This window comes from Sus scrofa, chromosome 4, assembly GCF_054392235.1.
Source record: "Sus scrofa isolate SSC_HxYL_T2T_F1_AM1 chromosome 4, Sscrofa_HxYL_maternal_Yorkshire_Landrace_v2.0, whole genome shotgun sequence".
Lineage (NCBI taxonomy): Eukaryota > Metazoa > Chordata > Mammalia > Artiodactyla > Suidae > Sus > Sus scrofa.
Window position 1 is genome coordinate 55025825 of NC_139386.1, and position 72089 is coordinate 55097913.

Here is a 72089-nt window from a genome sequence, read left to right on the forward strand (position 1 = left end):
ATATTTCTCAAATATCTACACCTTATCGGTGAGATCTGACATTAATGGTATTTTTCAAAAGTTTTAAAAAGTTACTACTAATGAAACTACTCAAGCCCCATCATCACCAAGTCCTTCTTCACTCTACAAAGGTTTACTTACCTTTCTGAATGTCTTATTACATTTCTGCCATGATGGGGGGCATGGTTTGCTGAATTCCTCCACTGTCCAGCAAATTAGCCTTGGTCCTGGTTATCTCTTTTGCTCTCAGCATTCCTAAAGCATTGCAACAAATAAAAGAGCTGCATTTCTTCTTAGATGTTTTCCAAATATCCAGAGAACTGCAACTGCTACTTTTGAATATCCTAGAGTATCACAAATTCTTCTGACTACAAAAGCTTATTGGAGATCTAATAGTTTCCTGCCAATAGATTGATAAAGGACTTTTTTCTTTTTTTGCCTGGTCCAGGGCGTGTGGAATTTCCCTGGCCAGGGATCACATCTGCTCCTCAGCAGTGACCCGAGCTGCTCTACTGACAATGTTGGATTCTTAACCCGCGCACAACAAGGGAAATTCCAAGCACTTTTGAACCTTTGAGAAGAATGCTAAAGGGAGTAGGAATGAAGGTGTGGAGTGGTCAGAAATCTGCACCAGCGCCCAGGCAGGACCGGCTGCAGATTCTGAGTGATTCTGGGTACAGAACTCATTGAAATACAATATTCCCAGGCTAACTGCTGCAGACGATAGAGGTGGAAATCTGAGGGACTGATGAAATACTGCTGGAAGGAGGGTGGGAAAGGGATGGTAGGGAGCCTCAGCTCCAATCGCTTAGAAGAGAAATACATTTTTGCCTCATAATTTTCTATTTTGTGCTATATGCCTGATATGTTGGCCTCATTTACTAGAGTAATGAAATGTTTTTTTTGTTTTTTTTTTTTTTTAATTTTTTTTTGTCTTTTGTCTTTTTGTTGTTGTTGTTGTTGTTGCTATTTCTTGGGCCGCTCCTGCGGCATATGGAGGTTCCCAGGCTAGGGGTTGAATCGGAGCTGTAGCCACTGACCTACGCCAGAGCCACAGCAACGCGGGATCCGAGCCGCGTCTGCAACCTACACCACAGCTCACGGCAACGCCCGATCGTTAACCCACTGAACAAGGGCAGGGACCGAACCCGAAACCTCATGGTTCCTAGTCGGATTCGTTAACCACTGCGCCACGATGGGAACTCCTGAAATGTTTTTCAAAGGTCCATATTCTCCAGTGTGCACCAGTTTCCTGATGTATGATGGAGAAGTCAGATCCCAGCAACACTTTAAAGCTGTAAGTTTAAGGCAAGTTCTACAAATTGCAGAGTATGTATCCCCCTCTCTAACAGGGGCACAGTCTATTTGCCTCTTGAGGTGGTAGGCAACTTCTTTCTCTTGACACAGTGGTTTAGACTCCATGGTGAGGTAAGGCATTTGGGGAACTGGAGTCTTCATTCCTTACTTAGAGGGGAAGGAGAGAAGTAACCTCAGCTTGTGGCCCTGTGGCACATGGAGGACCCCCACCCATGTCATGCAGAGGCAGGTGGGAAGTAGTCTGAGAATAATCAGCTTTCTCTAAGCAGCCTTTTTCCTATCAGCATCTTTGCTCTCAACCTTTAAAGGAGCCCAGAATCTCACTGTACCTCCCTCAACTGTAGACACCAGAGGTGAAAATGTAACATCTACATGGCATCCAGGAAGGCCTCAGAGTGGAGGACAGCAGCCATATGCAGGGGCAGGAGCACATGAGGGAGGGTGCTTTTCAGACCAGAGGCCACACATGGAAAGCAGGCTTTTTGGGTCCAGCTGATGGGTCTATACTGGGGCCCTGTACACGGCTCTGGCCTTGATGTCAGAACTGGGATGTGGCCTAGGCCTCCTGCACAGGTGAGAGGCTGGGCAGCTGATTTTCCTCTGGCTCTATTAGCAGTTGTGTTCCTTTACGCTTAAAAAAATCCTTATCTCTAAAATTGTGAAAATATTCTACAAAAATGTCGAATTTTTGCAGAAAAATTGATTTCCTTCTTTGTCTTTGTGCCTACTTCTATATTCAAGTATACATGTATTTTCTGTAAATATTCTCACTTGAAGAACTTTCAAATGTGTGTGTATGTTTAATTTTTAAAATATAGCAAATACAGCTTTTCTACTTAGGAATTTTTTTATATTTACAGAAAGCTTATGAGTGATATTTGTGGCTTTCCCTTTTTCTGGGTAGCTCTATACACCGGTTCCACTGAAGTTTTATAGAGAATTCACATCCTGCAAACTGAGCCTATGACTTTCACTTTTTAATGAATAAAACATAACTAATGCGGTTATTTGCTTTTCAGGCAAAGAATGAAGAAACTGTAAGAAAGAGAGGTATATCTTTTATTTAAAGACAATTTTGAGAAAATAAGTTATAAGTGTTTATAAGCCTTGATCACAAATTTAACACTACTTTCATCCAGTGAATATGATTTGGAATTATCTAGCTTTCCCAAATCTATAAGATCAAAATGTGTTAGAAAAATATATGGTATTTTCCACCATATGAAGTCCATGTTGACTATGCATAGCTCTGGATTTTTGTGGACCTAGGGAGTTAAAAAATAAAACAGACACTCAGAGTTTGTGCCTATGAGGAAGCATGGGAAAGCAAGAGTGAAACATTTGTAATAGATTTGATTTTTGAAATAACAAAACAAAAATAGGAAAAGTACCATAGGGTTAATTAAAATTAATGTCTGAGGCCCAGTGAAGAATGATACATAACTGTGGAAACAGGATTTAAGGCTTCTGGAGGAAAAAGAAATGCTTTGTTTTAGGGTTGGTTTGCTGTGTTTCCAGTGGGACTGCAATTCATGAAGTGCAGTGTCGCTTATTTTGTGTGCTCTAGATAATATAACACAATTCCTTTTATTTCCCTCAGTAACTTCCTCTTAACATTTATGATTTTCTGCACTTGGGGCCCCCCACTGGGTCATAAGATTGGAATGTAACTGTTAATTTTAGTTCGGTGTCTTTGTGAAATGCATTCAGCTATCCACACGACATTTCTTATTTCTTGTTCCTTCAGCTTTGTGTAAGCATAAAACACACCATAGTGGAATTGCCTGTTGAATGCCAGCACATTCATCTGTACCTGAGGAAGGGAAAAAAAACACAGACTGTCAACTTCTCTGGAACAATACCACATTAATGAAGTAACAGTAAGCTATAGACCAGCTTGTGCTTCTACAGTGCAAGGAGTGTCCAAATCTGGTGAAATAAAGAAAAACAGGAGGAAGTCAGCAAGTCTAAAAGAAGATGGAGTTCCCATTGTGGCTCAGCAAGTTAGGGACCCGACAGACATATTGTCCGTGAGGATGCAGGTTCGATCCCTGGAATTGCTTAGTGGGTTAAGGATTTGGCATTGCCAGCTGCAGCATAGATCAGATTCAGCTTGGAACCAGTGTTGCTCTGGCTGTGGTGTAGGCTGGCAGTTGTAGCTCCAATTTGACCTCTAGCCCAGGAATTTCCATATGCCACAAGTGTGGCCATAAAAAGGAAAAAAAAAAAATTAAAGCGAGAGCATCACTCTGCAGATAAAGGCAGGCAACAGTAGTCTAAAAAGTAAGTTTGTAAAGTCACACGATAAGCTCCAAATCTTAGCAGCACTGCTAGCACAAGATTCCTAGGAGGACTCTGGGGTGTGTGTGTGTGTGTGTGTGTGTGTGTGTGTGTGTGTGTGTAACTTTGTAGTGGTATTTATTTGGCTTCTAGCTTGTTGGCTTGTCTCCTTTAAAGTATTTTTCCTTGACCACAGCTTTAAAAATGTTAAAGTAGTTTTTAGGCTATTTACCTTCCTTCCAGGGAAATATCACAGGCCTTTGGAATTTGGACCAGGTGATATTATGAGTTCCCTTATAATGCCCCACAGAAACTTGATATACAGTTGAATTATGTATTTATTTATTTCTGCAGAAGGCAAATAAAAGAAAACTTACAAAAAATTTTTTTAACTGAGATATGGTCTGAAATGGAACAAGTCCTTTATTTTCCACTTTGAAAAAAGGAGAGGCGTTCCCTTTGTGGCTCAGCAGTAACGAACCCAACTAGTACCCATGAGGAGGTGGGTTCGCTATCTGGCTTCGCTCAGTGGGTTAAGGATCCGGCATTGCTGTGAGCTGTGGTGTAGGTCACAGACATGGCTTGGCTCCCACGTTGCTGTGACTGCGGTGTAAGTGGGTAGCTGCAGCTCTGATTAGACCCCTAGCCTGGTAACTTCCATATACTGCCAGCACAGCCCTAAAAAGAACCACCCCCCACAAAAAATAAAGAAAAAAAAAAAAAGAAAGAAAAATGTGAAGGGGCACTGAGTCCCTCACTCATTTCTGAAAACTTCAAGCAAAGGTGAGGCCCCTGCTTTCAAGAATAGACATGCACTGTTCCTCCAAGGGTAGCTCCTTTAACAGCTATCCTTTCAGCATAAGGGCAATAGTATGGAATTTTGAAACATCCCTAATATGTGGGATAACTTGCATTGTTTTCACTCCTTTCTAGAGAGTTGTTGGAAAATGTCTAGAGTAGGACCTACAGGAAGACCTCCATACTGCGTTCTGGAGCCAGTCTAACCGGAAAGTTTGAGTAAATTTCAGGGTTCTCTGTTAGCTCCAATTGGACTGAGATGGAAGGACCAGTGGTTTCAGGGAAATGAATACAATACAGTATTAAAAAATTCTCCAGATTTGGAGAACCTTACCTGGTATCCTTGTACTCCCTCCCCCCTAAGTCCTCTTGCAGAACAGTTTAGTAGCCCAGGAATTGGATTAAGTACACACCTGCTATGTTAGGGAAAGAGAATAATCTAGATGGGATGGATTTCCGTACAAATAATTCCTAAGTGTTATAATTTTGTCCCTGTTATTTTTAAATTTTTTTATTTTTTATTTTTTTAGGGCCACACCTGCGGCATATAAAAGTTCCCAGGCCAGGGGCTGAATCAGAGCTGCAGCTGCTGGCTTAGGCCGCAGCCATAGCAACATGAGATCCAAGCTTCATCTGCCATCTACACCACAGCTCACAGCAATGCCAGATCCTTAACCTACTGAGCGAGGCCGGGGATCGAACCCGAATCCTTCTGGATACTAGTTGGGTTCATTACCACTGAGCTACAATGGGAACTCCCATGTTATCTATTGTAAGCAAATATAAGTCCTTCTTGAAGATGGGATGGACTGAAGAGTGGAATCCACTTAACAGAGTGTGCACCATGAGGACAGTCATTATGTGAGAATGCCCTACCTTTGTTTTGCTAACTAATTCTAACTAATTCTGGAAAAGCAGCTTTATTTACAGAACTTCACTACGTACACAGCTCTCTGGATATGACAATCCCACAAGAAGCCATCATATGTGACCCAAAGGAACTTGACTCTCCCAAAGCAGAGATACTTATACCCATTCAAAGTATTAGTGTGCCTAATCAATTGACCTGATCAACTGTCAAAAGGAAACCTAAAGAAAAAAAAATAAAACCCAGAGTATGAGAAAGAGTATAATCTAGGATAATTTTCATTTATATCATACCTCACGCTCATAAAACACATCTTCCAATGTCTTTCCCCCACTGCCATCACCTACAGCCTCAAACAAAGGCTTGTATACCTGAAAAACAATGACAAAAAATTCTTTTTTAAAACAAATTTTCATTTTTGATAAATATAACTATATTCTTCCAGCAATATAAAAATTGTGCATCTCATTTAGAAAATCTATCCGGAAGGTCTGAATGTTTTCTGTAGGATTTTTGGCCTCTTGAGGAAATAACCAAAAAATCCAAAGAGTGTGGATAGAATTCCATCCCATTGGGTTATTCAGGCCTAGAAGGCAAGAGGCAAGAGTGAGTCTACTCTCTGTATTCTGTTTGAGCCAATTTCCACTTTAGATTCTTAGGGCTAGTTAGACACATTACACAGGCTCAATGAGTGCTTGTGGTTTAATCAGTACAGCTTCATGGGTTCTCTGAGATGACAACTGATAAAATCCATATGGAATTTCAAGTGAGAAAGGGGTGGACACTAGGGAAAAGTTCAATTTTTAATGTTATGCTAAAGAGCCTCTTTCCATGACACATGAGATGTTACAAATGTTCATGCATTGTTTGTTGACTTATCTTTCCTGGAGGGCTTTGGGAATCCACAGACAAAAATAAGAGGAGTGTCATTCTAGTTCTAGAAAAGCTAACTGGCAGGTCTATATGTTACTGTCTGCAAATGAGAAGGAGTGATTCCAGAGGAAGAAGTGTATCATCTTGAGCTGAGGAGCTTCAGTCTCCCCAAGTGCAACTGGGTGCTTGAGTAGAAGAGGACACAGCAGCCCTCTTTCCTTTCCTGAATTCAGGCCACTGAGCAAAGGGAGAGATATGAACCAACATATCTATATGCTCCCTTGTCTTTCAAACATTCTGTGCCTAACCCTGTTTGCCCAATGGGCACATGAACGGACTGCTGGGTAAAGCCCTTTCACATGACTTGGACAGGAGCTCACATTTCCAGAACACTGCACTTGATTGGGGCACTTGATTCAGAAAAAGTACTCAAATTACTATTCCTTGGAGATTCAAACAAGCAGGAACCTTAAAAAACACTCCCAGCTTGAGTTAGAAACTCGAAGTATTTCTTTGGGAGAGACATTACAGCAAGTGACACTGGTTTCTACCCTACAAACATAACTGCTTTAGATAAGAAGTGTCAATGTGGTATGTGGACTTCTAAAGTGCACATGCTGAAATCATGCAAGACATTTAGGGAGCCTGGGATAAGCACATACCCCATAATGATCTGCTACCCTCTTCATCTGCTCAAAGTCTTCTGCTTGAGCCAGTAGACGCAGCCCCTCGGGGTAGAGCTTGCCACAGGTTGGGTAGAGGGTCTTCCGGTCTTCTTTGCTCAACTCAGTGCCGAAGGAATTAAGAGTGATGATAAAAGCACGCCTGTCAGCCTCAAACTGAGTTTGCAAGACATAAAATCAGTGAAATCGAACAATCTACTAAATGCTCTAGACACATTCATTTTCAAAGTGATTTGCTTTCCTTTCAGGATCTATGACTGATTATAATACAGACATGTGTTATTAATGGTCCCTTAGTCTCTTCTTTTAATGGAGTAACTCCGCCTTCCAGAGAAGGATCACACAGCAGGGACAACAACTCATGACTCTTGACATCCCACTAAACTTTAGTTTCCAGGCCCTCTGCTACTTGTTACTCCTGTGTCTCTCTCACATAGGCCATTAGAGTCTCAAACATCTCATCTATAAAAATTGGAATAATACCTCCTTGCTGTGTTTGTTTCAGAGATAGAATGAGGTAATGTAACAGATGTTTCTGGCAGAGTGTTTAAAAGAAAATGTACATCACATGTTAACATCTCTTTCTCATTGATTGCTGACATGAGTATGATTTTTTTACATACTGAAGCTGTGGTCCTTAACATTTGTCTGTACTTTCCTGGTTTTGGTTTCCTTCTTTAAAATCCTAGGTTAGATATTGATAAAACTAAGTCTGTAACTAAGGATTATGGTGCTTGGGGCAAGCGATCTTGTCAGGGGCTGTTTCCTTATTTGTAAATGCTGGGGTTTGGCCACACCGCCTCTCAGATGGGTCACATATACTCAGGACGTGTCTTCTCTGTGATGAGCACCACCAGGCACCCAAGCTTCCAGCCCCACGTCAAGTCTCTCTATTTCATCTAACCACAAAGTCCTTCTTAAAATTGCTTTCTTTAGGCATGGACCCCTTTGGACTCCATGCTTCCTCCGCCTCTTGGTTCTCCTCCTGACTACTCTGACCATTTCCTCTCAGTCTGTCCTTTATGGTGCCTCCTCTGCCCACCATGGAGTTTGCTGTGATGTCCATTTAAGGGAGGAGATAAATGGGCTCCAGGTTAGATATTTACTACTAACCTCCTGTTTGTACTTCAAGACAGAAATAAGAAGAGGAACAGGATGAATACCTGGACTTTGCCTCCTGCGGGCAGTTTACAGTAATGGTAATGGCAGGAGCAGAGAGGGGCTAAGCCCTGCTTGAGTAAAAGAGGAGGTCACATAGTTTTCATTCTTGAGGTCAGGGGAGACTTCCCTGTTTGCACATGCACAGAAAAACTCCTCAGGGGTCAAAAAGAGAGGGGATGCTAGCCTATAATATGAGCTGTCAATCCTCCAGAGACCTTTAAGCTGGAATCCATCCTGGCTAAAATATGCACATGCATATTAGGAGGACCTTGAGTCAGACCAGATATGGGAAATGAAGCAAGATAACTGGCCAGAGGAAAACAAAGACCCAGGAGATGGACCCTGCATATATAAGTGATTGAAACTATCCCTTTAGTGCTACTTGTTAAGGAGGATGCCCCCACCCTTCTTCTCTGGGTATGTAATTCTGCTTTGCATCTGTCTTAAATAAACTGCTTCTCCGAGTGCTCTCATGCATATACTGTGCTTCTAGTAAATTCTGTGCCTGTTTTATAGCCTCTGCCCCTTTGCAAAAGTTCTTTTTACACAGCAGACAAGATCCAGGGGCTCTGCTTTCAGCCACTAGTCTTTGGTGGTCCCGTGATTAGGGTATGGTACTCTAACCACTGTGGTCCAGGTTCAATTCCTGGCAGGGAAGGGAACTTCAAACCACTGCACATCATTGTCACATGAGATCACTTGACATAAGAAAGCTTTCTCCATCCACCCAAAACAATCTGCACTTACCACGTTATTTTTAAATCTGTGCATTTGTTTTTCTCGCTACCACACTCTAAAAATGTTGAGGGAGCCCATCTCTTTTGTTCATTGTTCACTTTTGAATAGCCAGTCACTGACACAGAAAGATCTTAACTGAATGTTCCACAAATCTACTACTTTAAAAATTCTCTAATATTCTCTACAATTTTGCTACCCAAGGTGTGTTTCATGGACTAGTAGCTTTGACAACACTTGGAAGAATGTTAGAAGTGCAGAATCTTAGATGGTAGTCCAGGCCTACTGAACCAGAATATGCATTTTAACAAGATTCCAAGGTTATTCATATGCACACAAAAGCTGAAATAAATTGCTCTGCAATATTATTTTTGACTCATTAACCAACAACAAACCCTGACTTGCAACGGATTTTACCGGAACTCTTTTTGTTAAAACAGGTGTTTCCTATCAGTAGAGTGTGAGTTGGTTCTTTCTGATGCTTTTGATTGCTGTCATGGAAATTATGGGTGTGCTGGAAGCAGGGAGTGGCCTTATTTGAAAGCAAAGGCAGCTGCCTCTGACCACTGAATATAATCAGTCCTGTCAGTTATTTATTTATTTATTTATTTATTTATTTATTTATTTATTTATTTATTTATTTAGGGCCGCACCCGCGGCATATGGAGTTTCCCAGGTGAGGGGTTGAATCGGAGCTACCGCTGCCAGCCTACGCCACAGTCACAGCCACGCCAGTTCTGAGCTGTGTTTTCAACCTACACCACAGCTCACGGCAACGCTGGATCTTTAGCCCACTGAGCGAGGCCAGGAATCAAACCCGCAACCTCATGATTCCTAGTGGGATTTGTTTCTGCCGTGCCACAATGGGAACTCCCCTTCAGTAATTTTGACCTTCCAGAGTTAAGAGAAGAAATGCAAGAAGGAAATTTTATGGCAATAAGAAATTTCAAAATAACAAATACGGCAGGAGGAGCAGCAATGGAGTTAATTGTCCCCGATGTTCATCAATGTACTTTCTAGTTGTAAAATGTTAGAATAATAAGTAGCAAAATAGGGTGGGGTAGGCAGTGCTGCAAAGACACAGGTGACAGAGGCCATCCTGGAAGAAGAAGCTGCAGGAAGTAAAATATGGCATTTTGGAGGAATGGCCATAACTCAAACATGAATAAAGCAGCTGAAGAGGCAGGATGAGCATGTAGCTGGAGAGAGAACAGGAGAGGCTTCACAAGCCATGGCAAGAAGAGAGGACTGTGATTGATGAGCCTGGTTATCTGAATATTCCATATGCCTTCCAATTTCTTATCTTGTTAATATTTCTTCACTTTGCCTACAGTGCATGTACGCCATAACTCTCTAGGTTGAAATCCTACATGCATCTGAAGGTCCCATCAAGAGCCATCTTTTTCATTTTTTTCATAAGGAGTCCTTCTATTTCCTCCCTAATTGAACATGATTTCTTTTGACTCCTTACCATATTTTAATTTCCCTCTTATTCTAACTTTCCTATCTACTTTACCACTTTCTTCTAGCCTAGAGGCTGTGTGTGTGTGTGTGTGTGTGTGTGTGTATTCTCTTAGTGAAAAGAAGTTTTAATTATAAAAGGGCTATTCTGTCTTTGACCATCCCTAGGCACATGGTTTCATACAAGATCTGATTAGGGAGGAGAGTCATTGGGGTGGAACTAGTTTCCCATAAGCCTTGTATCACTTACAGAGGGCAGTCAGACTGTGTGGTACAGTGTACATCAGATGCCCTATGTCTTTCCTTTTACCTTTCCTTCGAACACTCATGCATCTTAAAACCATAACTTATTTTTGTTGTTGTTGCTGCAAAGATAACCATGCACTGTTGACAAATTCAGAACAATTATTCGTTGCTCATAATGGAATTGGGTTGATCAGGTCACAAATTACTGCCAGTTCCTTACAGGAGAAAGTGTCTACCTGGTGGGAGCAGTGGGTAGAGGGATTGATGGCAGTGAAAGAGAGTCAAATGAACTGGGACCAAACCCAGTCTTTATTAGCATGTGTACTGACCAGGGGGGATTAAACAACCATATTCTGTGTTTATTTTCACTGTTTCATTAACCTTGCAGACTAGCAGAAGTGCAGGAAAAAAAGGCAAACAGGGCACTGCAGCACATTTGCCTGGAACATAAGCCAATTTCTTTTTCTTTAAATATGAATCTACAATCTTCCAATTAGGTCCAATTTTCACCCCCAAGCCTAGGTTAATGCCATCTTCCACCATATTCAGTCTTTTGAAATTTCCTGTCATGAATTCAAGTAAGAATATATACCAGAAAAACATTAGAAACAGTAAGTGGTCTATAGTTGCACAAATAAAAGGGGAAGTAACTACACAATCTGATATATTTATATAAAACTGACAAACCTCTTCTGATCACATGATTAGAAATATTATAATTGGAGTTCCCGTCATGGCGCAGTGGTTAACAAATCCAACCAGGAACCATGAGGTTGTGGGTTCGATCCCTGGCCTTGCTCAGTGGGTTAAGGATCCGGTGCCGTGAGCTGTGGTGTAGGTTGCAGACGCGGCTCGGATCCCACGTTACTGTGGCTCTGGGATAGGCTGGTGGCTCCAGCTCTGATTCGACCCCTAGTCTGGGAACCTCCATATGCTGCTGGAGCGGCCCTAGAAAAGGCAAAAAGACAAAAAGACAAAAAAAAAAAAAAAGAAATGTTATAATTGCATGCCATGTGTAACTGATATTTCTGTGTAAATGTATGTAGTTACATGGATTTTTATTTTTTACACAGCTTGAAAAAAATCTAATCTAGTAAGGTAGTACCATGGGTATAGGAGAGGGACAAAGCAAACATAGGGCATACGGTGTTTTGATCAAAACCTCCTGCTGAAAAGTAGTCTTCTAATACCATTCTGTCCTTTTACATTACCAAGGATTACAAAGACATAATTCTTATTTACTTCTGATTTTTATAGCATGTGCACTATGATCTTGCTTAAGAATTAGCTCTTACCATTATATCATACTTGTGGGTTGGAAGAATCAATATTATCAAAATAACTATACTGCCTAAGGCAATCTACAGATTCAGATACAGATTCAATCTCTATCAAAATACCAATTGCATTTTACATAGAAGTATTGACAAAAAAATTTAAATTTGTATGGAAACACAAAAGACTCTGAATAGCTAAAGCAATCTTGAAAAAGAAAAATAGGGAGTTCCCATTGTGGCTCAGTGGGTTAAGAACCTGACATAGTATGCATAAGGATATGGGTTTGATCTCTGGCCTCACTCAGTGGGTAAGGATCTGGCATTGCCACAAGGTGTGGCGTAGGTTGTAGATGTAGCTTGAATCCTGCATTGCTGTGGCTGTGGCATAGGCTGGCAGCTGCAGCTCCGATTCAACCCCTAGCCCAGGAACTTCCATATGCTGCAAGTGTAGCACAAAAAACAAACAAAAAAAAAACAAAAAGACAACACATAGAATGGGAGAAAATATTTGCAAATGATGTGACTGACAAGGGCTTAATTTCCAAAATACACAAACAGATCATACAATTCAAAAACCCAACAACCCAATCCAAAAAATGGTCAGAAGACCTAAATAGATATTTCTCCAAGGAAGAAATACAGACGGCTAATAGGCATATGAAAAGGTGCTCATAATCATTAATTACTAGAGAAATGCAAATCAAAACTACAATGAGGTATCACCTCACACTGATCAGAATGGCCATAACTACAAAAGTCTACAAATAATAAATGCTGGCAAGGCTGTGGAGAAGAAAGAACCCTCTGGCACTGTTGGTGGGAATGTAAGTTGGTACAACCACTATGGAAAAATGTATGGTTCCTAAAAAACTGAAAATAAAACTTGCATATGATCTAGGAATCCCACACTCCTGGGCATATGCCCAGACAAAACTATAATTCAAAAAGATACATGCACCCCTATGTTCATAGCAGCACTTCTTCAATAATCAAGACATAGAAACAACCTAAATGTCTGTTAACAGATGAATTAATAAAGATGTGGTGTGTATGTATATATCACAAGATCATACTAAGATGATCATGCTAAGAAAAGTTAAGCCATACAAAGATAAATAACATGATATCACATATATTTGGAATCTAAAATACAACACAACTCAACATGTCTATGAAACAAAACCAGACTCACAGATATAAAGAATAGGCTTGTGGGAAAAGAATCCACTGGGAACTATATCTAGTCACTTATGATGGAGCATGACGGAGGATAATGTGAGAAAAAGAATGTATATATGTATGTATGACTGGGTCTCTTTGTTGTACTGTAGAAAAATGACAGAACACTGTAAACCAGCTATAACGGAAAAAATAAAAATCATTTTCAAAAAAATATGAACAAGAATACATATGTACAGCCGAGTCACTTTGCTGTACAACAGAAATTAACACTGTAAATTGACTATACTTTAATAAAATTTTTTAAAAATTAAAAAAATTTAAATAATTAGATGTTTTGAGGGGAACTAATTTTATCAAATGCGGGTCAAAATATATGCAGATAGTTTTTTTTCTCTTCTTGGTGCAAGGGTAGTTCTTATCAGGGTTTTATTGAATTAAGAAGTCAGTGAAGTATTTAAATATCTACCTACTAATAAAGCTACTATAACAGATAATCTAATGATTACAGATACTCTTTTTTTTTAGAAGGAAATTGCCATCTTTATTTATTTTTTATTTTTTTATTATTTTTTTGGTCTTTTCTAGGGCTGCACCTGGCTAGGGGTGCACCTGGCTAGGGAGGTTCCCAGGCTCGGGGTCTAATCAGAGCTGTAGCTGCTGGCTCACCACTCAGCCAGAGCAAGGTGGGATCCGAGCCCCATCTGCAACCTATACCACAGCTCACAGCAATGCCGGATCTTTAACCCACTGAGTGAGCTAGGCCAGGGATCGAACCCGTAACCTCATCATTTCTAGTTGGATTCGTTAACCACTGAGCCACGATGGGAACTCCCTGATTACAGATATTCTTTAGACAAAACTTTGTTTCATAGGTCAAAGCAAGAGCTTTCTAAGCCTAGAATGGTTTTTTGGTTTTTTTTTTTTTGTTTGTTTTTTTAAGATCCAAGTGACTAGGAAGCTAGCAAGAGAGATCTATATAAAATGCTCATTGAAAAGTAAGCCCAGAATTCCCCTCAGACCCTTCTCATCTCTGGCCCGAGTCTCCCATGCATATGCAGGTCAACATTTGCAAGAGGGCCTGTGCACACAGACAAAAGCAATGAATGTAAAGAAGAATTAAAAGGGGTATAACATCAATTAGAGAGGTCAGAACCAATGAAGGCATCTGACACATTTGAAGATCAAGTAGGTATGCCAACTGGGAATCACCAGCCATAGGGTCTTCTAATGAGAACAAGGGTGCTGCACGGTTGCTGGGGGCAGCCTATATTCCAGGATTTAAATAAGGAATGATGCCCACAGCAGACTTCATTGCCAAGTTGTGAGGACTCCCAGCTGCCCAATATTCCCTTATTGGAGGTAAGTTGGTGATTATTATAAGAGTATCTGTAGTGTAACAACAGCCATAGTATACTAAATTTTTAACTAATTATAATCTACTTTCTTCATACAACATAAAAGTAAATAAATCACAATCAAACTTCTATCCACATTATTCTCTTCTAATTGTAGAATAACTCTTCCATGTAGAAAATTAGGAAAATACCACTTTTAATTGAAGACATCAAATGATATACATAATAAAAGATATTATTTTATTTTTAGATGAAGAAATTTCTAAGATTAAAAAAATGGTAGGATTATATAAATAAAAGGTGTGTATGTACATGATTTGGCATAAAAAAATTCAAGAGCTTTTTCTTACCTCAAGAATGGGACACATAATTTCTGCTGTGACATCACCGTGATTCTTACAGAATTTATAGAATGTCTCGATGTAAGACTTAAAAAGAAGAAAGGTCATAAAATAATAAAATGAATATATTTTTCTTTTGGAAATTTCCAGATTAGCTTTTCATGGCTTATTAAACGCTTTAATGGAAATTGAATTACTTCTCCCATAGGAAGATATTTTATAATAAATTTGGTGCAGACTTTCACATTGAAGCATATCGCACAGATCTAAAAAAAGAAACCCCATAAAAGAACAAAGGATCACTTATCATAGCTTATAATTACTTAACAAACAGTTTTGTGCATGTCTCTTGGTTAATTCTTGCTATTCTTACAAGAGTGCCAAACTCTTTTATGAGCTCAGCAAATAAGTCTAGAATTGGTCCTTCTCTGACATTGAACTCTCCTAGTGCTCAGGAGATACATGTGAGATGGTCTAGAGCATGGAAGATAGACTGGAAAGGCGGAGTCTGGGCTGGAGAGTCAAACAGCCCATGTTTGAATAGCAACTCTATTATTTACTAGTTAACTGACTTCTGCCATGTAAATCTTACCTCTCCATGTCTCAGGTTTCTCACCTGAGAAATGGGGATAGCATATAGTGTTACTGGGTGGATTAAATTCCTATAAATTCTTAAAGCAGTGCCCTCTGTTAGCTATATCCCAACTCTAAGCCTATAATACTCCTTTAAGCCTATAAGACTCTTAGTAAAAAGGAAAGTTGCCTATAATACAGTGCTTTTGATAGGCCCAAATGTTTCAGCATAAGAAATTAGGTGTATGGCATGGCAGTACTCAGTTACTCTGTGAGAGTGTCCTAAGATGCCATGGTTGTATGAGTGAAAATGAACAGATTTTGCTCAGCCCTTTTTACATAGAGCCACTCAAATGGTGGCAGCATAATCTAGACACCTGGGCAAACTATACAAAGGGGTGCCTATGATGTAGTGTCCACAAACTGGTCACTTTGGTATGCTGCACGACGTCGGGAAATTAAAATTGTGGGGACAGATTAACTGCAAGATTCAAGAAATTTATAAAAGGATATATACTACATAACACATGAGTCACTATGTATACTGGTTGTTTTGAAATGGATTGGTATCAGCCACCCTACTCGACTATCCACCCACCCACCATCCATCCATCCATCTAGTTAACATCTTTTATGTTCCAGGCACCATGTAAAGAGGTAAGGATACAGAGAAGAATGGGATCTTCCCAAGAATCTTGGATGGGGGAAGTTGACATACATGTATTTAACCAGAAGATAGGCCAGGACTCAAAAAGCTTTGTTCCAAAGATGCAGGGCTTCATAATTCAGAAGTTGGCTAACAGGCAAGTAACATTTAATAAAGAACTCTGGATATGATGGATTATGCAAAAAGAACATAATATTCAGAGAAAGAGTTACCTTGTATAGTTTATTGCGCAGTATTTCAATATTCAGTTCGTCTAGAGTATTTTCAGACATACAGTCTTGAAAGAATGGAGCTGAAAGCAGAAATTACCATACAAAATAATCAAAACATGATTATAAACTGTAGAAAGTGTCTCCTCCATGTTCCCATTGTGGCTCAGTGGTAATGAACCCGAGTAATATCCATGAGGACTCGGGTTCCATCCCTGGTCTCATTCAGTGGGTCAGGGATATGGCATTGCTGTGAGCTGTGATGTAAGTCAAAGACATGGCTCGGATCCTGAGATGTTGTGGCTGTGGCCAGCAACTGTAGGTCTGATTTGACCCCTAGCCCGGGAACTTCCACATGACACAGATGTGGCCCTAAAAAGACAAAAAAAAAAAAAAAAAAAAAGGAAAGAAAGAAAGAAAAGAAAAGAAAATGTCTCCTGAATGCACCACCCTCTGCTCACCCCTAAGTAGGACACCGTGGAGAGACAATCCACAGGCTTGACGAGGCTAACAGTGATGGTGAAAATAGCAGTGATTACTTAGGAAGCATTTGCTATGTGAAAGCCCTCCCTAAACACTGGACATACTTTAACTTACTTAATCCTCACAACCTTGAACTATTCACTTTATGGTTTACTTTTTGAAGCCTCTCCCTGATATCTAACAGTGATATTTACCATTTGCAACCTTACCATGTGCCAAGCATTGAGTTGTATTAAAACTGACTTATTTAGTTTTCAAAACCCTGTTACAGTAAGATACTATACTTAAGATTATTTAAGATTATGATGATTTATTCTCCCTAACATTATTTATTTTTTGACTGCGCACAAGGCATGTGGAAGGCACACAAGGCATGAGTTGAACCCAAGCCACAGCAATGACCTGAGCAATAGTAATGACAACACTGGATCCTTAACCACTAGGCCACCAGGGAATTACACTATTGTCTTTTTTTTTTTTTTTTTTGTCTTTTTGCCTCTTCTAGGGCCGCTTCCCGAGGCATATTGAGGTTCCCAGGCTAGGGGTTGAATCGGAGCTGTAGCTACCCGCCTACGCCGCAGCAACGCAGGATCCGAGCCGCGTCTATGACCTACACCACAGCTCATGGCAACGCTGGATCCTTACTCCACTGAGCGAGGCCAGGGATCGAACCCGCAACCTCATGGTTCCCAGTGGGATTCGTTAACCATTGCGCCACGACGGGAACTCCACTATTGTTTTTAAAAATGAGGACTCTGAGGTGAAATGAACTGCTCCAATTCATGTGGTTGGGGCAGGCAGAGCCGGGCTTCATGCTCACAGATGTCTGCTTCCAGCCTCTCCCTTTTTCCCTTAGCATCAGACACTTTATAATGATGTAATTTTTTCTTTTCAAAATTCACGTTCAATAGCAATTATTTTGACGAATGATCAATGGTGACTTGCTATTTTCCAAGTTTCCTGGTAATAACTGTATAAAATTATCCCATTAGTATTTTAAATGCTACAACAATTGTCAGTGCCAAATTCCAATGAAATTAACATTTATTTTATCATTGCTTCAAGTCATTTTACAAACACTCCTGAGCATCTCAGAGAAATGGCATTCCTAAATTTCCAAAACAAAATGTTTCCTAAACACAGCCTTATTAAAGGACAGAAATGTAAAATGAAATGATGAGAAACTAATCATATAAAACTCAGCTAGAAAATTAATTTTTTGAAAAATAACAGGTTCTGGAATTTACTTGCTATGGTTAAGTACAAAATACAAGGGTTTTAGAGTTCCCAGGTGGCTCACTGGGCTACATTCCAGCATTAGTCACTGCTGTGGCACAGGTTTGATTCCTGGCCTAGGAGCTTCCCTGTGCTTCGAATATGGAAAAAAAAAAAAAAATCAATAAACCAAAAACCAAAACAAAACAAAGTATAAGAGTTTGGAGGTTAGGAGATGAGCCCTAGTTCTTTCCCAGCTACAAATTTTCTCTGACCTGGGGCAGTTATAGTTCATTTGTCTTGATCTGAAAAATGAGGGCTCTGGATCAGATGATTTTTTTTTTAATGGGCGCACCTGCAGCATGTGGAAGTTCAAGTTTCCAGGCTAGGGGTCAAATCGGAACTGCAGCTGCCATCCTCCCCACAGCCACGGCAAAGCTGGATCAGAGCTGCATCTGTGACCTATGCTGCAATTTGCAGCAATGCTGGATCCTTAACCCACTGAGCGAAACTAGGGATCGAACATGCAACTTCATGGATACTAGTTGGGTTCTTAACCCACTGAGCCACAAAGGGAACTCCCAGATAATTCTTTAATGTCTCTTCCACTTCGAGGAATCTGTATAGTATGACACTGTATTCATGGAGAAAACTGTGATTTGAAAGTGCATTTTCTAATACTGTGATACATACACAAGCAGCTATACAATTAATTTATGCATTCATACCTAATGGTGTTTCAACCAGAATGGCATTAAAGAGATCAGATGGTGTCTCTGCAATGTTGACGGCTTCCATTTCTGTGAAACGGCCCAATGGGTGGCACTTCACCAGAATTTCCTTCACAGATTTTTTTTGCAATGCACCGTTCATCAGTAGAATCACATTGTCTATCATGTAACTGCACCTGGTTTAGAAGAAGTCTTGATTATTAGGAAAACAATCACAGAAGAATAAGAAACATCCCATGGGTAAAAAAAAAAAAAAACCAAAACAAATCAAAACAAACAAACGTACAGTTCAGGCACATACTTTTTCATTAAGAAAATATGTCTCCTTTTATTTTAAACTCTGAGGTTTGAGAGATGTGGGAGGGGTAAAATACCTGGTTCTCAGAGGTACTGTAATTTGAAAAACTATGTTCAATATTAGAATAATTGACTGGTAGGACTATGAAGAAGATGACCCCTACACAGTAATTGTCAAGTGATGGGGGAGAGGACAGCAGTGAGAGTATCAAATTGTTTGGTTTCTCATATGGTCTATGGGCTTAAAAAAAAATGGGAAACACAGGAGTTCCTGTCATGGCTCAGCGGTTAACGAATCCGACTAGTATCCATGAAGATGTGGGTTCGATCCCTTCCCTCACTTAATGGGTTGGGGATCTGGCGTTGCTGTGAGCTGTGGTGTAGGTCACAGATGCGGCTTGGATCCAGCATTGCTGTGGCTGTGGTGTAGGCCAGCAGTTGTAGCTCTGATTTGACACCTAGCCTGGAAACTTCCATATGCTGTGGGTGTGGCCCTAAAAAAAAGAAAAAATTGTTGGGAAACAGAACTAGAACATTTCATTCTACTTTAAAAACTGACTATTTAAATCTGTGATGAAACCCTATCATTGAGGATACAAATTTTTAAATACTTAAAAATAAATAAAAATAAAATTTAAAGTGTTTGTTAATTTTAATATTAAAATGTTTTATTTATTCAAAATTAAAATAGTCTGTATTCTTTTCCTTCCATGATAGTAGATAATGAACTTTCTAGACTTTTCCCCTCCCAGAACCCCAAGAGTCCATAGATTCATACTTTATGTGATTTCATTCTCCAGTATAAACTCTACTCAAGATATTTCAAGCAATGAGGTCAAGAAGTAGGAGAGACAGAGTCACTTCCTTCAGAGAGAATAGAGCTTAAGGGAGGTACTGGACAAAGAACCCATTACAAACAATCAGAGTGAAGCATACAGACTGTGTAAAGAAAATTACAGGGTGGCGTGGGGATTCAGAGCAGGGCACTAAACCAGTCTGGAATCAGACAACCTAGGGAGTGACATTCAGGCTGCAACTTGCAGAATGAGTAGTTGTTGTCCAGGTGAAGGCGGCTGGGAACGGGGAGAAAGTGCTTCTAGGCAGAAGGAAGAGCATGTGAAAAGCCCCACAGATGTGAGGGCAAGGAACAAAGACTTTCTTTTGCCTTTGGCTGAGCACTGCAGGTGGGGCCAGGCCAAACATGCAGGGTCCTGAAAGACAGGATGAGAAATTTGGATGTTGAGGGCGATGGGAAATACTGAATGATGTTAAGCTGGGGCCGTTAAGATCTATGTAGACAGAATATGCATAAAACAGAAAAGGTAAACCAACACTTTATTTATTTATTTTATTAAAGTATCTTTCATTAACAATTTCAGCTGTGCAGCATAGTGACCTAGTCATGCATACACACAAATTCCCTTTTTTTTAGGGCTGTGCCCCAGCACATGGGAATTCCTAGGCTAGAGGTCAAATCAGAGCTGCAGCTGCCAGCCCACACTACAGCCACAGCAACACCAGATCTGAGCTGTGTCTACAATCTAAACCACACCTCACAGCAAAGCTGGATGCCAGACCAACTGGGCAAGGCCAGGGATAGAACCTGCATCCTCATGCATACTAGTCAGATTTGTTTCCACTGCACCACAATGGAAACTCCCCACACTCCCTTTCTTACACTATCTTCCATCATGTTCTATCCCAAGAGACTGGATATAGTTCCCTGTGCTATACAGTAGGACTTCATTGCTTATACATTCTAAATGTCATAGTTTGCATCTCTTAACCCCAAACTCCTGTCCCTCCCACTCCCTCCCTCCTCCCCATTGGCAACGACAAGTCTGTTTTCTATGTCTGTGAGTCTTAAACTAACACGTATAGTGAGGTGCTTTACAACAATTATTTTTTTTTACTCATGATAGTAACACTGTGATGTTGCACTATTATTACCCCCATTTTACAGATATGGAACAGAAAGCCCAGAAATGTAAAAATTTCACCCATTATGACACAGTCAACAAATGAGAGAGCTGAGAGAGACTGTTCAGGCAGTCTGCTTCTTGAACCTTCCTCTTAACCCTCAGATTATTCTGTTTAGTTGTCAAGTTTGACACATAGGTTTCTAGGATAATAGTTGGACATTGAAGCCATTTATTGAGCTGAGAGCCATTGGAGGGAGAACATGTTGTAGTGGGAGCAGATATTTTTGGACAGAGTGAGTTCAGATACCCATGAGGAGATACCAAGTGGGCTTCAGATGTCTGAGTCCAGAAGACAGCTGTGGGCCAGAGACACTTAGGGGTTCTGTGGAAGGCAGTTTATAGGTGGAGGCAGGAGTCTTGGGATGCTTGGGCCCACATCCTAGAGTATATGTCCTGAGAGCTCTTGGGGAACCCCCAACATTTAAGGAGCTTGGTGAACCTGAGAAGGAATGACCAGAGAGTAGGAGGAAACCCAGGGGAGAGAATTCTAGGAAGTTTTAGAAAGAAGTGGTCAAAGGCCACAGTAAAGTCAAGGTCGAATTGATGTGTTTATGGGATGGAGCAACTAAGAAGTCATCTGAGAACCCAGTAAAAATACATTCAGTGGAGTTCACTTGTGGAGGGGAAAGTGGAGAAGGCAGAAACCTGACCACTGTGTGTTTAAAATGAGTGAAAATAAAGAGGGTTCTTTTGTTTGTTGGTTTGTTTTGTTTTGTCTGTTTACTTTTTGTTTTTTAAGAGTTCAAACCACAAAGCCAAGGAAATTATATGGAGACCCTGGGGTCAAAGGAGCTTTGGGCTTTCAGTTCTTGTTTGTGTTCTTTTTAAGATGGGAAAGAAGAGAACATGGCTAAATGCTGAGGGGTGAGAGACAGCAGAGAGGCTGATCAGAAGGGGGGAAGGACAGCCAAGCGATGAGACAAGGTCCTCCAAGTTTGACAGTGATAAGACTCAACCACTGCTCAATTCAGGCTTGAAAAAAACACCTTCACTGGATGAAAACGAACCTGGTCACTTAGAAGCACTGTCACTGGAGTGCTACTGGCTTCCTGTGCAAGAAAAAGTCTCCTTCATTGTGGAGCTTCTACGATTTACTCCAATAAAAATTTTATATAAAGAAGTTTGGAAGCAGGCAATTATTCCTCTATAAAAAAAGCATGTGACTATAAAGTTTCTTCACCCCCACCCCCTGTGAAAGAGCAGTACCAAATTTAGGCATTGCGGAATTTTAGAATCATTTTTATCTCTTAAAATGATATTAAAATGAAAGTGCTTATTTAACTGTCCTTTATTGCTCAAAAGCTATTACCTGAGAGGGGAATTGCCAGCACTTAATAATCCTTAACAGACTCCAGATATTTAATTTTTCCCCACAGCACCCCTGTAATGTAAAAGCATATGAGCTGCCAACATTCCCAATTTGCAGAGGACTATTAGATTGATGTTGATGGGCCACCAAGGTCAATACTGTGAGAATTTAGCCCACACGTAACACTCTAGCCTACATCTGATAGTGTGAAGGGGGAGATGTGCACACGTGTATGTGTGCACACGTGTATGTGTGCACATGTGTGTGCTGATTTTTTTTTAAAAAAAGCTAATAGAAGGGTCTGGCCCTATATTGCAAAAAGCAAGGGCTATAAAAAATGAATTCGGTTTTATTTCAACTCTTTACTTAGGTGGCCTAACTTCTCTAAGTTGGGATAATAATAGCAGTTCTCATAGGGTTTGCTTTTTTTTTTTTTTTTTTTGTTTCAGAAAATGAAGTGAGAACTCAGTATTTGGGCCATAGGAGGGGAGAGAGGTTTCTTTCCTGCCCCTCTCTAGTGTGTCCCCATCACATAAGAACCAGTTATATAGCTATCGCTGGCTCCTTGGGGTGGCAGGGGGATAATGCACCCAGAAGACAGTTTAGTTTCTCTAGGCTACAATCTTTTTTTTTTTTTTTTAAATTAAAGCATAGTTGATTTACAGTGCCATGCCAATTTCTGCTGTACAGCATAGTCGGCATAGACCCAGTCATACATGTATATACACATTCTTTTTCTCATACTATCTTCCATCATGTTCTATACCAAGAGATTGGGTATAGTTCCCTGTGCTATATAGTAGTAGAACCTCATTGTCCATCCATTCAAAATGTAATAGTTTGCATCTACTAACTTCCAGTCCATCCCACTCCCTCCCTTTCCCTCTGGGCAACCACAAGTCTATTCTCTTTATCTATGAGTCCCTTTCTGTTTTGTAGATAGGTTCACTTGTGCCATTATTTTAGAGTTCACAAATAAGTGATATCATATGGTATCTGTCTTTCTCTTTCTGACTTAGTTCACTTAGTATGAGAATCACCAGTTACATCCATATTGCTGCAAATGGCATTATTTTGTTCTTTTTACGGCTGAGTAATATTCCATTGTAAATATGTACCACATCTTCTTTGTCCATTCATCTGTTGATGGACATTTATGTTGTTTTCCTGATTTGACTATTGTAAACAGTGCTGGAATGAACATATGGGTGTATCATCTTTTTGAATGAAAGTTTTGTCCAGATATATGCCCAGGAGTGGGATTACTGGATAATGGAGTTTCTTCTGAACACTAAATACAGACTGACCATATGATCCAGGTTGTAATCTTGATAGACTCCAGGGCCATGCCTTCAATGGTTAGGAAAGAAATCGCTCCTGATGTTGCTTGAATAATGTTTGAGCTTTGAGACATCTGGGTGTTCATTCACCTAGTTCAAACTCCTCCTGTTTTAAATAATTGTGCTCACTTGGGTTAATTTTTCTCCTACTCATGGTCTAGACAGACATTCTCACTCATAGCTCTTTCTAAATATTTTCTTCTGTAACTCTGATATTGGCATCTGTGAAAATCATGAAGTCACCTAAAATTATGAGAATAAATGACTAGATTTCAAAAATTTTTGTGTTGTAGAAATAATTTTTTAAATGCCAATCTTTGGGTTTTTTGTTTTGGCCATACCCATGGCAAGTGGAAGTTCCCCGGGTCAGGGATTTAACACTCACCATAGGCAGTGACAATGCAGGATCCTTAACTGCTAGTTACCAACCCTTCCTGAGTTTGTCACTATGTGCCAGGCATAACATTACGTGCATGAAATACATTATATGCATCTTCCTACTGAAGACTCCCCTTAATTAAGTGCTGTAAGGACCTCTTTACACATAAGAAACTAAGGCTTTGAGGGGTTCCATGCCACATTCTAGGTCACACTGCTAGAGAAGGGCAGAGTTGGGACCCCACAGCCAAAGCTCCAGCTCCATGCTGGATTCAGAGAAAGTGGCTTCAGTCACAAGATATTATAACATTTCCTTTTGGACTTAGCACTGTTCTTTTTCCTTCTGTTCCAAACTTATTTAAGGATCTTGGAGCTAACTAAACTACATATTCTGTATGATAGCTATTGCATTCTGGGTTAATATAATAGGTGTTAAAATGATCAGATAAATAATGCAGAGCCATAATTTGGTGAGTTAGAGGAACTGTTCTATGGATAAAAATTTTAAGTACTTAAGTGCCATTAGCAACAGCTGAGAAACAACCATCATTCCATCAACATTCTGTCATGACACAGACAGAGAGAGGTCTTCTAAGAACATTGTTAGGAGAAATTAAGTTCAGAAGAAAGGTGTCAGGTCCTTTCTGAAGACACAGCTACTGAGATGGTGGACTCAGGTAAAAGCCAGAGGATTTCTGTGCATCCTTTTAGGCTTTTCTAGTCAGATTTTGGACTAAGCATATATACGCACTACCTGGCCTTCCCCAAACCATATTAATATTCAAGGCTTATGAAAAGGAAAACATTCATCAATAGAGTGACATGAAGGAAACAGATTTCAATAAATTTCTAGATGATTTAAAACAAACAGAATCTTATGGAGTAGAGCAAAAAAAAAAAAGTTACTGATCAGAATGTACATGTGATAAAGCAGCTGCTGAGTTGGGAAATTTCCAAGAAAAATGCAAGCTTGGACTGGTTCAGGAACAGAGACAAGGACTGGGCTATAAGACAATTAACTACACTTACTTTCAAGGGAAATGACCACCGAGGTAGAGTAAGCCAGCAAGTTTGAAGAGTGTTGTCCTGGAACAACCTAAATCAGTTGTTGAAAATGATGCACTAGCTCACTTGTTATAATTTGTTTTTGTCTTTTTAGAGCCACACCTGTGGCACATGTAAGTTCCCAGGCTAGGAGTCGAATCTGGGCCGTAGCTATCGGCCTAAGTCATAGCCACAGCAAGGCCAGATCTGAGCCGTGACTGTGACCAACACTGCAGCTCATGGCAACGTGGGATCCTTAACCCACTGAGCAAGGCCAGGGATCAAACACCCATCGTCATGGATATTAGTTGGGTTCATTAACAATGAGCCACAACAGGAATTCCCCCCTTATTTTAAGTTTATATGTAAAAACTCTTATTATAAGTTCTAATACTGCAAAGATATGTCTGGTACATTTTTTTTTAAGGGCTTCACCTAATCTTTAATACTTCATGTTAACATTAACCAAGAGTTGTAGGCTAAGGACTACAAAGTGAAGAAATCTTTTTTTCTTTTTCTAGGCTGCACCTGTGGCATATGGAAGTTCCTGGGTTTGGGGTCAAATCAGAGTTGCAGCTGTAGGCCTCCACAGCCACAGCAAACCCGGATCCACCCCGCACAGCTGTACCACAGCTCGAGGCAATGCAGTGTACTTAACCCACTGAGTGAGGCCAGGAATTGAACCTGCATCCTCATGGACACTTAACCCACTGAGGTATCACAGAAACTCCTTTTTTTTTTTTTCCCTTTTTCTTTCTTTTTTTTTGTTTGCCCCATGGTATATGGAGTTCCTGAGCTAGGGATCAGTTCTGAGCCACAGATGAGCCTAATCCAATGTCTGGTATATTGTGAATGTCATTATTTAAAATGAAACTGTTAAATCACTCAATTTAAATTATCCAGTGAAGTATCTGGGCAGCCTCTTGCTATAGACTGAATTTTGTCCCCCTAGAATTCCTGTTGAAGCCCTAACCCCCAATGTGATTGTATATGGAGATGGGGCCTGTAGGTCTATTAATTAGGTTCAAGTGAGGTCAAGAGGGTGGGGCCCTCAAAATGGGATTAATGTCCTTATAGGTGTACCAACCAGAGGGCTTGCTCTCTCTCCCTCTGCTAGGTAAGGATGCAATGAGAAGGCAGGGTTCTGCAAGTGAGGAAGAGAGCCTTTACTAGGGAACCAAATTGGGTGTCACCTTGATTTTGGGCTTCTGTGCTGCCTAAACTCTTAGAAATAAATTCCTGTTGTTCAAGCCCCCCAGTCTGCAGCACTGGATTTCATTGGGTTTTTCCTATTTGGGATTCACTTAGCTTCTTGAATTGATAGGCTTTTGTCTTTTGCCAAATTTGGACAGTTATTATTTATTTGAATATTTTTAAAATCTTTCCCTTTTTCTCCTTTCCTTCAGGGACCCATCACTGCTGTGCATGATAGTCCCAGGTGTGAGGGAGAGAATGGAGCTGGGGGAAGTCTTAAAGGGATGCAGAGAGAACTGGAAACTTGGAAATCCAGAAACCTGGAGGAAGGCTCTGCCCCCACTCATGACCCTAGTGGTCCCTGCAAACTAGTCCTGTACCTCCATGAGCTAAGCATAAGGAGGGAGAATTGTTTTCATTAACTCATAGCAAAGGTGCATACCATTAGCATAAATGAGGACTGTTTGTGTTGCCCTTGACCACTTGTCCAAGGTAGTTTGCCAGATTTCTCCACTGTAAAGGTAATAACCCTCCTTCCATATTGTGCTTTTGGAAGGAAGTCCCTATGTGCAGTCTCCACTTAAAAAGTGGGGAATAGGGGTTCCCCATGTGGCTCAGCAGAAACAACTCTGACTAGTATCCATGAGGACAAAGGTTTGATTCCTGGCCTCTCTTGGTGGGTTAAGGATCCAGTGTTGCCATGAGATGCAGTGTAAGTTGCAGACATGGCTCTGATCCTGAGTTGTTATGGCTGTGGTGTAGGCTGGAGCTGTCCGATTCGACTCCTAGCCTGAGAACCTCCATATGCCATGAGTTCAGCTCTAAAAAAGGAAAAAAAAAAAAAAAAAAAAAGTGGGGAATGTAGTTCCCCTCCTTGAGGATGGAGCATCTACATAAATTATTCTGCAAGGGAAACTTGTCTCTTCTCCCCATTTATTAAGTTATTCAATCATTTATTTAGAGCAGAATGGTCTCATAAATATTTTATATTTGGGATGATAATTCAGTACAACTTAATTTTGTTGCTCAAATTGTTTCAGTTTTGGCCACCGGGAGCTCTTGCAGTTGGCTCCTGCGTGTTGCTTTAACATATTCCCACCCTTGCTTTTTGTTTTGTTTTGTTTTGTTTTGTTTTGCATGTCCTCATATTCTGATATTCTAAGACAGTTTAAGCTCATCTTGTATATTTCTTCCCCCATTGCTAAAATCAGCTGTTTCTCCAAGGAAGATTGGTTTGTCCATGGGAGAATGGTATTAGAAACCAAGATCTGAGCAATAGATAGGACAGTTAACAGTGTGTTTTTTTCTTTTAGGTATGGCTGCACTTTCTCCTACCATGTACTTGCAAATCTTCAGCTCCAGGCAAAACTTCCCTCCTCAGCCTCAGATCCATATTCTTTCCCTTCCTTTCTACGCATATGATTACTTGATATTCTCATATGCACCTCAATCATATTATCTCAAAACCTGATTGCCTCTAATCTTTCTCCTTTTTCTGGGATCTCTACCTTTATCAGTAACCTCACTACTCTCATTCCTAAAAATCCATCAATGGCTTCCTTCTGTCATTGGAACGAAACGCATATTTCTCATGATTGTACACACGACCCTTTAGTACAGGTTTCTCATTACTTCTCCAGTTATTGTGAATAGTACCATTAAGAATAAAGTACACATTTTAAAAGAAAGACTAGAACAGACCCCCCCCAAAACTTTTGATGGGCAGGAAAAAGGCTTTGCAAGGAAGAATGAAGAAGGGCCAGAATCGTCAAAGGAGCACAAAGAGAAAGTGTCATCGCAGAATGGAGGGGACAAGGACGTCAACTGTGAATACTGTGGTGAGTCACGAAAAAGCTGAAAACATATCCATTGGACTTAGAAACTAAAATGGTTGGGGGGGCACGATAGGGTAGAAAATAAGACTGAAGTGAGTTGAGTAAATAATTGTATGAGAATATGAGAGTAGAGACTTTCCTTTTCAAGAAGCTTGGCATCAAGAGCTGGGAAATGAGAGAATGCTACTCTGTTCACATGGTCGCTGTGCAAATTAAATTGAATCACACATATGAAAACAGTTCAGAAATTATAAACTGTCACAGTAAAAAGAGCCTAAGCTTTGAAACAGATAAGTCTAATTCTAAGCTCAGCTTTGTTACTTAAAAATCAGTTGAACAAGTGCTCCACTTCCTGAGTCTCAAAATATTTATTCAACTGGAATGGTTGGCACCAGGATTAGTAATACATATGAAAGCACCAGTGCAGTGCCTCTGGTAAAGAAGGAGGGTCACACACCCTTAGAGGAAGATAATTCCCTATAAACCAGACCTCGGAGGAAGGGGAGGAGAAAATGATAAGCCACATACATAATCTTTAGGGAAAAAAAAATAACAATGGTTATACTCTTTCCTCAATCTTGAGATTTCTACACTGCTGTACTTTTACACTTAGTTCTAGTAAAAAAAAAAAAAAAAAACCTTCTCTGAATTTACCTATTGCATTTAGAAGATAAGGCATTAATCTCTGGTATAGGGTGGGGACAAGAAGCTGAGTAGAAGAGTTATGTGGAAGACACAACATCCAAAGACCATAAATCATAATACCTGTTGGAATATTGGCCCTCCAGTCTGATTTATATCTTCTATAAAACCTGTTACCATCCTGTTCTGCATCTTGTAACCTAGAATTATCCTTGGTTGGTCATCATGTCATACGATGTTTCCTTTAAGATATCTGAACTTCAAAAAGTTTAAGGTTATCTCTGGGAATATAAACATCAATCTCGGAACAATGCCAATTAACTTGTCATGAAGAACGCTGCTTTTATGTATAAAAAGTCTGAACCCCTTTGTTAAGATGGAAGCTCTTCAAGATTCAGTCTGAACTTCTCCTTTCAATCACGATTGGATAGGAAATAACTTGGTGAACTTGGAAATAACAACAGATACATCATCTCAAGGCCTTGTGACCAAGGCTTGACTTCATGACAGGTGCCACATTGTGATGTCAGGACTGGTTCCTTCTATCTAAGAGGTTGGGTCACTATACATAGTATAGTGTTTTCAGTGACCACAAGTCTGTTTTAGGCAGGCAGAGCTGTGATATGTTTCCTAGGTCACACTTGTACCCATAGAAAATATAGAACAGGGACATAAGATGCACAATCAGTAGTAACTGTTCATAGAAAAGATAGGGGTGTGTGAAATACATTAGGTGCTCTAAATTATTTCTTTATTCAGTGACATTCCTCATGAAAGGTGCTGATCCACCCTTAACCAGTGTGTTAATTTTCCAATGTGTTAATTTTCCAATGTAAGTTTTCCTTGATTACCTTGGTAAATTTCTGTTATACCCCACATTTATCCGATCCAATGCTAATTCTGTATACTCTGGTGGGGCAGCACGGCCATTCAGTTGGATTTGCTCAACACACTGCAGAGGTTTTGAATAGCTCCCTCAACATTCAACTCTCTTGAAATTTGACATTTTGGATAACATTTCTTACTTCCCTTAAGTTTTCAATTTTTTAAATAGAGGAAGTGAAAAATAAAGTAATTTTAAAGCAATTAATTTTGCTGTCACATTCATTTGTTTCCTTCTAGGAAAATTAAATACTGAAAAATTACTCAGAAGTCAGCACTGCTGATAAAAGCACGTTTTAGAAGAAGAATGCTGATCACTCTGAATTTCTCAAACCTGTGATAGCTCTGGAATCTTTTCTCTAGTGCTTAAGATTCTCTACAATCTTGGTCTAGCCCATTTGTTTGGATTAAAAACTCTTCAAACTTATTTGTCCTTTTCTACATCAGTGTTCCTCATCTTCTCTAGATGGAAAAAACATGCCTTCCCCACCAATTGCTAAAACCTTCCCATCCTTTAAGGCCATATTCAAATACCAAATTTTCCACTAATTTTTTTTTTTTTCCATGCCACAGCAATGACAATGCTGGATCCTTAACCCTCTGCTCCACCAGGGAACTCCAATGTTTTCCGTTAAGCTTATTTTTTTCCTCTGTGGTATATGGAAGTTCCCATGCCAGACATTAAATCTGAGCCTCAGCTGGGGCAATGCTGGATCCTTAACCTACTGCATCACAGCAGGAACTCCCTCCATTAAGCCTTTAAAATGTTTCCATCTAGAAGTGATATCTTTTTCTCTCTCTCTAAATTTCTGTTTTTTTACTCTAAATTTATATTTATCTTGGTGTAAAATTAATTTCCAACATACATTCACAGTAACAATGGTGAACATAAAGAAGAGTTAGCTCATTCATTCACAAATATTTATTATGTATCTAAGGAGCTAAGACCTGGATTCCAGCACTAATTCTGACACCATTCAATTGTGTGCTCTTGGGTAAATCATTTTACATGTTCATTTCAAATGTAAATATTTACAGATGATTCCTACCCATCTTTATTAGTTATAATATCCTTAGTGTTAGGGACCTCATTCAGAACATATATTTGGCCTCCAAGAAGCCTGAATCATATCTACACAGAAGAGACATGATGATGATTGTCTTTCTTTCTTTCTCTTTCTTTCTTCCTTCCTTCCTTCCTTTTTTTTTTTTTTTCTTTCTTTCCAGCCTCACCTGTGGCATATAGAAGTTCCCAGGCTAGGGGCTGAATTAGAGCTACAGCTGCCAGCCACAACCACAGCCACAGCACCACTGGATCTGAGCTGCATCTATGACCTATGCCAAAGCTTGTGGCAATGCCAGATCCTTAACCCATTGAGCAAGGCCAGGAATCAAACCTGCATCCTCACAGAGACTGCATCGGATTCTTAACCTGCTGAGCCACAATAGAACTCCAATGATGATTGTTTTTCAATCCATGAATAAAAATTTCTCTATGCTTACAGAAGTCTTAACTCTGATATACACTGGGTAAATAGAACTGAAGGAGATAACTGGCACTTTTTCTAGAGGTCATAGCTGCCTATTCCTTACTTTTTCTATACTTTTCTATTGAGGACAATAACATTAGAGTAATTGCTCTAATATTGCCCCTTCTCTAGCCATGTCTGTTAGTATTACAGAACTTCATAGGAAGGTACCAATGGAGTGGTCCTTCTTGCCAGTTAGACAGTTAAATTTGTGTTCTGTCATACCCTGTTCTCCACCTGGTCAAGAACAGGAACCAGTGGATCTCATCTTTAGCATACTGAAAACACCAGTCACAAAAGACTTGGGAGAATCTTATTTCTTCCAATGAGGAAAGAAAAAAAAAAAAAAAACCACACAGCTAAGAGGATAGGAAGAGGAATGAAACTTTCACACACTGATGGTGTATGAAAGAGCAATCTGCTAGTATCTATCTAAATCTAAAACTGCATAGCTGTTGACAAAGCAATTTCACTTCTGGGAATCCATCACAAAGAAATTCTGGCATGAGAAAGCAAATATATATGTACAATGATGTCTGTTGCATCATTACTTGAAATAGCAAAGAAATGAAACAAACTAGATGGACAAAAAAGGGATGATTAAATAAATTACAATATACCCAGCACAATGGGATACAATGTATGCTTTAAGAGATCTATATGCACTTATGTAGAAAATTCTTAATAGATGATATAAAAAAGACTGTAAACAATATGTAATGTAATCTTATAATCTGTTCTAAAAAATAAAATAAACTATGTGTATTTATATTTGGTGGTTTAGATATAAACATATGCATGTATATAAAACTTCTTTCACATACAAAAACTTTGGAAGGGCATGCATCAAACTTATGAGTGTGTACCTCTGGGCTTTGAGAAATGGGAACTGAAGTGTTTATTTACAAAATCTCTATTCTATTTCTAAAAAGCCACCTCATAGGGTTGTTGTAAGAATTAAAGAAATTTAATACATGTAAAGTAATTATAGTGAGCACTGAATAAATTTTTTAATAAAAATTCTTTAAAAAAAATACACACATGTGAGAGTTCCCTTCTGGCTTAGTGGGTTAAGGATCCCAAGTTGTTACTGCTGCAGCTCATGTTGCTGCTGTGGCATGTGTTCAGTCCTTGGCCCAGGAAATTCCATGTGCCATGGGTGAGGACAGAAATAAAAATAAAATAAAATAGAATAAAAAAAGTAAAATAAAAAACATAGATGCTTCATTTTCAATTTAAAAAATAAGCATGATAAATAAAATACAACTAGGGCAGTGGTTATCTGGATCAAGGTCAGGGTGGATTTCAATCTCTGCAGGTTATGGGACAGCCTCAAGTCTGTCCCATAAACAATTGCTGGGGAAGGAGCAGTACTTTAGAAAACAGGTTACTGGGATCAATCATGCCCCCTGGTGGTTGGTTGCTGCCTAGCCAGAATGTTGACAAAGCAAGGCAAAGAACACAGCCATCTTGGCCCAGATGTGTTTCCCACTCAGGGGAGAACTGCTGTAGCATCGTAAGCTCTTTTACATCCATTACTTAACATCCTTAACCCTCAGATACTACTTATGCTGATGTCAAGTGGCATCAGCAACCCAGTAGCAGTACAGGTTAGCGTGTGTTTCTGCTCACTCTTCTGGATTTGCCTCCTGCTCATGTACAAACAGGGTCCCAGCCTTTAAGCTTCAGTTTGAGAATCACCTCCTTTATGTAACCTTTTCTCACTTTCACAGGTGATTAGACCCTAATGCATAAAGTGAGCTACTTTTTTTTGAGTATTTGTATGTGGATTTATTATTATATTACATATGTACACAATTTTTTTCAATCAACCAGCTTCATGGATGTGCAATGTGCTCCACATTTAGATGGGTCCCATGCTTGGTTTAATTCTATGCTTTTGTTCTCCTTTTTTTAAAAAAATATTTTTTTGGCTTTGCCCATGCCATGGGGAAGGTCCTGGTCCAGGGATCAAACTTGAGCCACAGCAGTGACGATGTGGAATCCTTAAGGGATTCCCTTAGGGGAACTCCCACTAAAGATTTTTTTACCAGGGGCCTAGTGTTTTCATGTCAGTGGGCCTCACAAGATACACAGCTGGTACTGTTTTCAATTAAACTCACAATTCTACATTGTATGTAATTATTATTATTCCAGATGAGGAAAACAAGGCTTTGAATGACTAAGGAACTTTTTTCAGAGTCCCACAACTGGTATGTTGTAGACCTTGAACTCATTTATTGGCTGTAAGAATTTCCCATTGCATCAGGGTCACTGGAGGGCTTCCTAAAAAGTGTGATTCCTGAGAGCTACTAAAACTTAATTTTTAGAGGCGTGGTCTTGGAGTCTGCACCTTAGGTAACACTTTCACTGGCTTAGAGAACAAAGTCTATATTCAATTCATCTCTAATATTAGAATCTAGCTCAGACAGTCATTCATAGCAGTTACCTAATAAACGTTATGCTGATTAAGTGAACATTACTCAGTTATAGATAGATCAAATATCACTTTTGGCTGAAGAACACCAGTGTTCTTTAATTAAAGTGGTTAGACATTTTACATGAGGAAAGCCTTATCAGTAGGTAGAATTGAGATATTTTTGCCCTTTACATTGGTGCAATCTTTAAGACTTCAGGAGAACTACTCTGGACAATAAATCAGAATCATAAATATGCAGTGGTGTTAAATCATCAATCTCATAGTATTACTGAGAATTTGGTTCTTTTTTTTTTTTTTTTTTTAATTTTACCACAGCACCTGCAGCATATGGAAGCTTCCAGGCTAGGGTTCCTATTGGAGCTGTAGCTGCAGATCTATGCCACAGCCATGGCAACACCAGATCTGAGCCACATCTGTGACCTAAACCTACTGAGCAAGGAAGGCCAGGGATTGAACCCACACCCTCACAGAGACAACGTTGGGTCCTTAATTTTTTGAGCCACAGTGGAAACTCTGGGAATTTGATTCCTGAAAGTAGAGGTTTTTTTGGCTTTATTATTTTGGGAGGTGGGGGTGCACCCACGGCATATGGAGGTTCCCAGGCTAGGGGTCCAATTGGAGCTGTAGCCTACACCTCAGCCATAGCAACGCAGGATCCAAGCTGCGTCTGCAACCTACACCACAGCTCACAGCAATGTGGTATCCTTAACCCACTGATTGAGTCCAGGGATCAAACCCACGTCCTCATGGATGCTAGTTGGCTTCATTAACTGCTAAACCACGACGGGAACTCCTTGAAATCAGAATTTAACAAATCAAATACTATGAGACTTGGAGATATTCTTTATCAGAATATAAACATACCTAAAATATTCAGACAGAAAACATACCTAAAATATTCATGACCAGATGTAAGACTGCATAGTCACTAAAAAATATTAGAAAAAGCTTTGACATGAAAAAAATGCTGATAATATATTAAAAATTAGTTCAATTATTTTATGGAGTGATTTTAATTCTTTTAAAACATATAGAAAGCGTATAAATACATCAAATCATGGAGAGATTAGGATTTTTTTTTGTCTTTTGTCTATTTAGGGCTGCACCTGCGACATCTGGAAGTTCTCAGGTTAGGGGTTGAATCACAGCTACAGCGGCTGGCCTACACACCACAGCCACAGCAACACCAGATCCGAGCCATGTCTGCGACCTACACCGAGCTCACAGCAAAGCCAGATCCTTAACGCACTGAGAAAGGCTAGGGATCGTACCCACGTTCTCATGGATACCAATCGGGTTCATTAACCACTGAGCCATCATGGGAACTCTGGATGACTGATTTTTTATATTACTTTATCTAATTTAAATGAGCTTCTTATTCTTTTTGATTAGAAATAAAAACGAAATCCTTTAACTTGCAAATTCTTTCTTCCCTTAGCTTAGAGTTCTCAGGAAACATTGACTATTTTCTCTCACTGGTCATAAATAAAGATATTGGGAGTTCCCATTGTGGCTCAAAGGGTTAAAAACCCAATATAGTCTCTGTGATAATGCAGGTTTAATCCCTGACCTTACTCAGTGGCTTAAGGATCTGGCATTGCTCCAAGCTGAGGCATAGACCACACATGCAGCTTAGATCTGGTGTTGCCCTGGTTGTGGAGCAGGCCAGCAGCTGCAGCTCCTATTTGACCCCTAGTCCAGGAACTTCCATATGCCACAGGTGTGACTATAAAATAATAAATAAATAAACAAACAAACAAACAAACAAACAAGCCAAATTCTGTTAAGTCTGCCTCTCAAATGCATCTAACCACTGTCCCCTCCTACCGATCGCTAATGTCAACATTTCCAGTCTAAACTTTTAAAGTAGCTTCATCTGTGGTTTCTCTGCTCCACGCCCCATTTCTTCAAGGCATCTTTCACAATACCAGCAGAATCATCTTCTGGAAACATAAATCAGTTCATTCCCCCTCACTTTTCAAGGCAGTAAGAGCAGAAAACTAAACACAAACAAATGAAAAAGAAAAAATGGCACCTCTGAAGTGATATTTGGAGTGCCCTGATGTCACAACTTAGTGTATCTAGTTACTAGCTACAAAGACTTGGCTGCTTGAACCCTGCAAATGCTAGCACCCTTTCTGAAAAGCCTTCCTTGATAGACTGTTATTCATAGAGACTGAGATCAGAGTCCTAAGTTGAGCCAGGCTTTTGTCTCTCATACCTCAGTCCATGCTCCTGCTCTTGGCCAGGCTCCAGCCACATATGAGATGACTTATCTCCAGATACAAAGTCTTTTTGTGTCTCATAATGCGCATATTCCTTCAATCTGAGGCCCCCTTGAAATACTGACTCAAATTCTACTTTCTGTGTAAAATCTTTAAAAATAAGGAGTTATTTCATCCTCCAGACTCCTTCAACTGAATGTTTAAGCCTCTAAGATAGCTGTTGTTTAATTCTGTCTTATTTTTTTTATCCTTTGGGGATACATGTCTGTTCTATTAGAATGTACATGCTTAGTGACACAGAATTATGTTATTCAGGTTTTGACTAACAAGTGATGAATTAACCAACTCATCCAGTTTACTGAGGACTTTCCTGGTTTTAGCACTGAAAAGACCAGATCCTGGGAAACTCTTTAGGGTAAACCAAGGTGTACAGCCCCCTAATGTACAGCACTGTGCAAAGAATGTAGAAGAGTTATAAAACATCACTGGGAGAGGCAAGACTTTGATTAGCTGTTATACATGAATCTTCAAAGATTTCTTGGAGTTCCCATTATGGTGCAGTGGGTTAAGAATCCTACTGGTATCTATGAGGATGCAGGTTTGATCCCTGGCCTTGCTCGTGGGTTAAGGATCTGGCATTGCTATGAGCTATGGTATAGGTTGCAGACACAGCTTGGATCCTGAGTTGCTCTGGCTGTGGCTGTAGCTGACAGCTGCAGCTCTGATTTGACTCCTAGCCTGGGAACTTCCATATCATGCAGGTGTTGTCCTAAAAAAAAAAAAAAAAAAAAGATTTCTTCACTGTGTGTTCCTTAACCTACAATTCTTGGTTGATATTAATGTGGAATATTGAAGATTATATTTCCTTACTCATCTATATTGGGAAGATTTGATTATTTTAAAAGGTTAAAATAACCTTAAAATAAATTAGTATTTTGAATATTAAAAGATTATTTAAATCAGATGGCTAATCTCAAAAGACAGAAGTTGAAATGCTGCTGGAAACTGTTGAGTAGGAGGGAAGAAAAATAAAACAATCTAAGCCTATATTACATAGTCTCAATTAAAATGCTATTGGATTCATTCCTTTGTTTCATGCCACTGTGTATAATTATAGTACACAAAACTTCCAGATCTGCCTGCTATTAAGCATTTAAAAATATCCATTCCAGATTTCCAAAACAAGTTTCACATTTACAATAATTATATCACACACATGTGCAATGCTTAGATTATATTTATCATGTCACCTTAAATTTAGACTATATATATTAGGTTTGACTTAATCATTTTCATATGATGCCTTGGACATTTCCTAATAGAGCAGGAAGTAATCCTACTTGATAGAAATTCACAGGTGCTAGATAGACACTTGATTTTGCAATATGTTCTCAAAGAGAGATAAGAAAAATAGTTTCAGAACTATTGGACACCTGTCCTGCACAGGTACACCTTTTGTTATGGTAACACATCTCCAGGCTCTGCAGAGCACACCTGGATGCTGCCAGGGCAGGCAAATCGCATGACATGTTGGGACAAACCATGGATTGAGATTCAGAATACCTAGGTTTTGGTGCAGTTGAACTCTCTGGCCTCTAACAAGGAGATAATGCTATCTGTGTAATTAGCTGTAGCAAAAAACTTCATAGAATAATTGTGAAAGTGACTTTCAGGTCATAAAATGCATCCTATTGAGGCATTTTTTATCAGGGCTGCAGATCAGAATAAACTGGGTACCTTCCAAAATACAGGTGGGTCCCACTCCTGGGATAGGTATCAGAAATACTTTTTTTTTTTTTTTTTTTGGCCATGTCTACAGTGTACAGAAGTTCCTGGGCAAGGACTCGAACCTGAGCCACAGAAGTAACCAGAGCCACAGCAGTAACAACATCAGATCTTTAACTCACTGAGCCACCAGGGAACTCCCAGGAATATATTTATTTTTTAAGGCCTTTTTGTAAACTACTGGGCCAGTGCAAGATTACATTAGCTTTCTAGAATGATGGATCTGAAATCAAATTCTTTCCAAATCTCTTAATAATGTCATGACTTTGAAATTCACATTAATTCATTGAGCCTCAGTTTCTCTAACTTGAAAATGGGAGATATAAACATTTCTTTGCAGGGTTTTTGTGTAGAGATGTAGGTAAAACCTCTAGTCAGAGTAAATATCTTTGGGGGTCTGATAAGTAACTAAATACCTGAAGATTATAAGATAAAAGGGAGTGTTGAAGACCGTGTCTAAATGGACGATGCAAGCCTTAACTAGACATTTTTTTTTTTTTTTTTTTGTCTTTTTGCTATTTCTTGGGCCGCTCCCGCGGCATATGGAGGTTCCCAGGCTAGGGGTCGAATCGAAGCTGTAGCCACTGGCTTACACCAGAGCCACAGCAACGCCAGATCCGAGCCGCGTCTGTGCTACACCACTGCTCGCAGCAACACTGGATCCTTCACCCACCAAACGAGGCCAGGGATTGAACCTGCAACCTCATGGTTCCTAGTCAGATTCGTTTCCACTGCACCATGACAGGAACTCCACAACCGGTATTCTTAATACAGTTCTTAAATTTTTCTAATGATTAGAAATATTTGGAATTTTATGTAATATTTTTTGGAACAGAGTTTATATTTTGTTAAAAATTACTGGAGTAGAGTTGACTTACAATGTTGTGTTAGTTTCAGTGTACAGCAAAGTGAACCATTATACATATACATATATCCATTCTTTTTCAGATTCTTTTCCCATATAGAATATTGAGTAGATTTCCCTGTGCCATACAGTAGGTCCTTGTGACCTATCTATTTTATAAATAGTAGTGTGTATATGTTAATCCCAATCTCCTAGTTTATCCCTCTCCCCAAGGTTTTCCCTATTTTTTTTTTTTTTTTTTTTTTTTTGTCTTTTTGCCATTTCTTGGGCCGCTCCCGCGACATATGGAGGTTCCCAGGCCAGGGGTCCAATCAGCTGTAGCCGCCAGTCTACGCCAGAGCCACAGCAACGCGGGATTCGAGCTGCATCTGCAACCTACACCACAGCTCACGGCAACGCCAGATCGTTAACCCACTGAGCAAGGGCAGGGACCGAACCCTCAACCTCATGGTTCCTAGTCGGATTCGTTAACCACTGCGCCATGACGGGAACTCCACTTTATGGTTTACTTTTTGAAGCCTCTCCCTGATATCTAACAGTAATATTTACCATTTGCAACCTTACCATGTGCCAAGCATTGAGTTGTATTAAAACTGACTTATTTAGTTTTCAAAACCCTGTTACAGTAAGATACTATACTTAAGATTATTTAAGATTATGGTGATTTATTCTCCCTAACATTATTTATTTTTTGACTGCGCACAAGGCATGTGGAAGTTTGGCCGCACACAAGGCATGAGTCGGACCCAAGCCACAGCAATGACCTGAGCAATAGTAATGACAACACTGGATCCTTAACCACTAGGCCACCAGGGAATTACACTATTGTCTTTTTTTTGTGTGTGTGTGTGTGTCTTTTTGCCTCTTCTAGGGCCGTTTCCCAAGGCATATTGAGGTTCCCAGGCTAGGGGTTGAATCGGAGCTGTAGCTACCCGCCTACGCCGCAGCAACGCAGGATCCCAGCCGCGTCTATGACCTACACCACAGCTCACGGCAACGCCGGATCCTTACTCCACTGAGCGAGGCCAGGGATCCAACCCTCAACCTCATGGTTCCCAGTGGGATTCGTTAACCATTGCGCCACGACGGGAACTCCACTATTGTTTTTAAAAATGAGGACTCTGAGGTGAAATGAACTGCTCCAATTCATGTGGTTGGGGCAGGCAGAGCCGGGCTTCATGCTCACAGATGTCTGCTTCCAGCCTCTCCCTTTTTCCCTTAGCATCAGACACTTCATAATGATGTAAATTTTTCTTTTCAAAATTCACGTTCAATAGCAATTATTTTGACGAATGATCAATGGTGACTTGCTATTATCCAAGCACCACTGCTTGCAAAGCCTCTCTCACAGACAGCCTTCGAGATTAGATATGAACTGTCTGACTTGGTCCAAAGCTCAGTCATGTTCTACTTCACCTCAGCTGCTATGAGAGCAAACCTGGCCTTTTCTTTCGTTTCTTTTACACTTGGGGTTTCTATTTGAGATTTTTTTAAGGAAGGGTCTTGCAGATACTAACAACACATATACACACATACACACACACGAAAAATACTCTGATGTGATAAAGACCAACTTCCTGAGCCTGCCACTGAAGACTCCATAATCTGACTGGAATTTCCTTCTCTAGCATCCCTTCCTCATTTTTCTCCCCCACCCTTTGTTTTGCACAGCCTGCTCCAACCAAAACTGACCAGTTATTAGTCCTGCAGGCAGCATCCTTCCCATCTTCATGCTTCAACACCAGATACTCAGCTTTCTCCTGAATCTCTGAATTCCACTCCATTCCAAAATTCCATTTCAGGCTTGGCTATCATGTCAGCCCTTCTAGGAAGGCTTTCCAGAATCCTTCTCAAGGAAAGTGTTTGAGCTTTGGACTACATCAAACCCAAGTTCACATCTGATCTTCAGCCTCAACTAGTTTTATATTGGTGGATTCTTTAAAAATGTCAGCATCTGTGCCTATAAATAAACCTTAGACTACAGTGCCGACAGGAAGATTGATTGCACAAGCAAGAAACATAGGCACTAACAACATGCTTCAAGTACATCAATGATGTCTTCCTGCCTTAAACTAGAATAATTTCTTCTACCTGCTTATTTATGGAAATGGTACAGAAACAACTGGATAGCAATGGGGAAACACAATTTGAGCTGGATGCCTAGTCTCATTCCTTACACCAAATAAATTTTAGATGAACCCAGGTTTTAAATATAAAAAATGATATGTCAACAAGAACAAAAGAATGGAAGAAAACACAGGTGAATTTATTTATGAATTGGAGTAGAAAATGCCTTTCTAAGTAGGACACAATAATCAGAAGATTATATAGTGAAAAGATTGACGATGATAGCTAATTAAAATTTTTCAATGTTCCTATAGTAAAAACCCCCAAACTATAAAAATTAAATTATCAACTATAATTTAAATTATATCAAACTGAGAAAATAATTTTAACTTTCTTAATTTACAAAGAGCCCTTATATATCAACAAAAAATATTAAATACTCCAATAAAAACAAAGACAGTAGTTCCCATCATAGTGCAGCGGGAACGAATCCAAATGGAACCATGAGGTTGAGGGTTCTATTCCTGACCTCGCTCAGTGCAATAAGGAGCCAGTGTTGCCATGAGCTGTGGTGTAGTTCTCAGATGAGGCTTGGATCTGATGTTGCTGTGGTTGTGGGGTAGGCTGGCAGCTGTAGCTCTAATTGGATCCCTAGCCTGTGAACCTCCATATGCTGTGGGTGTGGTCCTAAAAAGCAAAAAAAAAAAAAAAAAAATTAGGAGTTCCCACTGGGCACAACAGGATTATTGTCTCTGCAGCGCTGGGAAACACGTTTGATTCCTGGCCAAGCATAGTGGGTTAAGGATATGGCATTGCTGTGGCTGTGGCATAGGCCAGCAGCTGCAGGTCAGAGTTGACCCCTAGTCTGGGAACTTCCATGTACTGCAGGTGTGGCCCTAAAAACAAAAAAATAAATAAAAAGTTTATTCCTTTGACTCACCACTCCCATTGCTAGAAATTTAGCTTGGAAATAAATTCAAGATCTACGCAGGAATAAGCTAGTTACAAAACTTTTTCTAATGGAAAAAAAAGTTAATTATTTGTTAATAGATGCCTGATAAATTGAGCCATGATACATACCAAACACAGACTTCTGTGCAGTTGTTTATAAAGTATGACATTGATGAGGATATTTCTAAGGTATATTAAGTGGGGAAAAAACTGATCCATTTGTACATATTTGAAATGGGGGGTGGGGAGGTTGAGTGTGTATCAATATACATACACAATGTATATGTAGATTTTTCTAGAAAAATACCTAAAAAACTGAAGTTACTTTCAAGGAGAGGAACTGAGTGGGGAAGGAGGGGACATGTAGAATAGAGGGACATTTTTATGTCATGCCTTTCCCAACCAGCCTAGGGCCTGGGTCTTTTGTATATTACATTTACATTGTAAATACCTGGTAAATATTTAATGTACTATGGCCATTTAGTCTTAGCTTGTCAGCTAGGACAACTAGAGATGCCCGAAGTTTTGAGCACCGAATATAATGTATTAACTGGGTTAATAAATACAATTTACTCTTGTGTCGAAGTTCAAATTTTTTTTTTTTTTTTTTTAGGGCCCTACCTGTGGCATACAGAAGTTCCCAGGCTAGGGGCTGAATCAGAGCTACAGCTGCAGGCCTATGACACAGCCACAGCAATGCAGGATCCAAGCTATGTCTGCAACCTACACCACAGCTCACGGCAACGCAAGATCCTTAACCCACTGAGCGAGGCCAGGGATGGAATCTGCATCCTCAGGGGTACTCGTTGGATTCATTTCCGCTGCGCCACAATGGGAACTCCCAAGTTCAAACATTTTTTTTAGAGAGAAGGGCTTGAAAGATTGGAACCACTGGTGATAGAAAGGGATAAAAACAAAACGTGTATAGCAATGATGGGCTTTCCTTATGCTGTTGCAAGGGAAACCCAGAAAGGGGAGATGAGACCTTAAGAACAATTTGTGTTATTGCAACCCCACCCTAACAAGTGATTTGAAAATGTCACATAGTATCTATCTTCAATACCAGCAGCTGGGAACTTTTTAAGCATCAGCAGTTCTTATTATTTTTTAGAATGAAAACTGAAAGCACTGCTTTATATAGAGGCCATCGCCATCTGCATAATCATGTTCATAAATAAATGAAATCTAACATTTTCTATTTTCTAACAGTGAAAATGTGGCTCTGTGAGCTTATCACTTGCTCAGGTTTGAAGGTAATCAAACTCAGAAACAATAGAAAAGGTCTTAAGGAGTTCCCACTGTGGCAACATGGGTTAAGAGTCCAACTGCAGCAGCTCAGGTGTCTGTAGAGGTACAGGTTTGATACCCAGCCCAGTGCAGTGGGTCAAAGGATCCAGCATTGCTGCAGCTATGGCTCATATTCAGTCCCTGACCTGGGAACTTCCATATGCTGTGGGTGCACCCATAAAAAAAAAAAGAAAAGGTCTCAAGCCCAGTGCCAGCCTAATACCCCCACATTACATTAGGGGTTGTTGGCACAATTCCACTGGGGAGGGGCAAGGCCTCCCCACTTACATCACTTACGTCATGTACGTAAGGAAGGTGCTCAGAGGCTCCAGGGAATGATTCCGGAAATACTCAAATTCTCTGCATAGCTTTTTCCTCATCTCTGTGTCAATAATGGAAACAGTAAGAGGATTTGGTTGATTAGCCAAGAAGTTGCCGTAATCAGTGGTCTGGAGATGAATTTTCAGATCTGAAATTAAATGAAACACCAAATCAGGTGAAATTTTGAACATTCATGAATTTATGCTAACTTATGATAATTGCATCTCATTATTATTATCTTATTAGACCTTAACATAAGGGCTACATATGATTTAGACTTGAGTGTTAATCTTTAAAAAATTCAGTTTTCATATAGATATTCTAGTAAAACATAAAAATGTTCAATACCTAAAAACCCTGCTATTATTTAGCATAGCTGAAAAGAACGTTACCAACCAACTAGTCCAGAGATTGAGAATTGGTTTTACCTGAGCCAGCTTCAGTCGTTTGGAAAACTAACTGGTTTGCTAAGTAAACTGTTAAAGAAGGATACTAAGGCTCAATCCCAGCTTGATGGGAAAAAAAATTATTACTGATATTTGCTATGGGCATGGGAGGTGAAATAGGCAGCCATCAAAATCCTTTGATTAAAGATGAAGAAACTGAGTTTCAATAGGGCTAAATGGGAGTTACATAGTAGTAGAGATGACGCTATGAAAGGTCTCCTTACTCTTAAATTCCAACATCATTTCCATGGGACCATGCTAGGCATCTTTTTTTTTAATATATTTTATTTTAAAAAATATAGTTGATTTACAACATTGTGTTAATTTTTGGTGTACAGTAGTTTAGCTTTATATATATGCGTGTGTGTACATATGTATGTGTGTGTTCTAAGAATATATATATATATATATATATTCATTTTCAGGTTGTTTTCCATTATAGTTTATTACAAGATATTGAATACAGTTCCCTGTGCTATACAGCAGAATCTTGTTGTTGCCAGCCCATCCTTTGAATGGCATTATTTTGGGTTACCAGATAATTTAATTCATTTCCAATTTCACTTATTGTCATTTCATCTTGAACAAACCATTTGTTTTCTTCGCACCCAGTTTTGTGAATACTGATTCCATCCCACTCTCTAGAAATGTCCCCTTTTCAGATCACTCATTATAATGTATCCTTCAACTTTATTTATTTTTATTTTTTTGTCTTTTGTCCTTTTTAGTACCACACCCACGGCATATGGAGGTTTCCAGGCTAGGAGTCTAACCGGAGCTGTAGCCAATGGCCTACACCACAGCCACAACTATGCCAGATCTGAGCTGAGTCTGCAACCTACACCATAGCTCACAGCAACGCCAGATCCTTAACTCACTGAGCAAGGCCAGGAACTGAACCCGCAACCTCATGGTTCCTGGTCAGATTCATTTCCACTGCACCATGATGGAAACTCCCTCCTTCAACTTTAAAATAACAGTTACTAGTGATTAAGTGCTTATTGTGTATCAGGTCGTATATCAGGAGTATATTATCTCATTTAACACTCATGGCAGCCATAAGAGTTAAGAATGATTTTTACCCTCTTTTATAGATAAGAACCCTGAAACTCAAAGAGGTTAATGACTTGCTCAAATTCCCATTGATAAATGGAGTGAAAGCCAACCAGTATTAGAAACCTGCATTTTATTTCCAATGAATTAAATTACATTATCAATTGTCTTGTAAAGCCTTAATTCTGTTTGGCAGAATTTTCCAATCTCATTCAGCTGGATTTAAAAGTACTTGGTTAGCAGAAGTTCCCTGGTGGCTCAGTGGGTTAAGAATCTGGTATTGTCGCTCCTGGGTTGCTGTTGTGGCATGAGTTCATTCTCTGGCCCTGAAACTTCTGCACGCCATGGGTGCAGCCAAAAAAAACCTCACAAACAAACAAGAAAATACTTGGGTAATACTTGTAGCACAGCATTAGTCTTAATATGTTAACTCCAAAAAGGCAGTTCTGCTTTCTTAGTTATAGCTCTTATCTTTTGGTTCCTTGTATAGTACCTAACACATAAATGTTCTTAAATATCTGAATATCGAAAATGTCTTTGGCACCATCTACACACAACTGCTGCCAATATGGTATCCTAGAGCTTATTACATTTTTCTTTCAAACATTTATTAGCATCTATTATGTGCTCTTAACCACAGGAGACCCAAAGATGGATGAGATATATTCCTCTTCCTTAAAGAAACACAATTTGGTGGGGGTGGAGCCACAATAAACATGTTTCAAACAAGTAAGTTCAGTGATAAAGATAACCTTGATTAATGGAAACGTAGAAAATGAGAGGAAGATTCACAGGGATGAGAGCAAAAAAGTCTAGGAAAGTTTCCAGAAGAAGGTTCAGCCAGAGGTGGGCAGTAAAGTGCTGCAGAAGGGTACAAGAAAGGCACTCTATGAATTAGCACAGGTATGGTAGGCGCAAGAACAGTTCAGAGTTGTTCAAGCATTGAGTGGGAGAGAGGAGAAATGAAGCCAAGAGAGGGAAGCAGGGGTTGTCCCTAGGAAGGCATGGTGTGACCACCTTCATCCTAAGGATAACAGGGAGCCCATATGGGCTCTGAACTAGTTGCTCTGGTAGCTAGGGGGGAGGGAGGACTTGCAGTTAGGCACTCAAGTGGTTCTTGAGTCTTTGAGCTTCAGGAGACGGGCATCCTTTCTCAGTGTCTGGAGTAGATCATGCATCAGAGATGCTCTTCACCTGACTGCAGAATTTATTTGCCCAATTACCTATTTAATTAATTTAATTAAAAAAAAAACCCTGTAACTCTTATGCCATGTCATTTGGCTTTTATTTTGATAGTTCAGGTTTTTATGCAATTTGACAGTTTGCATTCTCAGCACTGAGGAATATTTGCCAACAGAAGTGACACAAAATGGTATTGCTTCCAAAAACCATGATATTTTGCTCATATGACATATGTTTCCTTTAAGCAAAATAACTTCCAAACCTTTCAGTTCCAGTGAGATTCTGAAATTAAATGTCTCAAGTAAGGAAACCTGTAATACTGTGGTTGGTGGAGAGACAGTTGGGATAGAAGGAGCTCTGTGTCCCCAGCCCCAAGATGATCCAAGTAACATGTACATTCTGTTTCTAACAAAATCTTAGGACCTGAAATATTTGCTCTGAGATAATATCATTATCACTCAGTAATGACAAGAATGCTTATAGCTTTCTAGCTTTAAAAATGGAATCAAAAATTTTTTTTCCTTGCATTTCCCCAAGTGCTTATCTAAATAAGTAGGCAATGAATTGATGGTTGTGGTCAAATACATTTGGAATAAACAGGCTTCTTAACGGTAGGAACTGAAAGCCTTGAATACATTAATTGGAATGATTTCTTTGCAAAGAGTTTGGTACAGAACCTCCCAAGCTACTAGAAAACAATGGAGCCACCCACAGAGAACACTTTGGAAAATTGCACTCTTTTTTTATCCAGAGTGGTGTGGCAAGTGGCATTTTTTTTTCTCTTTTTATTCAAAAGAGGAACTGTGAGATCACTACCAACTAAATCAGTTTTATAGCTCCCAAACACAATAGCATAAAGGGAATAGATTCTGCTATTATAACAAGGATCAGAGGACATCACCCAGAGTAGCGTATATGCACATGTGTCTGCATGTTTGTCCACAGGGTCATAATGTAAAAATGTCTCTTCTGTGGGCTTCAGTCACTGGGTTCAGAGAATCATCCTAGATCCCTTTGCCATGAAGATAGGACAACTATCTGGTCATTATCTCCTCACTATTAATTTGTTGGGCAGATGATTTTTTTTCTCTGTGCCACTTGCTGTTGGGACTTTATAAAAATGAATGTCCAAACCTTTCTCACCTCACTCAGGTAGGTAATGGCAGGGAAGCACCTTCAGAGGTACCTGTGAAGAGTGCTATCTTCAAGCAGACCCCCTCTCCGACCCCACCCCTCACTTCCCCATCCTCTGCTGGTGCTGAATGTGGGAAATTACCTGGCATTTCTGAACTTACTTTCATCTACAAAATGGATATAGAGGCTAAGCTTTCCAGGGAATTTTTTTAAGTTTTATTTTTTATTTTTGGTTGTGTCTGTTGTAGAAGTTCCCAGGCCAGGGATCAAACCCAAGCCACAGCAATGACAACATGAGATCCTTAGCCTGCTACTACCAGGGAAATCCTGTTGTGGGGTTAAAAGATGATGTAGATAAAGAGTCTTGCTTTTGTTTTTTTCTCACTTGAACCCATCTATTTCCAAAATAATTTGACTCAGTTGGCTAAAACTTTAATTTTTATTCTCTAAACCAGAATTTTCCTGAATAATGTAATGGAATCTGTCACAATATCTTTTTTTTTTTTTTTTTTTTTTTTTTTTTTTTTGCTTTTTAGGGCCACACCCACAGCATATGGAAGTTCCCAGGCTAGGGGTTGAATTAGAGTTACAGCTGCTGGCCTACACCACAGCCACAGCAATGCCAGATCTGAGCCGTGTCTGAGACCTCCACCACAGCTCATCACAACGGTGGATCCTTAACCCACTGAGTGAGGTCAGGGATCAAACCTGAATCCTCATGGATCATAGTAGGGTTTGTTACTGTTGAGCCATGATGGGAACTCCTAATTATTTATATTTTAATAAACCTATCAGTAACTATAAAACCAGACTCTTCTTGCTCCATTTTTGCTAAGGTGCTGCCATTCTCATGGTGATAAAACCTCAGTCCTCTTTGGTGCTTTATTAACTTCAAATCCCCTTCATTGTTCCTTAATATCTTACCAGATTTCCATTCCTTATATCCCCGGTTTAGAATGACCATCTGACGCCTAGATCACTATGACAATCTTTCTTAATAGATTCTGCCAAACTCTGCATGTACTTCATCTTTGCTTAAGAAATATTTCAGTCTTAGTTCCTGCTGCGGCACAGCAGAATTGGCAGCCTCTTGGGAGCCCTGGACGCAGGTTTGATCCTCGCCTGGCATAGTGGATTAAGGATTCCAAGTTGCCTCAACTGTGGCTTAGATTGCAACTGCAGCTTAGGCTGATTCCTGGCCCGGGAACACCATATGTCTAGCTGTGGCCAAAAAGGAAAAAAAAAAATTGATCTTATAATGATCCTATAAGTAGCTTGGAGCTACTGAGTTTTAGGGAGATTGAAAACAACTTTCATAATACTTATAGAGTGTTTTATCACTAACAGATGATTTTAATATACATTATCTCTTAACCTTAACAATAACCCCCATTTCACAGATGAAGAAACTGAGTTTCAAAGAAATAACTTGTTTGTGTGTTCTATACTTACAAGTGTTTGACTGAAGATTCAGACATGTCTCTTTCCTCATTCAATATTTTGAAGCTTTATAATTAGATAACGTCTTTCAAAAATTTTCCCAGCCTAAAGTCCTGCCTTATCTCCAGGTATGATAGTAAAGCCAAACTGCTTTACTCTTCACCTGTATGCTTTTGTTTTCAGTCTGCAGTTTGCTAATTCTCCGCATGAACCTAGAATGTCTTTTTATCTCAACTTCCCTCCCAACACCTACCACCTTCATCTCATCAGCATTTTCCTAACCTGCTGTCCTCAAGATGTGATTCACTTTCAAATATATTTCCCATTTATAGGTTCAAACTCTTCTTATATTTTTCAATTGTTTTTAATTACTCATAGAATGAGTATTTCCAAAGCAAACCAGGGCTAATTGGAGGTGAATAAGATCAATTACTTAGAATCATATACCAAACACTATTAACCATAACCAGGAAATGTGAAGGATTATTTTAGGAATTAAAAAGTCCAGCAGAAGAGGGCAAATTAATTCTTGTTGTATATACACTGCCCTTCTGGGGGTGTTCTTATAACTGCCCAGGAATTCTTATGATTTACAGTTTACAAAACATTTTCAGAAATTTTGAATTCCCTGGGTATCCAGGAGTCAGGCAAGGGAGATACCATCTAAATATCAGATAAGAAAGCACCATGGCTAAAAGTTAAGCAGCTGGCTTGACCTCCCTAAGCAAAAAAGTAGAAGAACAAGGACTTAAACAAGCAGACATTTCTAATGTGTATTTTCGGATTCTTATTATGTGCAAAACATGGCCTTAGGCTAGGGAAGCTAGGAGACAAAAAAGAATAAGGTGTGGTTCCTACCTTAAAAAAAAAAAAAGGCTTAAAAATTTCAGCTTTATTGAAGTATAAATGACAAATAAAATTGTAAGATATTTAAAGTGTACATGGTGGTGATTTGGTTTACGTTTCCATTGTGAAAGAATTCTCCCATCTAGTTAATTAACACCTCCATTACTAGACAGAGTTATAGTTTCTGCCCTTGAGACATTTACAGTTAGGAGGGGATAGATTCATTTATTCATTAAGGAGTTAAGCCCTTAACTGTGATAATTCAGGGGTAAGATAGAGAAATGAGACAAATGTCCTGCCCCAGGGTGACATACTTATGCAAATGTCACAAATACTGCACAGAATTAGGTCCACTGCAAGGTATAGTAGAGCACAAAATTGAGATTTATCAATTCTATCACAGTAGGGATATACTAGAAAAGGGTTTATAGAGAAAGTGATTCTGCAGTGGAGGCTCTAGAGAGGAATGAAGTGCTCTCCAGGCAAGCAGGACAGAGAATGACATTTGTGGCTGAAAATAACTATAGAAAAGGTAGAAAAGTTCTGAGGAAATGTTTACCAGGTAGAGATGGGACAGACTGCTCCAGCCTTTTAAACTAAGTGATGTTTATCCTGCCTGATAAAGCCATGGAAGTATTAATGAACAGAAAATTGACAGTACTGTATGGATGATTTTTATGTGTTTTTTTTTGTTTTGTTTTGTTTTTCCTTTTTTGGCTGCCCCATAGCATATGGAATTCCCTGGCCAAGGATCAGATCCCAGCTTCAGCTTCCACCTGAAGCACAGCTGCAGCAATACTGGATCCTTTGACTCATTGTGCTGGGCTGGGGATCGAACCTGCATCCTGGTGCTGCAGAGATCCAATTGTGCCACAGGGGAACTCCTGTATGTATGTATGTATATATATATATATATATATATATATATATTTTTTTTTTTTATTATTATTATTTTCCCACTGTACACCAAGGGGGTCAGGTTATCCTTACATGTATACATTACAATTACAGTTTTTCCCCCACCCTTTCTTCTGTTGCAACATGAGTATCTAGACATAGTTCTCAATGCTATTCAGCAGGATCTCCTTGTAAATCTATTCTAAGTTGTGTCTGATAAGCCCAAGCTCCTGATCCCTCCCATTCCCTCCCACTTCCTGTATGTATATATTTAAGACAAGGTAGAGAAAGTAACTGCTATTATTAGAGGTACAAATAATGTCTAAGGGAGCTTGAAGAAAGCACTTTGAAATAAGTCTTCATTCTAAGTGAAGTGTTTAATTTAAAAAGTAAGTAGTAGGTGGAAGTTCCTGTCATGACTCAATGGTAACAAACCGACTAGTTTCCATTAAGATGTGGGTTTGATCCCTGGCCTCGCTCAGAGGGTTAAGGATCGGGCATTGCCATGAGTGAGTGTAGGTTGAAGACATGGTTCAGATCCTGCGTTGCTGTGGCTGTGGTACAGGCTGGCAGCTGCAGCTCTTATTCAGCCTCTAGTCTGAGAACTTCCATATGCCACAGATGCAGCCCTAAAAAGACAAAAGACAAAAAAAAAAAAAAAAAAAAAAGTAGTAGGTACAAATACAGGTAAACAGTAAAAGTTTTCCTACTTGTCACCTACCTGTCCACCACCCCTGCCATTCCTTACTATCCCCAGTAACTGCTATTTTTAGTTTCATTTGTATCCTTTCACAGTTTCTTTGTATCTGGACAATCCTAGAGAAAATATATTTTAGGCGTTCCCATTGTGGCGCAACAGAAACAAATCCAGCTAGTAAACATGAGGTTGCAGATTTGATCCCTGGCCGCCCTCAGTGGATTAAGGATCCAGGCATTGCCATGAGCTGTGGTGTAGGTCACAGACACAGCTCAGATCTGACATTGCTGTGACTGTGGCATAGAACAGTGGCTACAACTCTGATTCGACGTCTTGCCTGGGGGGCACATTTGGATCCTCTGATTGGTTTCAGGTGAGGATGCCTTATTTGCATGGGAAAAAGGTTATAGGGAGATGCTCTGAAGGGCATTCCTCTGATATCTGCATGTGTCTTCATTATTTGATTGCAAGCCTCCTGTTTTTGTTAACAATAAATGGCCTGTTTTGAATCACCAGGATCAGAGTGGCTATCTTTTTGTCTTATTTATTTATTTTGTCTTTTGTCCTTTTTTAGGGCCACACCCAGGATAGGGGTCTGATCAGAGCCATTGCTGCTGTCCTACTCCAGAGCCACAGCAACACCAGACCCAAGCCGCATCTGCTACCTACACCACAGCCCAAGGCAATGCTGGACCCTTAACCCACTGAGTGAGGCCAGGGGTCGAACCCCCAACCTCATGGTTCCTAGTTAATTCATCTCCGCTGTGCGACGACAAGAACTCCAGAGTCCCTATCTTATCCTACCTAACACATACATTTGGAATTTTGAGGTCCAACTATTCTCCTTTATGGTTTCTTATTTTTCCAATGTTTTTATTCTCTAAAGTGGGGGTCATTTTAAGTCAGGGACTGTCTTTTTCATCTTTACTTCCTTCACTCTATCTAGAAAGTGCTTAATACACGAATTAATTCCCACTTGCAGGCACAGGTAGAAAGGAATGAAGGTCATGTCACTTGGAAAATATGTAACTGTGAGGTATAATCAGCTCATCTCATCCTAGTCCCAGAAATGATGGCAGAGAAGATGAAGTTAAGGTGCTCTCAACACACCCTGAAAACCAGGGGACATTTGCACCACATATCTTAGAAAAGGCTATTTCTTACTAAATTCTAGATCTCTGAAGTATTAACTTTACTACTTTTTTTTTTTCTCTTCTTTTTAGGGCCACTCCTGCTGCACATTGAGGTTCCCAGGCTAAGGTTCAAATTGGAGCTGCAGCTGTCGGCCTACACCACAGCCACAGCAACACAGGATCCAAGCTGTGTCTTCATCTACACCACAGCTCACTCACGGCAACGCTAGATCCTTAACTCACTGAGCCAGGCCAGGGATGAAACCTGCATCTTCATGGATACCAGTCAGGTTTGTAATCTGATGAGCCACAATGGGAACACCCTACTTTTTCTTTTTTGAAGAGGAAAGAATATTCACAACAGTCTTGTTTGTAATTTTAAAAAGACTGATGAAAATAACAATATTGCCAAGAAAAGACATGGAGGAACCTCAAATGCATGTTACTAAGTGAAAGAAGCCACCTGAAAAGGCTATATACTGTATGACTCCAACTATGTGACATTCTGGAAAAGGCAAAACTATGGAAGCAGCAAAAAGATCAGTGGTTGCCAGGGGCAGGGGCCAGGGGGAGAGAGAATCCTCAGAGAACAGAGGATTTTTGGGTGAGTGAAAATACTCTGTGTGATATAATAGTTGTGGATACATGTTATATATATTTGTCCAAACCCAAGATTATACCATACCAAGAGTGACTGAGCTGTAAACTATGGACTCTGGGTCACTATGATGTATCTGTGAAGGCTCACTAATTGTAACAATGTACCACTCTGGTGGGGGATGTTGCTAAAAATAGGGGGAGACTATGCATGCATGGAGCAGGGGTTAAATAGGAATCTCTGTACTTTCTTCTTAATTTTGCTGTGAACATACAACTGCTTAAAAAAAAAAAAATGCTTTAGGAGTTCCCACTGTGGTGCAGCAGCTTGAGGGTCTGGCAATGTCTCTGAGGCAGTGCAGGTTTGACCCCTAGCCTGGGAACTTCCATTTGCCACAGGTGCAGCCGAAAAAGAAAAAAAAATTGAAATAAAAAGTTTTAGAAGTTCCCCTTGTGGCTCAGCAGAAATGAATCCGACTAGTATCCAGGGGGATGAGGGTTTTGATCCCTGGCCTCCCACTCAGTGAGTTAACCATCTAGTGTTGCTGTGAGCCATGGTGTAGGTAGATAAGGCTTGGATCCCAAGTTGCTGTAGCTATGGTGTGGGCTGGCAGTTGTAGCTCTGATTCAACCCCTAGCCTGGGAACTTCCATGTGCCACAGATGCAGCCCTAAAAAGCAACAAAAAACAAACAAACAAACAAAAAAACAACAAAAACAAAATAAAACAAAAAACAGAAAAACCCCACATTACTCAAAACAAAACCAGTATTCTTCTAAAGACTATTTTATACCCCGTAACATTATTATTTGGTTCTAGTCACTTTTAAAGAACTTTCTAAAGAAAATTTTTTGAAGCTGACTAATCAATTAACTGTTTATTAAATTTTTAAAAAGTTTATTTTATTAAAATATAGTTGATATACAATGTGTTAATTTCTTCTGTATAGCAAAGTGATTCTGTTACACAAAAATATAATTTTTTTTCATATTCTTTTCCATTATGGCTTATCACAGGATATTGAATACAGTTCCCTGTTCTATACTGTAGGATCTTGTAGTTTATCCATTCTCTATATAAAATTGTTTGTAGCTGCTAATCCCAAACTCCCAATCTGTCCCACTGCCACCACCCCTCCCCCTTGGCAACCACAAGTCTTTAAAGAACTTTTATTTAAAGTCACTTTTCAAGAATTTTCCATAGGAATATAGCCTCCAAGCAATCCAGTGACATAGGCCATGTGAAATGACTTCCTCTCCTGTCTGTGGGAAGGACTGAGTCACAGAGGTTCCTAGTGACTAGTTCAGGTCATTGTTAGTCAGGGTCAGGACCAGATGAATATTTCTGACCACACTCACACAATCATAAATATTAGGCCTTTTCAAAGCTTTTTTTTTTTCTTCAATCTTCATATTTCTCTCTTCCAAATTTACCTGAAACCTTATATATTTCTAGGAGGTAGTGCTAAAACAATTTGTTGATATTAGTACACTTTTCTTTTAAAGACTAGAGGACTTTAAAAGGCTAAAGGTGAACTGAATCTTTGCCAAGTTAGCTTTTCTTTACAGAAAGTACCTGCTTCAATGTAAAGTATTATTATGATAATCTTTTACCTATGCTTCTTTACCCATAATTTATATGGTGCATATTATGTGCAAAACTAAATAGAAATTCTAAAGTGATGACTGTTGCACACCTATAAATTTAATAAAATTCATTAAGTAATTAAAAAAAAGAAATCCTAAAGTCTTTGTATTCTATCCCAATAGATAAATCCTTTATTTATTTATTTATTTTAGCTATTTTAGGGCCACACTGCTACATATGGAGGTTCCCAGGCTATGGGTTGAATTGGAGCTACAGCCGCCAGCCTACGTCACAGCCACAACGCAGGATCCAAGCTGCGTCTGTGACCTACATCATAGCTCAGGGCAATGCCGGATCCTTGACCCACTGAGCAAGGCCAGGGATCGAACCTGCAACCTCCTGGATCCTAGTTGGATTTGTTAATCACTGAGCCACGAAGGGAACTCCCTAATTGTTGTCCTTGATTCTTCTCTTTAACTCAAGCCAGCTCACAACGTGGTTGGGTTTCTGTTAGTGCATTCACAGATGCAACAGTGGCATTGCTGTTCTCAAGTGATTTACTTCCCAACATTGTATAAAATAAACAGGCAGGACAGACTTTATTATTTCCTCTATAAAAAGGGAGCTGAGAGGAACATAGACCTATTTGTGTATCTTCAACTCACTCTCAGCAGGGAGACATTTTAGTGGAAAAACACATGCAGAGGTCTAAACACCTGACCCCTGACAAGGCTGTTAAGAGTAGTCACAGCCGCTCTAAGCCTCTGAGTCCTCAACTGCTCACTGAGGACATAAAACCCTTACTTTGTTTAGATTGATTTTCTCAGCAGTCATTAAAACCCAGCGTGAGGGCTCATATTTGATATCCCCAGGCGTCTCCAAATAGATTGGCAACAGATTCAAACACAATTGAGAAACAAATGGTTGAAAAAAAATATTACTGGGAAGAAAGAAAGGTAGCAACCATGAGATATAACTTAATAAAGTCGAGGTGTATATGCAGGGTTTCTTACCCAGGGAGATGGGTGACTTCAGGTGGTCCATGACCCCCTGATATTATATGGAAAATCCTATGTGTAGGCACCTGTTTTTTTTTTTAAAGTTCATTTTTCAGGTGTTCAAAAGGCTCTGAAACTTTTCCTTCTCTCCCAAATTGAAACTGAGTGTAGTGTCTTTCTGAATTTTTTAGTGAGCTTGGCTAAACCTTGTTTTGTATCATGAAGATATTTTACGTACTGTTTGTGTTTAAGTTTGCATTCCTCAGCCCATTTAAAAGCTTGACTGAACACTATTTAGAATTCAGTCAAATGGCTTCTCTCAGAAGCACTCATTCTGCCCTGTGTTCATTAATTTTTTCTGCCTCAATTTATAACAATTTTCTATACATAATTAACATCTTCCAGGCACCAAACTCCTAATTAAATATGCTGAAATGATTTAGGATTTGGGGCTATATTGTGATTATTTCTAGCCAACAGAATTAGTTTTCATCTATAAGATCTGTCTAGCTGTTTCTGTCTCTAATGAAGGAGAGGGTCTCTGTCACCTTGGACAGTTTTGCCTTAACTCTGGCTTTAACTGGTCAGAACAAAAAATAAGTGACCTCAGGGACCTCAGCTCTACTTGAGAAACCTTCAAATTCATCTTCACGTTTGTTGTTTTGGTTTTGGCCTTCTACTACTCTTGCCGGCAGTCTTGATCCTTATTGCTTTCTTGCTTTTTCTAGAATAATCTGGAAGTTTTAAAACACCTTACTACTGACATTATTATATTGATTTTATAAGCATGTTTTAAAATAAGGGAAGGTAGCTGTTTTTAATAATGAAAATACTGTATTTGGTATGTGAAATCTTTGATAAGGTTTTGGAAATACTGTAGCTTAAAGGTAATTTCCAGAAAGGAGGGGGAAATGGTGAGCTATTAGTCAAAGAATACAAAGTGTCAGTTATACAAGATGAGTAAATCCTAGAGCCTATAGTACACACACACACATACATACACAGAGGGCAAGAGAAAAACTTTGGAGGTAAATGGATAGGTCTATGGCATAGATTGTGGTGATGATTTCCTGGGTGTATACTAATATCTTTTTAATATAATAATTCAATGAATTTTATTTTATTTATAGTTGTACAACCATCCTCACAACCTCACAATCTTTCTATTTTTTTTTGCTTTTTAGGGCTGCACCTGCAGCACATGGAAGTTCCCAGGCTGAGGGTTGAATTGGAGCTACAGCCGCCAGCCACAGCCACAGCCACAGCAACATGGGATCCGAGCCGAATCTGCTACCTGCACCACAGCTCACAGCAATGCCGGATCCCTGACAAACTGAGCGAGGCCAGGGATCGAACCTGAATCCTCATGCAATAGTAGTCAGATTTTTTTCCACTGCGCCACAATGAGAACTCCCATGCCAATGTCTCTTGATTTTTTTTCTTAAGCTTTATTTAAAAAAAAAACCTCAAATATACATACTCTCATACTAATAGATACTGAGAAATGAGATAGAATAAAATTCTCTAGACCAAGGTTTTGGGGGTTTCTTAACTATAGCTCATTGGACAGTTTGGTAAAATCATTCTCCAAATAATATTTATAAATAATATGTACAATGAAAATATATAGTATTCAAAGGACACTAAATATATTAAAATATAGTTAAGATATTTAAAATTTATATAACGTGCTTCTTTATTAAGACATGAAATATCAAGGAGGAGTGCAAATCTAGTATAATTTTGTAATAGTGAAAATATAAATGATATTTCAAGGTATCTGCAAGAACTGTATAAGGATATGAACATACTGCCTTTTATTGGTGACAAAAGTTTTAACTACTGTGATTTGTTGCTTGCAGTCATAAAAGGAAATGCTAAATTTCACTTAGGGAATAACGAAAATAGAGATGTAATTTTTTTTTTTTTTTTTTTTTTTTTTGCTCTTCCAAGTTCATGTAGCCCTGAAGTCTTGGCCTTGAGAATAAGAGCCTACCCAGAACTCTCAGGCCTTGAGACTAAAGCCCCCAATCTAGCTTCCAGCAGGCAGCATCAGTCGTCCATCCCCCCCCCCCCCCCCCCCCCCCCCGCCCGCTTCCCCACCCCACACACCTTTTTTTTTAAGGTGAAAAGGGTAGCACTTACCTTCCAGAGTCTCACACTGGACCAGGTTGATGTAGTCCTGCTGGGTCAGGAGGCCAGCTTTGCACCCTCGCACCAAGCCCTCCAGGTAGCCATGGTCCACATTGAAGTACAGCTCAGCGCCCTCAAACATGGAGGAAGCAATCACTGCCGACCTAGGCTGAAACAGCTCTGTGTCCTGACCAGCCCTGAAGACGTGCACCAGCCTGGAGAAAAGTACTTAGCTCTTGCCAGGAGTTATTGGGAAGTGATCTCTCAGCTGATAGTCAGGGTTTTCATGACTAGTTTCCTCCGCTTTCAGTGGCTTTCAACACCATGAGCTCAGTCCTGTTTTTACCTCAACAGTGAATCAGCTAGATAACCTTAGTGAACCCAGGAACCAAACCCCTGCTATGAGGCGGGGGAGGAGGTCAGGTGAGGGCGGGTCAGGGCTCTGCTCCTTCCCTACCAGAGCAACTAGCGCCTTCCCAGCTTCGCTACTAGAACCCCTGCTACAACTGAACATTTTGTAAACTTTTCTTCCCATGTAAGCTTCTGAGGTTTCCATTGTAAATGACATTAGTTTTAAACATCTTGAGAACTATTAAAAAGAAAGGAAGGGCTTTAAAAAATTAACTTAATGTAAATAGATCAAAGGCAAGTAGGCAGTTTGGAGATCCTGGAGAAGCTAGTTCAGCAGCATGGGGTGTTTGTAAAACAAAAGGCCAGGAATGCCTTAACCTGGCCAAAGCCTGGTACCTGCTTCTCTCCCCACCCCCAGTCTAGGCGCAGAGACCAGAAAACAGTCCTGGGAGCAGGTACACAGTCTTGTGATTCTATAGTAATAAGCCACTACCTTTGAAAAATACTAATATGATAGTATTACCCACATTCCAAATAAGGAACCAGCTCTCAGAAGCCCTGAGGCAGCTCAGAATGCAGTTTATTTAAGCCAGGACTTAATTGTTGTTTCATGCGCCAAAAAAGAGTGTTAGTTTTCCTCTATGCTTAGCTCAAAAATTCTATCAAATATAGAGTTCCCTGGTGGCCTAGCAGTTGAGGATTTGGCATTTTCACTGCTGTGGCTCTGGTCACTACTGTGACATGGGTTCATTTCCTGGTCTGGGAACTTCTGTATATGACAGATCCTGATCACAATTTCACATATGTAGTATTTCACTTTCACATATGTTGTGCCAAATTCTTAACTGAAAGGTCAGAAATTCGCCAGTCTCTTCTCAATATTTCCAAACTGAAAGAAGCTCGGTATGATTGAGTCAATGTAAATTCTGTTTTAGTTGTTGGAAATCACAGAGAACCAAACAGTGTAGAGCTTTGAACGTATTCAATAAACAGAAGTTATTATTTTCTTTTTCATTATCCAACCCTCCCCCCAACATACTCAAACTCAAAACTCAAATTCAGACTCAAAACTTGACCTCAAAACTCAAAGCATACTCAAACTCACACACACCCAAACTCCCTGGGTATGTTTTAGATTGAATTATATATGAATTTACCACTTTGGTAAATTAAAAAAATGATCGTGGAAGTTCACATGTGATGCAGCGGGTTAAGGACCCAGCATTGCTGCAGCTGTGGCATAGGTTGCAATTGTGGCTTGGGTTTGATTCCTGGCCTAGTAATTTCCACATGCAAAAAAAAAAAAAAAAAAAAAAAAAAAAAAAAAAAAAAAAAGTTGCATAACAGCAATTTTATATAGTTCAATTTGATACAAACTTACAATCAAATAAATAAATTATTAAAACAAAGACATCATTTCCTAATTACTTTTATTTATGCACTTGAGGTAATTTATACCTCTTGTATGTATATGGTAGATATTCTGTCTAAAAGGGTACATGCAACTCTGGGTTTCATGATGTCCCAATGGTAGCTTAGAGGGGACCATAGTGGGAGTTTTCCACCATGAAAAGAGGCAAAAGCTACAAATTAGGGTTTGATTTGTTGCTGGTTATTGTTCAGAATTAAAATAGTGATGAAAGAGTTCCCACTGTGGCAGGATCGGCAGCATCTCTGCAGCACCAGCAAATGGTTTGATCCCCAGCCTGGCACAGTGGGTTAAAAGAACTAGTATTGCTGAAGCTGTCAAGTAGTTTGCAACTGCAGCTCAAATCTGATCCTAGCCTGGGAAATCCATATGCCTCAGAGCAGCCAAGAAAAAAAAAAGTGATGCAGAAAATGCCATTAATGGAAATTAAAATTAAAAGTGTGTGGTATCTATAGTTACATTGTGAATTGCAAAAAAATTGAAGAAATAGTCTTTAGTATTCAAAAACCATTGTCTGACTCAGCAAAGAAGCCCTCATGTTACATATGTCTTCATCATTTCATCTTTGTCCTACTCAGTAATATAAATACAAATATCAACCAACAATCATTGCAACTACACTTGCTTGTCAGTGGCAACCACAGGTTGACAGATACTAGAGATGAATAAAAATCAATGGAAACATACTGTGGAGTTCCCTTGTGGCTCAGTGGGTTAAGGATCCAGCATTGTTACTGATGCAGCTCTGGTTACGCTTTTGGTGCCAGTTCTATTCCTGGCTGAGGAACTTCTGTATGTTGTGATTCCTTGTGTGGATAAAAAAAAAAAAAAAAAAAAAAAGATAAAGTATGGCTTAATAAACAAACAAAAAAATGGAAACGTATTATGAAAATCAATCGACTATATGGAATTTATAACAAAGAATATTGTTTTATTGTTATTTGTGCATTGGGAAATACACATGCTTTATATTAATAAAATATGTGATAAACATATACAAAGATGTTGGGGGGAGAGCCAGTTGTTAAATATTTACAGCACCACACAAAATCTTCATAGTTTTGCTAAGAACTAATCCTGACGTCAACATGCTCAAAAAAGAATGGATTTTGTGTGAGTGTGTGAGAAAGACTTCAGTTTGCCATATTTTATATTAATAATCAGAAACATGTTTTACATGTCTAACATGTAAAATGATAGACATTTACTTCCTCTGCTTTTATGAAGTTGGAGGAGGAGACAGGCCAAGTATTTCCTTTTTCTTCTCATTATTCTTCTAACCTCGCAAAAGCAAAATGTCTCATTCCTGCTAAGAAACTCAGTACAGTGAAAAATACCTGGAGCTTCTTCATAAATGGGTTCTTTCAAGAGTTCCCTGGTGGCAAGTTGGGTTAAGAACCTGGCATTGTCACTGCTGTGCCTCAGGTTCGATCCCTGGCCCAGGAATTCTGCATGCTGCATGTGTGGCCAATAAATAAATAAATAAATAGGTCCTTCTGGTGGAAACATAATAAAAATTTCATTTCAGTATTTAAGCTACTTAGGAGAGTGGGCTTTGGAGTGTGACAGAGAGTGGGTTTAAGAGACTTCCTCTCTCTGAGTGTCAGTGTTTTCATGAGTAAAATGAAAATAATAACATTTATCTGTTTGTTTTAAACATTAAATAAGATAAAATCCTTAAAATGCTTAGCACCTGTGGGCACATATGCTAACTAAAAAGCTACTTCAGTGGCTTCTCCTCTTTTATCTGTTACCTCAAACCACAGTAATCTTAATGCATTAACTAGACTGAGTTGCTGAAAGCCAGGAACAGGGGCTTCTTCCTTTTTCTTTCTCTCTCTCTCTCTCTCTCTCTTTCTTTCTCTTCCTTCCTTCCTTCCTTCCTTCCTTCCTTCCTTCCTTTCTTTCTTTCTTTCTTTCTTTCTTTCTTTCTTTCTTTCTTTCTTTCTTTCTTTCTTTCTTTCTCTCTTTCTTTCTTTCTTTCTTTCTCCTTCTTTCCTCCCTCCCTCCTTCTCTCCCTCTCTCCTTCCTTTCCTTCCTTCTTTCTTTTCTGTTTAGGACCTTACCTGTAGCATATGGAAGTTCCTTGGCCAGAGGTCAAATTGGAGCTGCAGCTGACACCACAGCCATGGAAACACTGGATCTAAGCTGCATCTGTGACCTATGCCATTGTAGCTTGTGGCAAAGTGGATCCTTAACACACTGAGCCAGGCGAGGGATCAAACCTGCATCGTCATGGAGACAACGTCAAGTTTTTAACCTGCTGAGCCACAGAGAAGACTCCAGGAACAGTGTCTTATTCATTTTTCTTTCAAGTGCCTAGTACATACCTTGAGGGGGATAGATATTCAATAGCTACTTGTTGGATAAAATTGACCTCACAGAAGTTTTAGTTCCACATTTCTATAGGAAACACTATATTTGGAAAGTATATCTGAAGAATGAAAGTATTGTGTGGTTTTTGTAGCATGATATACACATAGGGTATATAGGATTTATTATTACTTTCTGTCAATTTTAAGAGCTCCCAAGAGTCATTATCTTCATAACCATTAGAGGATTAATTTATTCTTCTGAAGAATGGGGATTCTTTTTTAGAGAGATACAATGTCTAATCTCTTAAGAGTACAAAGTTTCATTTTATTCTTTTTTTCTTTTTCTTTTTAGCTTTGCACCTGCTGCATATGGAAGTTCCTGGGCTAGGGGCTGAATTGGAGCTGCAGCTGCAGGCCTACACCACAGCCACAGCAACACCGTATCAACCTGCATCTGTGACCTACGATGCAGTCTGTGGCAACACCAGATCCTTAAACCATTGAGCAAGGCCAGGGATCAATCCCACATCCTCTTAGATACTAGTCAGTTTTGTTACCACTGAGCCACAATGGGAACTCCCAAAATTTCTTTTTAGATGTAATAGGCTCTCCTAGTGAGGAAGGAAGGGGAACCAGGCTGCTTCCCATGAGAAGTCAGTCCTCTGGACATCACCATACAGTCAACTGAGGCAAGCCAAATTTTTCCCAAACGCTGAGGTCATTGTCCAGAGTAGACAGCCATACCCGCCCTCAAATAGTTCCTAGGAGTGTCTTTAGAGGCACTATTGTTTAGGATACACCTTGGGGTGGGCCCAGGATGCCATTCTCAAAGACACAGTCAAAGACCAAGGCAAAGCCCGTTCCTAAAGCTATTAGCACTTAAAATAAACAAACAAACATTAAAACTTTTTGGAGTTCCCACCATGGTGCAGTGCATTAAAATTCTGACTGCAGTGGCTTAGGTCTCTGCAGAGGTATGCATTCAATCCCTGGCCTGCAGCAATGGGTTAAGGAAGGATCTGACATTGACACAGCTGTGGCATAGGTCACAGCTGCAACTCAGATTCAATCCCTGATCTAGAACTTCCATATGGTGTAGGTACAGCCATAAAAAACAAAACACCCCCCTGCCAAAAAACCCCAATAAACCTTTTTATTATAGGATATTTCAAACATATATAAAAAGAAAAAATGCTATAATTAACACCCATGTATCCATCACCTTGCTGCAACCACTATTCACTCAGGGGCAATCTTGGTTCAGCTTTATATGGATCAGGAAGCTCTTTCCCTATAGGGGCCAAATGGCAAATATTGTAGCCTTTGTGGACCATATAGTCTGTTGTGACTATTCAACTCTGCCCTTGTAGTGAGAAAGCAGTCATAGATAATGCAAACATTACTGATAAAACTGTGTTCTGATAAAACCTTACTGGAGTTCCCTGATTGCTCAGCAGGTTAAGGATCCAGCATCACTCCAGTGGCTTGGGTCATGGCTGTGGTGAGTGTTTGAGCCACGGGTGCAACAAAAACAAAGCAGAACAAAGCAAAACAGAAGAACTATATTTACCAAAGCAGGTGGCAAGCCAGATTTGGCCTCTGGGCCATAGCTTTTTCCCTGCTCTGTATCATTGCTCACTTCCCTCCTTCCCTGAATTATTTTCAAGTAAACCTAAGATATCGTATTATTTTATCCATAAATATTTCAGTATCTCTAAAAGATAAAGAACCTTAGACAATTATATAATACTGTTATATGTACGAATTATGTAGTATAATATAATCATAACCTATTATACCTGAAGTTATTCAGGAAATCCAGTTAATATCCAAAGTTCTCAATGTATTTTTTTTATATTTTGTTTGAATGAGGAGACATTAAAATTGAGTTATATGTCTCTTAACTTTCTTTTAGGTACCTTTTCCCTCCCACTAGCCCTGCTTTTGCTTAATAAATTTTTTCATAAGTTCTAGAGAGTTTTCCACAGTTTGAATTTGCTGATTATATCCTGAGGTGTCATGAATCTTGTTGCTCTAACTCCTGTTATTTCTACAAATTGGTAGTTAAAATATGTGCAGCTAGATCACTTTCGTGTTTTTGTTTGTTTTTTTTTTTTTTTTTTTTTTTTTCCAAGAACACTTCACAGCAGTGTTGAAGGCTTCCATCAGAATGCATGTATGCATGTAACATGTCTCTCTTTCTCTCTCTCTTTTTTTTTTTTTTTTCTTTTTAGGATGCACCCAGGGCATATGGAGGTTCCCAGGCTAGGGGTCTTAATTAGAGCTACAGCTGCTGGCCTATGCCAGAGCCACAGCAATGCCAGATCCAGATGCGTCTATGACCTACACCACAGCAATGCCGGATCCTTAACCCACTGAGCGAAGCCAGGGGTAAAACCCGAACCTCATGGTTCCTAGTTGGATTCATTTCCACTCACCGTGACTGGAACTCCCTCCCTCTTTTTTTAAATGTTGTCGGCCATTTATGGTTATCACTTAGATCTGCTGTTTCATTCAGTCACAAATGATTGCATTTTAGTTTATTATTCCTTTTGCACTTATTTGCTGCAGAACTTACAGAAAAAGAGCCTTTTCAAAATCAACTATTGGTTATGCTAGTTTACATTTCATATAAGAAAGACAGGATAAATACTAAACTTGTCCCATTTACTACCAATTTTCCAAAGAAGTTGGTTCCCTAGCACCCTCCAAAAGTAACAAATAATGTTTTTTAAAAAATATTATTATTATTATACTATTATTTTTTTTAGCTACACCCATGGCATGAAGAAGCTCCCGGGCCAGGGATGGAAACCGGGCCATAGCTATGATAACCCTGAATCCTTAACTGCTAGACCACGAGGGAACGCTAAAAAAAACCCCTGTTATTAACTTAAGGATTTAAGCATAGTCATCATGTTCTTCACCATATATCTCGTGATCTGTGACAACTTCCTTTCTTTCTATAATAACAGACTGTTCCATGCTCATTTTGTATAATTTTTGCCCCGACCTGAAATCAACTGTTTCTCCAAGTAGTTCTGGTTTAACATTGCAGTTCTCATTGAATGTTCAGAAAAAGGCAAAGTCTGTGCAGGGAGTGGGCAGTGGGATAAGTGGTGTGATGGCCCCACATTCTAAGGTGGCAGATTTCTAAGATTTAAAGGGTCATTTTGGTTTTGAACCACAAGAGGTCACCATAACATTACAGCAAGCATTTTTTCATCTTATTTACCTGTCAAAAAATACAATTCCGCTGAGTAAATTTGGAAATATAAATGGCTTTATTCAACAATTCATGAACCAGGAAGCAACCCATCATGCAACTAGCAGGAGGCTCCCATGAGTGGTACTTGATGGAAGGCTTTTATGGACAGGAGGGTGGAGTGAGGAAGTCATTAATACAGGAAAAAAAGGATTATTTTGGGCTTGGGCAATTTCTTTGGGGAGAGAGGAGACCCAAGGATTTTATTATGAAAATTACTTCTACCTCCTGGGAGTTGGGGGTGGGAGTGGAGGAGAAGGTCCATATTCTAACCAGAAAGCTCCATTGGATTAAGATTACATTTCTGAGGAAGGTTTTAGGTTAGGTATTAAATCTAGTTTTGGTATCATGGCTTTAGCACAAGTGACGCCATTTGGGTCTATGGTTTTCCTCTTTAACCTACATTACATATAACTTTTCTCATTTAAAAAAGTGACTTTGCACTTTAAACACGTGACTTCTAGTTGTTTACATCAAAAGATGTTTTTGAACATCTCAGTGTGGAGGTGTTCTACTAGCCCCAAGATCTTACTTTGCTACCCAAATCATCACTGGTAGGCACTACGATGAAAGCCTTGCCTTTCATCCTCCTAAACAACAAATGATTTTACCTTTTTGTTTGTTATTTCACAGGCTGGTTCCATACCCTCCATGTATACTACAACTTGTCTTAAGGATCTACAATTTTTTTTTTTTTTTTAAGGGCTGCACCTGTGACATATGGAAGTTCTCAGGCTAAGGGTCTAATCAGAACTACAGCTGCCGGCCTACACCACAGGGATCACAACACGGGATCCGAGCCGTGTCTGTGAACTACACCACAGCTCACCACAATGTCGGATCCCCAACCCACTGAGAAAGGCCAGGATTCAAATCCACATTCTCATGGGTCCTAGTCGGGTTCGTTAACCACTGAGCCATGAAGGGAACTCCCAGTATTTGCAAACTTGTTTTAGGGATCCACAAACAAAAAGAACAGAGTGTCACTATCTCATCATCCAGTTACACATAGGATAAGTCACAACCCACTGCATTTGCCCACTGAGAGTACATCCCAAATTCAGGGACTTAGTTTTAAAAAAACAGGATGAAGGAATTCCCTGGTGGTGTAACCAAGCAGGACCCTTTAAGGCCTTCTTGGGACAGGCCCTTCCCCCATATCCTCTGCTTTAGCTCCTTTCTGAAGTATAACATGTATCTAGTTGGAGGTTTATAGGAACATCATGACCTGATCTCTGTGGACAGTTATAAGAACAAAGGATTTCTGCACCAAAAACTTTGCAGCAATCAACCAAATTCTTCCCTCACCTTGCCTTTAAATATGATTTGTAATTTTTGTTAGGATGTGTAGGATATTTGAGGGGCATGAGCCACCTGGCTCCTTGCATGGCCATGCAATAAACTTTTTCTGCTCCAAATTCTAGAGGTTTTTGGTTTGTTTTGGCCTCACTGTGCATCAGGCACACAGACTTGAGCTAACTGTGGCACAACGGGTTGAGGACCCAGCATTGTCACTGCAGCGGCTTGGGTTGCTGCTGTGGCATGGGTTTACCTTGCCCTGGGAATTTCTGCATGCCACGGGTACAGCCAAAAAAAAAAAAAAAAAAAAAAAACGAAACCAAAACACAAACAAAAAATCAGGTTGACTCATTCTGTGTTTTGAATTAAGTCTCTAGAGAGTTAAAATGCATATCTCAGGATGAATTTCAATGACCCTGGATTCTTGAATCTTCCCATACACATAAAAGCATTAAACTCAACTTGAGGTATCTGTTTTTCTTTTTTAAATATAATTAGCAGTAATATTTAAACAAGATGTATGCTGGACTACACGTATTCCCAGCCCCAAATTCATATATATGTACTGGGTCTTCCCCCACTTCTTCAGAGCATTTAGAGCCCTCTGAGAGGCTATTCTCTGGGCCAAGTCCTCAGTAAGTTCCCCAAATAAGATTGAAACTCACTACTATTAAATCATGGGTCTGGGAGTTCCCATAATGGCTCAGTGGAAACTAATCCTATTAATATCCATGAGGATGCGAGTTCAACCCTGGCTTCACTCTGTGGGTAGGGGATCCAGCATTGCAGTGACCTGTGGTGTAAGTCACAGTCTCAGCTCGGATCCCATATTGCTGTGGCTGTGGCATAGGCCAGCAACCATAGCTCCAATTTGACCCCTACCCTGGGAACTTCCATACTGCCACAGGTGTGGCACTAAAATGCAAAAAACAAAGAAAAAAAAAGAAAAAGAAAATTCGTGGATCCTTCCTCCCCTCCACTAGTGAACAATTTCTTGAGAGATATTCTGTGAGGGGAAAGAAAAGCTCTGTGAACCAACAGGTTACATAGTATATCCCGCCTTGGATAATCAAAGTGCATGTTAACATGTCACTGAGAAGGATACTTTGGGGCCTTCCCAGGATAGGCACTCCCCCATATTCTCTGCTTTAACCTCTCTCTGAAGTATAACGTGTATCTTATTGGAGGTTTACAGGAAGATAGTGACCTGACCACTCTGTGGACAGCTGCAACAGCAAAGGATTTCAGCAGGAAGAAATTTGCCACAACCAACCACACCCCTCCCTCACTTTGCCTTTAAAAAATGCTTTGCAATTTTGGTTCAGGGAGTTCTGGGTATTCTAGGGGAAACAAGTCCCCCTTCTCCTTGCATGGCCTTGCAATAAAATTTTCTCTGTTCCAAATTTCGAGATTTTGGTTTGTTTGGCCTCATTGTGCATAGTGCACACAGACTTGCCCATGAGAAGTCCTTTGGTGATTAAATCTGCTTAACATTATAACAGCATTTTCCAAACAACTGATTGGACGATGGCTCCTTTTGCTTGGGCAAATAATGTCTTTAATAACCTGAAGAAGCAGTATTTTTTGAGGTATTATTTGAGAAATTCTGAATTATAATATTACTTTTTAAATGCTAAAAAATTCACATCATTCTATTCTATGATGTTATCATACGATGTTATAAAACTCACATCATACTATTGTATGATGAAATATTCATTTTTCGCTTTAGTTATATATTTTTGAATTCCTATGTATTTTCAGATACTATAGACTTACTATGTTTTCTTCTGCCCTCCAAATAGTTCCCATTTTCAATTTTTTGCTGTCTTGATGGCAGACATCCCAGGACCTATCTTGCTATAGCAGTAAGCTTGTATGGTAATCACATGAACTAAAGATGGAAAATATATCAGTAAGAATAAAAAGTGGCATTTTTATGCTGAGAACACTACTTCTATGAGAAAATATGAATTAAGAAAAAAGAATTACTAGGTAGAAAGGTCATTATTTTACATTATATCAAGGTCATTATATATTATGTATATATTATTAAAAATGTCACAGGGAAAAGATTTGTAATCAGAAAAGTTTTTATACATACAACCTTATAGTCTTAGAAAAGGAAGGGATATTATCAAAAAATAATTTGATAGAATGTCATACCAAGTGAAGAAATGGAGAAGAACTGATAGTTTTTTGGTGACTAATCATTAAATTTACAGATATCTCCAAGACTTAGAAGTATCTATTTCCTAATAAAGAAAAACATGTTTCCATGAAACTCACATCAACTAGTTCTATTTCTGAATGATATAGGGTTTTTTTTAAAGGGTTATTTTATTTAGTTTTCCAAATTCTCTTAAAAATGTTACAAAGTGGCTTTTAAAATATTTGAAATTATTTTTCACTTTTTTTCTGGAAAAGAAATTTCCTGATGTAAGAATTCTCCAAATGCCATATATACAGCTATAAAACACTGGAAATTATAGAAAACTTAGGCACAACAAAAATAGCCTTCTTTATGAGGTACCACCTCACATCTGTCAGAATGGCCATCATTAACAAGTCCACAAGTAACAAATGCTGGAGAGGGTGTGGAGAAAAGGACACTCTCCTACACTATAGGCTGGAATGTAAATTGGTATAACCACTATGGAGAAGAGTATGGAGGTAACTTAGAAAACTGTACATAGAACTACCATAAACCCCAGCAAACCCACTCTTGGGCATATATTCGGACAAATCTTTTCTTGAAAAAGACACACGCACCTACATGTTCATCCCAGAACTATTCAAAATAGCCAGTACAAGGAAACAGTATAAATGTCCTTCCACAGATGAATGGATTAATAGGATGTGGTATATATACATAACGGAATACTACTTGGCCATAAAAAAGAACGAAATAATGCCATTTGCAGCAACATGGATTGAACTAGAAACTAAACAGAAAGACAAATACCATATGATATCAGTTATATCTGGAATCTAACATATGGCACAAATGAACTTTTCCATAGAAAAGAAACTCATAGACTTGGAGAACAAACTTGTGATTGCCAAGGGGAAGGGGGAAGGAGTGGAATGGACTTGGAATTTGGGGTTAGTAGATGCAAATTATTCCCTTTGGAATGGATAAGCAATGAGATCCTGCTGTATAGCACAGGGAACTAAATATAGTCAGTTGTGATGGAACATGATAGAGAATAATGTGAGAAAAATATGTATTATATATGTGATTGGATCGCTTTGCTGTAAGATAGAAATTGATAGAACCCTGTAGACTGACATTAACAGAAAAAATAAACATCATTTAAAAATAATACTGAAAAAATAGCCTTCTTATCTTAAAGAAATAAAGATCCAACTTCAAAAAACTTAAGGAATTTTACATTAAACAGACATTACAAATCAGTAATGGTAAAATAGGGGATAAAACAAAGATATTTTTACTTCAGGTCATATTTATTCTACAATTTAAAAATGATTTATAGACAAGCAAAAAATATGGTGGTGAAATAGGCTGTGGAGGGGAGATGGGATTAAGATGGCAGAATAGAAGGACTGGAACTCAACTTCTCTCCTAAAAACAACAAAATTTACAACCAATGCTAAGCAATCTTCAACAAAATGGACTGGAAACTTTCAAAAAGATATCCTACTTCAGAAGACAAAGAGGAGGCCACATCAAGAAGTAGGAGGGGAGATTACGTGATATAAGTGACCCCATACCTCCAGGGTGGGAAACTCCACAGAGTGGAAAAAAACTGGTTCACAGAGACTCACCTACAGGAGTGAGAGTTCTGAGCCTCACATCAAACTTCCACATGTGGGGATCTGGCACTAGGAGAAAGAGCCCCTGAAGCATCTGGCATTGAAGGCCACTGGGGCTTGTGTGAAGGATTGCACAACCCTAACCCACAGGACTGGGGGAAAGGGTGACCCCATTCTTAAGAGGTGCACAGAGACTTCACTGTGCACTAGGTCCCAGGGCAAAGCAAAGTCTCCATAGAAATCTGTGTCAAACCTGACTGCAGTTCTTGGAGGACCTCCTGGGAAAACAGGGCTGAATGTGACTTGTTGTGGGAGAAAGACATTGGAAGCAAGCTCTCGGGAATATTCAGCAGCAGTGCTTTTCTCTGGAGGTGGCCATTTTGGGAAAATCTGGCCCCATCTATCAGCGCTGAGAAGCCCCAGGCCAAACAACAATCCAGGTGGGCTCACAGCCCCACCCCTCAGTAAACAGGCTGCCTAAAGACCCTCCAGGCACATAGCTGCCTCTAATCTCATCCAGAGACTAAGCCCCACCCATTAGAGGGATAGTAATCAGCTCCACCTACCAATGGGCAGGCATCAGCCCCTCCCATCAGGAAGCCTACAGCAAGACCCCATACCAACTTCAGCCACAAGGGGGGCAGACACCAGAAGAGAGGCTACAACTCTATTATCTATAAAAAGGTCACCACACCAAAAACTTATAAAAATGAAAAGACAGAGAACTATAATTCAGATGAGGGAGAAAGGAAAAAACCCAGAAAATCAGCTAAGTGATGAGGAGATTCTCAGCCTCCAGGAAAAAGACTTTAGACTGTTGATGCTGAAGATGGTACAAGACATTGGAAATAAACTGGAGGCAAAGATGGATAATGTACAGGAAACACAGAGAAAAGAGTTACAAGATATAAAACTTAAACAAGAAGAGATGCAAAATATAATACCTGAAATAAAAAATTTGTTAGAAGCAGCCAACCACAGAATACAGGAGGCAGAAGAATGAATAAGCGAGGTGGAGGACAGATTAGTGGAAATTATGGATACGGAACAGAAAAGAGAAAAAAGATTGAAAAGAAATGAAGAGAGTCTCAGAGAACTCTGGGACAATGTTAAATGCAACAACATCTGTAGTATAGGGGTGCCAGAAGGAGAAGAGAGAGAGAAGGGGACAGAAAAAATACTCCAAGAGACAATAGCCGAAAACTTCCCTAACATAGGAAAGGAACCGCTCAAACAAATGCAGGAAGTGAAACGAGTACCATATTAAATAAACCCAAGGAGGAATACCCTGAGACACATATTAATCAAACTGACCAAAATTAAAGACAAAGAGAAAATCTTGAAAGCAGCTAGGGAAAAGAAACAAATAACATACAAAGGAACCTTCATAAGGTTATTGGCAGATTTTTCAGCAGAAACTCTGCAGGCCAGAAGAGAGTAGCATGATATACTTAATGTGATGAAAGGAAAAAACCTCCAACCAAGACTACTTTACCCATCAAGGCTCTCATTCAGATTTGAAGGAGAAATCAAAACCTTCACAGAGAAGCAAAAGCTGAGAGAATTCAGCAACACTAAACCAGCCTTACAACAAATACTAAAGGAACTTCTCTAGGCAGAAAAGGAAAGGCCGCAATAGTAAACAAAAATACCACAAATGGCAAGGCTCACCAGTAAAGGTATACATACAGTAAAGATACAAAATCATCCATGCACAGTTATGCCACCAAAATCAGAAATCATGAGAAGAGGAGGGTACAAATGCAGAACACTGGAGATGCACCTGCAATTAAGAGACCAACAGCTTAAAACAATCATATATATATATATATATATATATATATATATATATATATACACTCTTATATCAAAACTTCAGAATAACTGCAAGCCAAAAATCTGAAATTGATACACAAACAAAGAAAAATCAATTCAAATACAACACTAAAGATAGTCATCAAACCAGAAGATAAGAGAACAAGAGAAGAAGGGAAGAAAAAAGAGCAACAATAAAAAAATCCAAAGCAATTAATAAAATGGCAATAAGAACATACATATCAATAACTACCTTAAATATTAATGGACTAAATTTCCCAACAAAAAGACAGACTGGCTGAATGGATACAAAACAAGATCAATATATATGCTGTCTTTGAAGACCCACTTCACATCTAGGGACACATACAAATTGAAAGTGAGATTATGGAAGAAAATATTCCATTCAAATGGGAATTAAAAGAAAGCTGGAGTAGCAAAACTCATATCAGACAAAATAGAATTTAAATTGAAGAGTATTTTAAGCGACAAGTAAGGTCACTACATAATGAACTAAGGATCAATCCAATAAGACGATATATCAATTTTAAACATCTACACACCCAACATAGGTTCAGCACAATATATAAGGCAACTGCTAACAACCTTAAAAAGAAATTGAAAATAACACAATAATAGTGGGGGATTTTAACACTCCACTTACAGCAATGGACAGATAAACCAGACAGAAAATCAATAAGGAAACACAGGCCCTGAATAAAGCATTAGACCAGATGGAATTAATAGATATTTATAGGACATTCCATCCAAAAGCAACAGAATACACATTCTTCTCAAGTGCACACAGAACATTCTCTATGATTAATCACATCCTGGGCTACAAATCAAACCTTGGTGACTTTAAGA

At 39.4% G+C, this 72089-nt stretch overlaps 1 protein-coding gene across 1 annotated transcript; it reads right to left on the reverse strand.

The window, feature by feature from the left end:
- Window positions 1-2358: 2358 nt before the first annotated feature.
- Window positions 2359-57229, reverse strand: ATP6V0D2 (ATPase H+ transporting V0 subunit d2). The gene is made up of 8 exons (XM_003125581.5): window positions 56984-57229; window positions 42805-42976; window positions 18453-18631; window positions 16030-16109; window positions 14587-14664; window positions 6799-6975; window positions 5557-5634; window positions 2359-3130 (listed from the first exon to the last, which is right to left on the reverse strand). The coding sequence occupies exons 1-8, from the start codon at window positions 57111-57113 to the stop codon at window positions 2969-2971; spliced, it is 1056 nt and encodes a 351-aa protein (XP_003125629.1). The 5' UTR covers window positions 57114-57229; the 3' UTR covers window positions 2359-2968.
- Window positions 57230-72089: the final 14860 nt, after the last annotated feature.

Excerpts from the sequence above, each read along its gene's own strand:
- ATP6V0D2 (XM_003125581.5), bottom strand. The coding sequence starts at position 57,113 with ATGTTTGAGGGCGCTGAGCTGTACTTCAATGTGGACCATGGCTACCTG. Across the intron at positions 14,665-16,029 it reads TGCGCAATAAACTATACAAG|TCTTACATCGAGACATTCTA; the intron begins GTAACTCTTTCT and ends CTTCTTTTTAAG. Across the intron at positions 3,131-5,556 it reads ATGTGTTTTATGAGCGTGAG|GTACAGATGAATGTGCTGGC; the intron begins GTATGATATAAA and ends TCCCTTCCTCAG.